The sequence below is a fragment of the Polyodon spathula genome, chromosome 2 (genome assembly GCF_017654505.1).
Source record: "Polyodon spathula isolate WHYD16114869_AA chromosome 2, ASM1765450v1, whole genome shotgun sequence".
In the NCBI taxonomy this organism is placed as follows: Eukaryota; Metazoa; Chordata; class Actinopteri; order Acipenseriformes; family Polyodontidae; genus Polyodon; species Polyodon spathula.
The window spans coordinates 77,498,388-77,554,003 of NC_054535.1; the positions used below are offsets into that span (position 1 = coordinate 77,498,388).

The following is a 55,616-nucleotide window of genomic DNA, read 5'->3' on the forward strand; positions in this document are numbered from 1 at the left end:
TGTGTATACTGTTATTTAAATGGGCTGACTCTGGCAGTTGTATGTGTGACATGCTATACAAATGTATTGTGGTTTGTTCTTTTTTCTGCTATGTACTGTACAGTGCTTTGAGACACTTTTGTATAAAAAGCTCTATATAAATGCAATATCCAGTGGCTCTCAAAAGTATTCTCCCCCTTGACTTTTCCACATTTTATTGTGTTACAACATGGAATCAAAATGGATTTAATTAGGAGATTTTGCCATTGATCAAAAAAAGTCCACAATGTCAAAGTGAAAAATAAAATCTACAAATTGTTCTAAATTAAAATTACAAATACAAAACAGAAAATAATTGATTGCATAAATATTCACCCCCCATAAGTCTCTACCAGCTTTGCACATCTGGACACTGCAATTTTTGCCCATTCTTCTTTGCAAAATTGCTCAAGCTCCGTCAAGTTGGATGGGGACCTTTGGTGAACAGCAATTTTCAACTCTTTCCACATATTCTCAATTGGATTGAGGTCCGGGCTTTAACTGCGCCACTCCAGGACATTGAACTTTTTGTTTTTAAGCCACTCCAGTGTGGCTTTGGCTGTATGTTTGGGGTCATTGTCCTGCTGGAAGATGAATCTTCTCCCAAGTCCCAGGTCTCTTGTAGACTTCAGCAGGTTTTCCTCCAGGATTTCTCTGCACTTTGCTGCATCCATTTTGCCCTGTATCTTCACAAGCTTTCCAGGCCCTGACACAGAGAAGCATCCCCATAGCATGATGCTGCCACCACCATGCATCATGGTAGGGATGGTGTTCTCAGGATGATGTGCGGTGTTAGGCTTGCGCCAAACATAGCACTTAGCATTGAGGCCAGAAAGCTCTATTTTGGCCTCATCAGACCATAGAATCTTCTTCCACTTGGTCTCAGAGTCTCCCACATGCCTTCTGGCAAACTAGCCGAGATTTAATGTGAGTTTTTTTCAACAATGGCTTTCTTTTTGCCACTCTCCCATAAAGGCCAGTTTTGTGAAGCACCTGAGCTGTTGTTGCCATATGCACAGTGTCTCCCAGCTCAGCCATGGAAGACTACCTTCTTTAAAGTTGCCATATGTCTCTTTGTGGCCTCTCTGACTAGTGCCCTTCTCGCCCAGATACAGTTTTTGAGGACGGCATCTTCTAGAAAGATTCACAATTGTGCCATATTCTCTCCATTTCTTAACAATGGACTTTACTGTGCTCCGGGGGATATTCAATGCTTTGGAAATGTTTTTATATCCTACCCGATTGCTGCTTTTGAAGAACCTTGTTCCGGATTTGCTTTGAATGTTCCTTTGTCTTCATGATGTAGTTTTTATTAGGAAATGTACTAACCAACAGTGGGACCTCCCAGAGACAGGTGTATTTAACCTGAAATCATGTGAAACACCTTAATTGCACACAGGTGGACTCCATTCAACTAATTATGTGACTTCTAAAGACAATTGGTTGCACCAGAGCTAATTTAGGTGTGTCATAGCAAAGGGGGTGAATACTTATGTAATCAATTATGTTCTGTTTTATATTTGTAATTAATTTAGAACAATTTGTAGATTTTATTTTTCACTTTGACATTATGGACTTCCAGTAGTGGTGAAAGGTAAAGCTAAGGTAAATCCATTGTGTTCCATGTTCCCCAATCACTTATAAAAACCAAATTGAGAGGTATATTAATAGTCACTATATATATATATATATATATATATATATATATATATATATATATATATATATATATATATATATATTTTTTTTTTTTTTTTGTTGGATTTTTAATCATACATTTTTCAAATGACTGGGAATATAGTAATGTTTAAAGGACCCTTATATCATATATTTTCCTGATAGTAATATATTTTAGTTAAATCAATTTTTAAAAAATATATTAACAATATAAATTGGCAATATTTTGCATATTTTAAAGTATACTACAGTATATTACAAGATATTGGAATATATTTTTCAGGAACATATGACAGTATATTGTAACACATTTTAAAATATATATTTTTGTTCCATTAATATATTTTGAAAAATATATTCTACATATATTTCATTTCCGTAAGGGATAAAACATAACCATTTTGATATACTTGTATTCCATTGTCACTGGGACAAAAACTACCAAGTTTGGAGTTTGTTGGTTAAACTGTGTGCAAATAGCAGCAGTTTGCTGTTAAGGGCGCGTTTCGCTAAAGTTTGTGGCAGCCATTTCGACATTAAAATTTATCACAGAAACTTCTGCTTCGCAAACTTGATGTGCAGCAGCACATTTTTCCAGCATCTGACAGGCAATGTATCTAGCTTGCAACCTACCAAGTCAGAACCTGATCAGTCACACAGTTTTGAAGCAGCAGCAGTTTAAAGATTTGGGAAGAATAAAACTTTAACAATAAGAATAGGCTTCCCACACCTTGCTTGGAAGCCTAATAATAACAATGGGAGAGGTGCCAAGTTAATTATAAATGATATCCTTCAGGCATAACGTGAAGTTGAGTCAAACGCCTTCCCACTAAATAACAATAAACTTAGTCATAGAACAAAATTAAACGAATTCCAGATCCCTCCTGTACTAGCATGTCCAGGTCATACAGCACATATTCATGTTTCTCTACTCCAGCTGTTTCCAGGAAATCAGCAATATCAGTCATCTTTACTACAATACAAAGTTCGCCCCCTTTTACCCCCAAGCTGTACAACACTGTTAGTGTTACACAACTACCAAGTAAGTGTCTACTTAAAATAAATTGCCTAATAAAATACAATAAAATAAAGTGTCTAGATAATTTTTTTTATTTGAAAGTTAGGTATTGCTTTGTACACGTTCAGATGCCCTAGAACTGATTGATTACAAATAAAACAAATATAGACTGGGTAATGCACCCGCCAGGTCAGTGTGCTAACTAAAGAAGGGTATGGTTAAGTTTATCCCATGATAGAGTTCTACAGAATATAACAGTGTGTGTTATAGTGTCAATGAAAATGCTCAGCATACCTGTCACCAATGTGTTGTTGCTTTGATGACTGGGTGATTGGTTAGCTTTCACTGTATTGTTATTATTACTGTGATTTACATTACAGTATGTGCAATAACTTGTTTTGTTCTCACAGTACATGTAGAAAAGTAAGGGTGACATATAGATGTGCAAATTTACAGACAGGCATCCACCCCCGTACATCCCCAGAATATAATCACTAACACATGCTTAATAATGTTAAGACCAAGCTTGATCAAAATTGGATAAGCGTGTTTCGAGTGACATGGAAAAATGTAAATATATATGTGCTTAGTACCAGCTCCCCTGAAGTCTATCAACCTCATTGTGATAATAAAATAAATTCCACTAATCACATTTTTTTCTTCGACTTGTATGCCTGAGAGACATGGATTTTAGCATATTTTATTTTTGTTTTCGTGGGACAAAGAGAAGAAATTACAAAATGGGTTAGACTGATTTAAATCTTAAACTCAGTATTCAAATTCATTCAACTGGCCTGCCGCTGAAAAGCGTGGCCCATCTTTTTACACCTATGCTGATAAGCTACTGTTTAGAACATTTAAGTTGACCTCATTGTTACTCATGTTTTCTCTACATAACATTTCTATTATTTGACTAATTAGACTGAAAAAGATTGTTTTCATTACTATTAAAAAAAGCACTTTACACGGCATTGAAAAATTGCACCCAAACTGCAACATAAGCACAACAATAAACATTCAGTAACACAATCAATATAACATTTTCAGTTTTAAACAAAAAACTCAATGGAACTTTAGAAATGCCCTGCAAAGTTTACCTCCACTTATATTGGCAGTGGAAAGGGGAACATGAGAAGTTACTCTTGTAGGAAGTTGCTATTTTAAACTATGAACTCTGACACAAATATTTAGGTCCATTCATGTAAATCCATGTATTAAATGTCACCTGACAACTCTGGGGAAAAACCTGCTTCAATGCATTTTTTGTTGTTTTTTTTACTCACTTAGATTAATAATGTTCACATTTTAAATCATTAACTATGTAACAAAAAACACCAGATATTGGGTGGAGTATCTTTTATATGAATTCTTGAAAACCATGATACATTTATTTTGTCTAAAAGGTAGTTACGGTGAATAAAGGTGATATATTTGGTTAAGCTATCGTTTGTCTTCATACATGCACTTGTACACTACTGTGTTCTTACTGCAGCAACATTACATTTGTCTCTCTATGAGGAGGCATAAACCCAAGTGCAATGTACAGTATCTCTGGCATAATTATGGACTTGTTATTTTCAAGTGCCTTTCGTAAACTTGAGGAGATCCTGCCAAGATAAACAGAACATTCTGTTTCTGCAAGCATTGTGTAATCAAGTATCAACAAGGTCTTGTGAATCATCAAATTCTAATCTGACTCGTAACACCATACTTGGACAGAAATGAACTGCCTTGTTATTGCTTACCCTATTAAATATCAAAATATATTTAAGATAACTCTTTTCATACTTTCTAAAATTATTATACTTATATGGTCCTTTCAGTAGCTACTTTTTGTTATTCAAACTGCAGCCATTCATACGGCTGGGTCCTTTTCACGAAACATTTGTCAACTGACTGAAGTTATATTTAAAAAAAATAATAATAAACCATGTGTACATCTATGCAATAGACAAGAGGCACATAACAACAACAGTGCTTGTGGGACAGACAATTTTTCATATCATCTATTTCGATCATCTATTCAGAGATAGCAGGATTTTTAGTAAGTATGGGGTATGCGTGAGGAAAAATGGGCAATACAATACCCACCCTAAACCATGTGTTGTTTCCATAATGTGTCTGACTATATATATATATATATATATATATATATTCATATTATATATATATATATAGATATATATTTTGTTATATATATATTTGATAATCAGATTAACAGACATCAAACTTGTTAACTGTCAGCATCTCCTTATCTATTTTAAATTCTCTTTCTGTTCCATTACAGCACTTGGATTGCATGCATTGCTTAATTTGTGTGAAAACATGTCTGCTGTAACATAAGCCTGCCCAGCACTGTTTTGTTTTGCATTACTCATAACGCTTGGCTCAGGAGTTGTTCCCTTTTCATAACAAAGATTAAATTTGTTTTCTCTAACTACAAGCTCCCTGGCTTTGACAGAGTTCTTCAGGTACGCATTGACTGATGGGGTCTCCTCACAAACATTGATCTCTGAAATGTCCTCCATGGGACTCTCTTCATTTCTGCTGTATGAAGGAGACCCAGGCTCACTCTGCAGCTCAGTGGAGGAGACCGACAGGAGAGGCTGATTCGAGAGTGACCGGTTTAACATTTTTTGTGTCAACATTTGCTTGCGATATCCATCTCCTGAAACGTAATAGTCTAGTGACAATTGTGCCTGGCTGGGTCCTCTTGGAGGGTTGACAGGTGTGAGGAGTTTACTCTCAGCGCTGATTAGAGAAGGTCTCTGAAGAGGCAGATCTGAGATGTTCTCAACAATTAACAAATTATACACAAAATTTTCACCATCTTGCTTAGACTTGGCCTGTAAATAAAATGAACATTAATTAAAAAGTTATTTAGTAAACACTAATGCCATTCACAGTTACATACACTATATTTGAAATATCATCAGCCTGTGTTGGATCAAACAGGATACTCATCAATGAAAGTTAACTTTTGGACTTAAACAATAACGTCAGTCTGCCTATATATTTCTCCCATGCTATCTGAGGAAGGCAGAAGCATTGTAGTTAATTTTTATTAAAATAGTGAGTTTTCAGTTTATCAATGACTTTTCTACTTCATTTATTATACATACACACACACATATATATACAGTATATACACAGAACAAAAATATAAACGCAACATGTAATGTGTTGGTCCCATGTTTCATGTGCTGAAATAAAAGATCCCAAAAATTTTCCACACTCACAGCTTATTTCTCTCAAATTTTGTGTACAAATTTGTTTACATCCCTGTTAGTGGGCAGTTCTCCTTTGCCAAGATAATCCATCCACCTGACAGGTGTGGCATATCAAGAAGCTGATTAAACAGCATGATCATTACACAGGTGCATCTTGTGCTGGGGACAATAAAAGGCCACTCTAAAATGTGCAGTTTTGTCACACAAAACAATGCCACAGATGTCTCAAGTTTTGAGGGAGCGTGCAATTGGCATGCTGACTGCAGGAATGTCCACCAGAGCTGTTGCAGGAGAATTGAATGTTCATTTCTCTACCATAAGCTGCCTCCAACATTGTTTTACAGAATTTGGCAGTACGTCCAACTGGCTTCACAACCGCGGACCACGTGTAACCACGCCAGCCCAGAACCTCCACATCCGGCTTCTTCTCCTGCGGGATCATCTGAGACCAGCCACTCGGACAGCTGAAGAAACTGTGGGTTTGCACAGCCGAAGAATTTCTGCACAAACTGCCACAAACCGTCTCAGGGAAGCTCATCTGCGTGCTTGTCGTCCTCACCAGGGTCTTGACCTGACTGCAGTTTGGCGTCGTAACCGACTTCAGTGGGCAAATGCTCACCTTTGATGGCCACTAGCACACTGGAGAAGTGTGCTCTTCACAGATGAATCCCGGTTTCAACTGTACAGGGCAGGTAGCAGACAGATGCTGAGGCCCACTGTCGTGCCATTCATCTGCCCTCATCACCTCATGTTTCAGCATGATAATGCACGGCCCCATGTCGCAAGGATCTGTAAACAATTCCTGGAAGCTGAAAATGTCCCAGTTCTTCCATGGCCTGCATACTCACCAGACATGTCACCCATTGAGCATGTTTGGGATGCTCTGGATCGACATGTACGACAGCATGTTCCAGTTCCCGCCAATATCCAGCAACTTCGCACAGCCATTGAAGAGGAGTGGGACAACATTCCACAGGCCACAATCAACAGCCTGATGAACTCTTCGCAAAGGACATGTGTCGTGCTGCATGAGGCAAATTGTGGTCACACCAGATACTGACTGGTTTTCTGATCCACGCCCCTACCTTTTTTTTTTTTTTTTTAAGGTATCTGTGACCAACAGATGCATATCAGTATTCCCAGTCATGTGAAATCCATAGATTAGGGCCTAATTAATTCATTTCAATTGACTGATTTCCTTATATGAACTGTAACTCAGTAAAATCTTTGAAATTGTTGCATGTTGCGTTTATATTTTTGTTCAGTGTATATATATATATATATATATATATATATATATATATATATATATATATATATATATATATACACACACACACACACACACACATTTGTAGTCAAAAGTTTAGATACCCCAAGAAAATTTAGAATTTTTTGAAATTTCTCAAAAACAAAGAATTTTCGGAAAAATCTTTTGTAGCAACAATTTTGCTTTTGTGGATGAGAGGGAAAGAGTTACAAGAAAGAGGATGTCTACAATTATATATTTTTTTTTTTTTTTTTTTTTTGCAAAAAAACACAAAAAAAAAGTAATTCAAATGTATTCATACCCTTTGATGTTAAGACAGTATTGTCTACAAGGTGCTTGAAATTTCTATATGACAATGCTGAACCTAATTCTAGAAAAGTCTACAAAATGCTAGATTGTAAGTGAACATTCTTAGAGTATAAAAGTTTAAGCACAGGATGATTGCTGTCATTACCAATAAGTCAATATGGTAAAAAGTAAAGAGCTATATGAAGACCTTAGACAGAAAATTATTTATTGTCATAAAGCTGGAGAAGGATACAAGATTTCCAACCATTTGAGTATCCCAATTTCAACTATTGTTTCTATTATCAAGAAGTACAAGACTCATGGTACTGTCACAATGCTCCTTCGGCCTGCAAGAAAGAAGGTTCTTTCACCAAGAACAAGTAGAAGAGTGGTGAGGAAGGTTAATAACAATCCAAGATTGACTGCCAAAGACATTCAAAGTGAAACTGCAAGTGGGACTTGGGTTTCCATTTCATGGTGAAGGCCTCAATGGATCGCAGTCCAAGGAAAAAGTCACTCTTCGGAAAACATTCCAAGGACAATAACTTAAAGTTTGCAAAATGATGAATGATCTGAATGATGGATATGAGTTCTAGTCAAAGGTTTTGTGGAATGATGAAACAAAAATTGAGCCATTTGGTCACACTGATAGTCGTTACGTTTGGAGAAAGTCTGGGGAGGCGTACAAAGAAAAGAACACCATACCTACTGTCAAGCATGGAGGTGGTAATATCCTTCAATGGGGCTGTTTTTCCTCTAATGGCACATGACATTTAGTTCCAATACATGGTAAAATGGATTCCATAGCATAAAAAGACATTGGCCAATCATCTGAAACCCTCTGCTACAAAACTTGGTTTAAAGCGTGACTGGACTTTCCAGACACCGATCCAAAGCACACATCAAAATCTACAAAAGAATAAAATCAAGGTACTGGAATTCCCTAGGCAAAGTCCCGAACTAAATAGGTTTGTGAATCTTATGAGTTGAAGGAGGCTGTGCACAAGAGAAGTCCTTGGAATTTGAATGAACTGGAAAAATGTAGCTTTGAAGAATGGTCAAAAATCACTAAAGCCGGGCTTACACTGCACGATTTTTGCAAACGGGAGACGAGTGCCACTCCCACTTACTGATTGAACTACAATTTCTCACTATAGAGTGTGGATTTCAAGCTACACACACTACACTACAAGATATCTTGTCGCGGACTGTGCCTATTTTCATTGCAGAATCGTAGACTCAAGCAAGGAGGCAACTGCTGTTGTCTGTGTATTGTTTTGCACAGAAAAAAAGAAGAAAATGCGGAGAAGATCCATTTGGACACGCAATTGGCTTAATAGATGTGGCCAGTACAGACTGCAACTCGAGTCGAGGTGCATCCAAAATAATCAAAACTAATCTGTTCAAAAGCCGCAACACTCGCTCGTAGTACAAAATATTTATTAGATTTTTGAACAGATTATAATACAACTTTAATAGTAGGTTACTACAAGTCTGTTATATGTTTAAATGTGCAACAGGGTAATCTACATTCTCTATACTTCTCACACACAGAAGCGCACCCCTCCTCCTCCTATTTTGAATAAATTAGCAATACAAGCATACAGTAGGTGTTTGAAAGGGATATCGAATACGAGTGACTGTAGAAATTGATTGCCATGAGAGCACACACTACTACACACAGTATCTGCTTAGGCGTTAAAAAGTTATAACAGTTATTTACTTACCAGGTACCTACAATGAACGATCATGATAAGAAATGTCACTTATGTCAAAGAGGGGCACAACCTTTCCCTTTGTCGCTGTTGTTGCCAGCTTATCCTATTGGCTGCTGGCAGCATTCATCAAGAAATCGGCCTGTAGCACCTCACACACTTCACGAATTGCTTTGTCGTGGACTAAAGTTTTCTGACATGTTAGAAATTTGTTGGGATGTCGTAAGAGCGTTGGAGATCCCAGAAGCCACTAACGGGGCATCGTAAACCTTCTCACACTTGTCGACCATTTTGTCCCCGACAACCTCATTTTGTCTCAGATTTTAAGAAATTAGTCGCCGACTCCTCAGCTCGTCCATGATCAGCAAAAATCGCGCAGTGTAAGACCAGCATAAAGAATCATGCCAAAAGCTAATTGACAAATATCCTAATCATTTAAGGTTACTATTTCTAAAAGGTGCCTCAATTATCAATTAAATTTAACTTTCCTTGTCAGGGTATGAATACTTTTGAACTAGCTTTTTTTGGAGTTTTGCAACAAAAAATTCTGAAATAAATAATTGTAGACATCTATTTCTTCCAACTTTCTTGTAAGATTTTTCCATTAATTATTTGTTTGAGAAATTTCTACAAATGTAAATTTTTGAATACAACTGGATATGCTTACACAAAATCCTACCTTTCTTACCTTTTGGTTTCAGTCCTAAATCTTTTTACGATGACGATACTTGTCACATAGAGGCTTTCTGAATCATGTTTACTATTGTTGTTGGATTAACAATCTGTATCTCTATAAGCTAATTATTTCCCCTGCTTATAAAATTTTAAATGAATACCGTAAAAATGTTCTCCAGTGGCATTTTACCAATACTGCTATGTGCAGGATCTGGTATTTCAGGAAGCAGATATTTTTTCACTCTGCAGTGAAATAAAGAAATACAATTTTAAACAGTGGTCCTCTTCACCAATTACAAACCCTTAGAAATGTCATTGCCCTTCCCATGGTTCTGTTACACATGTATCACTGTTTACCATGGCTCGACATGGTTTCTTTTATATGTGTTACCTCCTCTCTGGGCTTTACAAGGCTTACCATTGCTTTTTCATGCTTACACTGTTTTACTACGGTACATTTTTATAAGTGAAGTAGCACGCACATTTAAGTCAAGCAATGGGAGCTTTTGAAAGGCTAGGATACATGTCAGATCATATACAACTCAGTAGACAGTGGGCTCTGAATCAATAGTTATACAAATCAAAGCTACTAGAAAGTGAAGATTTGCAAGATAGTCAAAATCAAATTCCAGGGTGGCTCACTGAGGATGTCAATTATCAAATTGTTTATTTAATATTTTTATATGGGCCTTAAATAACCACCGTACAATTCTGTTTTAGTTTTCACTGGAAAAAGTTCCAATATGTATAATCAAAATATTTCTTACACAGCACAGGTAGAAATTCCTAAAATGATGATCATGATGATACCCAGTCCAGCAGCCAGAGAGGTGTATTTAATAAAATAGAGACCTGCAAAACAAAAATAGCTATTTCTGTTACAAGAGTGCAAGTGAAATGAGATGGAAAAGCTGCCTTGTGTGTATTCTTATCGAATTTTTACATGAACAGCGCCCTCAAGGTTATGAGCATCTAGCCTGCTCTTAAGGCTTCATGTGGTTCAAGGCTCATCTTGACAAGAGGCAGCATTTCAACCAGTGAAAGAAGTGACCTCACCACTGACTCGCATTATAACTGCAGTACATGCCATCTGTGGATAGCTTTCCAACCACAGTACAGCATTTGTAATTAATAAACTGGGCGTCAGGATCTGTGCTGAAGATAGTGTTCTCTCGTGGTGGTGTAATGGAAGTCTAAAAAAAAGTTGGTGAATTGTTGCCCCAGCATGTGGCATCCATTTCACTTCATGAGCTTACCCTGCACCTTATCATTATTTCATTAAAACTGGTGCTTTGCTGCATCTCAGTGGAGAGTACTGATACACAAGCCTGAAATGCCTGCAGCCACTGAGTTACTGTACTGCGACACCTTTATTTACTTAAGCTAATAAACTGTACTTTACTGAACAATACAAAGAAGTTATTTGGACAGTTAAATACTTACTATATCTGACCGTTGTAAAGAAAGTTTCAGAGCTGTTTGTCCCTCCCGCTTTAGTACTAGCCATTACATGAACAACGTACTTTGTGTTGGGCTGCAGAGAATCTAGCAAATACTCCAAGATGCTGCTGTTCACTGTTACATCTAATAAAGAAAAAAAAGAACAATCATTAAAGCCATTTAAAAACAAAACTACAGAGACAAAGTGAGGCGAAGATATTTGAATAAAAGGGGCTAAGTAACACTACTTGTTACTTGGGTTTCACATTTAGGGGTCTCCCAGTGGATAGCGTCAACATCACCAACCACTACAGAGCTCCTGTAGGTGCAATTCATCACAATTAGCAGAGCATGAGTCCTGGCATGTATGGCAGGAGATTTTCACGTCAAGCCAGCAACGCATGAGTGGACCCCTTTCATTGTATGGTGTCCCTCACTTTCCATTTGCATGAAATAAAAATCCCCACTCCACTCCAAAGAAAACAGGTGGCTGATTGTATTGATTCTGTTTATTTATCCTATCTGCCTTGTTGCTGGAGTGCCGGAAACTATGCTGACTCAAGATGCAATGACGGATTGCTCAGAGAAGACCAAATGCTGCCTGGTATTTCAGTTTAGCATGAATTGAGGTACAGGTATGTTCAGCAGGTATGAAAGAGTGTAGGGGTTCCATTAGCAGGGCAAGCTTTAATCGTATATTGCATAAAGTATGACAGTGGCCTGTCAACTAGCCTGGCCAGCTAGTGTTTAAAATACAATTTCTGATTCTGCTTTATATTGTTTTACAGATGATAAAGGAACATAAAACTTGTACACCTTATTTATGGTGACAGCAAAGATATAATTTGTCATATTGCTGCAGCATACCTGTCAACATTTGGAAATGGATTGTCAGGACAGAAGGGGGGGGCGGGTGGGGGCTATAAAATGAGCAGGGAAACAATTTGAACTTACAGGATTCCAGTCCTTTGTCATCTTTGTAGAATATAGTGTAGTTTGTGATGAATCCGTGGCGTTCATTCTCGGGGATTTCTCTCCACTTTATTGTTGCTGTGGTTTGTTGTACATTAAATGCCTGCACGTCAGAAACTGGTCCTGGCGCTGAGTGAAAAAAGAGACAACAACACATTTTTGCACAAGCTATTTCTTTCTTTTTTAAACTCAATGTTAGCCTGTGTTGATTCTAACATACCTGCTTCCTTCAGGTATGTCTGCACTGTCACCGGCAATCCTGGCTTTCCATCAAACAGAGCGTAAACTGTAATGTTATAACGCTTACATGGATCAAATGCACCTACAGAACAAAATGCTGAATTCAAATAGGAAATCAATCATTTATACATTTAAAAAAAAAAAAAAAAAAAAAGATAAACCTCTGAACTTATGCGAGATTACTGTCACACTGTAGCTAATAGGTGAAAAATTTAAATATAGGGTTGAAGGGGCAGTGCCAAGAAGGATGCACTGTACTGTATTCAGTATTTTAGACTGGTACAGATTTAGTTCAAGGCTGAGTCTGCTGCTCTTGTGCCAGCTATCAGGTTATGTCTGCTATCACAGTGACCAGTTACATATTACAGTCCTACTTGCCCGCGTTGGCACTGCACCTCTTCATGTGTATTACTCACTAAACCAAGTGCTTTCCTTTAGATTGAACAATATTGTAGTGTACTGTAATTTGGTTGTACGCTTTATTTTTTTTAAACAGAATGTAACATTACAATTGCATCTTGGTACTTATTAGTGGAAAGGCTACACATTATTATACAACACGCAGGTACAGTATAATAATGTGTTACTCTAGTACCCCACCCTCAGATGTGTCTCTAATGCAGTAGTTGAAGACTACACCTCAGGATGCTGATGGAATTGTGATGATCTTACAAAGCCTTTTCCCAGAAATAATAATAGTCTTTCAGAATAAGATGATGATTAATGATTTATCCTGATGAAATATCTTAAAATACCCTATTAAAATACTCCAGTCTTACCATTCAGGGACACATTGGTTGTATTAGTATATTGCCAGTCTGCTTCACAGGTCTCGTCATCCATGCACCAGTCAATTACATAAGCATTTACTGGCACATCAGGGGTCTTCCATTTGACCCATATGAGATCCTTATAAGAAAAAGCCTCCACTTCTTTCACTTGCTGGAGAGCTGAAGAAAGATAAATGAAGTGCCTGTTACACCAGAACAGTAGTAGCATTCCCCAAATGACAAAGTTTGAGTCATGATAAGTTGTCTGTATATTTTTGGATCCCAAGAAGTGCACTTATTGAATGTGAAAGGTTTCAAAACATTGGTTAGCATAGCTTTAAAACGAATATACAAATAAATAAAAAATAAAAAAAAAGTTAGAACTACCTTTATCATCTACTGCAGGAACTACCAATATTGCTTTGGGAGAGTCGCCAAAAGAGTTGAAAGCAACCACACTTATTTCAAAGGCTTCCTTTGTGAGATTCAGTGCTGCCTTCATACTGGTCGTATTAAAAACCAGGTCCTGCCAGGGTTTGCTCTTTGATTTGCATTGTACTCTGAACCAAAACGTGCCATCATTTGAAGTGGATATTTGTAATGCCTGTATAGAGATTAAACAATTTTTTTTTTTTATTTATTGGAAATTACTTCTCCAGGATTAGTCCAAGTACCCTGTTCACAAGGACATCCAATTCTTACACATGGTTCTGTGAATTATTTTGGCAAAATAAATTTCGCTTTTAGGCTAATTACATTCTGCTCTCGCAATAAAACTGAAAGTACAGGAGAGTCTTGCTCATTAACATTTGTGTACTACAATATATACACAGGGCCTGAAGAAATACATAGGATTTTACACCTGTTCAGTCTCCTGCCCTCCAAATGTCTGTTTAACCAATGAACTGCTATACATAATAAATCAGACTTGCTAATCTGAACTCCGGTAACCCAAACTGAGTTTTAATCAGAACTAGATTATCATAACAGAATGCATGCTGATAGCTTGAATCATTGATTCAAGTTTCACTATTGAATAACAACACAGCTATAGTCTGGGGTAAACTGTAAGAGTAATACAATAAGGGATGGTAAATGTGTGCTTCTGAGAATAATTTTTTTTTTTTATAGCACAAAAACTAATCACTTTATAAAGGGTGCAGCCCTCTTTGTAAATTATATGGACAAGCACTGTATCGATATGAAATTGATTGTGTGGGTTTCATCAGCACTGAAGTCAAGTTATTATAGGTAGACTGAACAGTGTGGGAAACACAGCAAACTAATCAAACACTGTACACTAAAATATTTATATAAATATTCCCATTTTTATTTGTTTTGCTGCAATCCGTTCAATTATTTATCAGAAGGTATTTCTGTTCTGAAAAACATTTTCAGTATTTAGTATACAGTTGTGTGCAGTAGCATTTCCGGATTATTGACAACTTTGGTCTAAAAGCAAGTTATTTAAACACACTTGGCACTGATGCTTTGACATGACATGCTTTTTAACTTCATCATGTTCAGTGTTTCTCTTTGTTAAATACACTACTCTGCTTTCATGCTTTTCAGTGGGCACTCAAGCTGGATAGATACAAATGATTTAGCTGAGTTTTGACTGCAAACTGTTTCTTAAAGAACATACCTTCCACAAGAGTTGAACTATCCTGTTTCCTTCTCCATCTGGAGCATTAATTTGTCTCCAAAGGTCTGGCTTTTCTGAAGGCACTGGTAACAGGAAGAAATAATGAGAATAACAAAAAACAAAAATGTCACCACAGTGAAAAGAAAATATACATCACTGCATATCGGAACAGCAAATACTTCATACACTGTTTACCGTACAACAGTTGTATTAAGTAATTGCACTATTTTCTTCTGAATAAAAGAAAAGCTTTCCTTTTTAATTTACAATAATAAGAAAACTATTCAAGACATTTTTTGGTACAACTTTTATCTGCTGGTCAAGCTGTTAAATGTGCAATGGAACAACCCCCCAAAAAATGTGGAGAAAAATGGTAACAAAAACAAACTGAACACAGCTGTGGTTACATCACAGAATACCATGTGACATGAAAGCCTCACATGACCAGTGTGTGTCATGTTACATCATCACTTCTGCCACCCTCAGCTTTAAAAAAATGGGGTCAATTAATGGAGATCAGATAATAACCTCAGCTTTGTGTGGGCTTCTTTTTATAAGTGCAGGTGGTGATCAGTGAAATTCTGGAATACCAAACATTGCAATACTATGTTTCCTAAATGTACCCTACGTTTCCAGGTATTGTTAGTACAATTAAATATCATAAATATCAGAATATCGCAGGATCCTAGGTCGTGAATGTGAACTAAGTCACAACAATGCTCCTCCCTACAACCCAAGGGAGCACATAGATCAGTGCTGCTCAAACACAAAGACAGCATGACCAGGATTCAAAACCAGTGAGCTCCTAATAGTGTGACTCAATCAGCACTACACTGGCTCTGCAATAGGGATAGAACATTACAGAGTTAGTGGCTTCAAATGTTATTTTAATTGAATTATTTTAATTGAATTATTTACACTGCCTTTACTTTCTGGCATTTGCAATACTTACAAGCGGCTCACATGATAATTGTGACAGAAAATGCTTTTTTTTCTGAACACAGTACTTGAGATGGTGCATGCGCAGAAAGCAGTGATTAGAGCTTTACAAATACAGAGAACACAGGTGCAAATATATTTGCACATATATATATTATATATATATATATATATATATATATATATATATATTTAAAAAAACTGAACAAAATTTTCCCAACTTTAGGGAAAAACTTACTCTGGGTCTTAGTGTTTTTAAAAAAGGGGTCGTGAAAGTAAAAAATTTTATTGTCTATTCACTTTTCAAGTTTTGGGTTTGGACTTTGTTTTGAACAGTGTTTTGACCTGTCGATTTTCAACAAATGGTCGGTGGTTGTTTGCCATGTTGTGTTGATGTTTTGTTAAATGTTTGCGGACAAAATTTTAACTTATGAGAAATGAATCGTAATCAGCTTATTTATTTGTGAAACTGTATTGAAGAAGTTTATATAATTAAATAAGAAGATTATGAATTGCAGTGTAGTGTCAGAGGTGGGGTCATTATATCATTCTGTGCATGAAAATATCAGAATTGGAATATACAGGGGGGAGTCTTACACCATTCTCTGTGTCTTCTTGGCTTCTGCCCTCCAACTCCCCCACTGACAAAGAATGTTTTTAGATAGAGTCATAAACTAAATACTGGACACATGGCTTATCTTCAGGATCGCTGAATGACCCATTCAGTACCACAAGCCAGACAATTCTGAGTACCTTGACACTAAGATGAGAAACAGTCCTAGTCGTAAATCCAGCCGACATGGGGTGAAATAGCGGACCAATGGAGAACAAGGCCGTGTCGGTATGAGAACAACCAATGAAAGACACTTATATGAACTCAGGCAATGCCCAAAATAACCAGACAAACCAATCACAGGGTTGAAGTGAGAATCGCAAACCCCGCTGACTTTCAAAGTGCTGCAAACTTCTGCTGTGTGCTGCTGTCTTCCAGTCGTGCTGCTCAGACAGACATGCATGCTGACCGCAAAGGAAGTGTCCACAAGTAGTGTCCTCCCGCTATAGTTGTCTTTAAGTTCTGAGGGACGAAATGGATGCTACACTGCTCTGAACAAAGTTGCAGTCATGGGAGCATACGTGCTCGAATTCACAGAAGGCAAGGAAGAACCAATGTTCTGAATAATGGCTAGAATCATCTTCTGAGGAAGGGCCCTGCCGTCTGTCCTACGAGAGTCTGCATCAGTAAGCGGGATACTGCGTTAATCGGAAAGCGCGTATTTGGTTCCACATATCTGCCTGAAACAAACTGAAGCAAAGCTGTCAATTATGTTTTTGGAAGATTCTGAGATAATCGCCACAAGAACACTTACAAACTATATAACTTTTCAATTGCAACGCATTAGCTGAACTGAGTTACGTCTGATCAACGAAACTATTCCCAGTGGGAAAACTGCCAGCAACAAAGATAATGTTTCAAACCTTGGAGATCAACAAGCTGGTTTTTATTTGAAAAGGAACTATTGGTTATTGCGAGCCTACGCAATACAAAGCATACAGCAAAGTGCCGTCTACATTGAAACTGCGGATCTGGAGAGCCGCAGTATACATCGACACAGATTGACATCTGTATATGGAAATCGATACGTATTCAACATGTCTAATATTAAATACTTTATCACTCGAGAAAGTAACTGAAGCAATGCTATCAAGTTAAGTGGAAACTGTTCTAGAAATAGAATATAACTTTCTTTTTTTTAGAGTGTGTAAGAAATGTATTATGTTTGTTTGAAATGTGCAACTCAAAAGGAGTTCCCTCGTAAATGCAGAGAATTTCTTCATTGCCCTATTTGAGTTAATTTAAATATATAATCAACTGATGTTGCTAACATATTATTAGTTTGGTACATCACGTCTAAACTAAGTCAACACGGTAAAAGTAATTTGCTAAATTAGGTACTAGAATGTTGGATTCCGTTCTGAGTGGAAAGTTGAATTAATTCTTGTGCACATTTACATTAACAATTACAACGATAAACGGATATTGAAAATACTAATGCAAAGTAGACACTTTGTGTGATAAGACATATTCAATATTAGTATATTAACCATATACGCTAATGATGTTATGGTCGTTGTAATCGATTGACAATAGTTGTGCACTCCTTTTTCCTTTAAATAAACGATTGTTTTATATTTCTGACACGTTGTGTAGATGTCAATTGTTGTCAACGGAATCCGAGTTCTACATGATGTCACCTAACTATTATGGTATGTCTCAGTTACTAACATTTGGACGTTCTTAAACAGTGCGCCTAGAGACTAATTTATATTTAAATAAATTGTATACCAAAGTCACTACAGCAGAATCAATTAAGCTAATCATTTAATGTATCTTGCATTAATAGTTCATTACTATAATACTGTATTACAAAAAACAATGCCTGGAGTAGCCTACTTTAGATGAAGTGCATTGGCATTTGTACAGCAAAGTACAATACAATACCATACTGCTTATGCGTCAGTAAAGGAATTTGTTTATAAAATGTTGTTCCAAATGTATTTTCCTCACCGTCTCCATGTGAAGTAGCAGTAATCTCACGACTCCAGTCGCTCCAATGGATTTGCATTTCATCTCCAATACAGCGAACTGACACAGTGTAGTTGGTAAAGGGCTTTAGATTTGTTATATCAAAAGATTCTTCTTTTTTTCGACTCATGTTGATAGCTGACACACTCTATTAAAAATCAAAACAAGTCCAACATATAAGTCAAGTTACTTTTCAAAATATACTTTAAATAGGTTATAGCAAATTAAATCCATGCATTTTACCTGGTTTTACCTGCCTCTGTAAGGAACATGTAACAGCAAACATTCATTTTCAGGTTTTTAAAAATACTGTAAAACCGGTAGCATGCATTGTAAATAAAGCTTTGTTTGTATGCCTTACTTTCATATATATTTTTTATATTTTTTTTAATTAATTTTATTTGTTTATTTATTCATTAGGCAGACGCCTTTATCCAAGGTGACTTGTAGGTGTTACAGGGCAGTACAGGGTTACAATGCAAGATTCATATTTAAATACACTATAGTTTATAGTAAATGCAAATAATACTACTAAAATACAATACGAAATAGGATTCAGCAAGTTAGGGTTACAACAAGTTATACCTACAATGACATATCAGTAGCGCAATAGTGCAAGGATAGTGCACTAGCTTAGGATCCAGTGATGTGGTGCGTAGAGTAGGTCAGGCCAGTCCAGTGCATAGTAGGGGTAAACCAAGAGATCTACAAGTGCAGTCTAAACAGATGGGTCTTGAGGAGGCGATGGAAGGCAGTGAGATGGGTGTCTTGAATTAATCCAGAGCTGCTGCTGCATTTTTTAACGTGTGTAGGGGAGCTGTGTTAATTTATTTGGACAGTTACTGTATTAACGTTAGTTTGTCTGTTACTTTATTATTATAGTTTATTAACATAAACTTGCCTATTGCTTTTCTCTTATTCAGTTAATTTCATATGTTGATGCACGTACGTCATGACAAGTAATACACATTTACTGATTGATTGACTCATATTGTGTCTGGTGGTCAACTCTGTCTCTTAGAACACTTCGCCTAAGAGAATACCACCACGAGAGGTGTTCTCTTAGCCAGAGACTGTTGTATAATGCCAGAAGCCTCAGGCTGAGGGCATTGTCCCCTGGAGGTAGCTTCTTCCTGAGGGGCCTTTAGCTTCACACTATGAGCCAAGGTCTGCAGTCCATATTTGTTTTATGAATCGATCAAGAAATTAATGTTTTTGAAGTCCATAGCGCATAATTATAAATGTTTATTTGGTATAGAACTGTCTGAGTTTCTCACCGGGGCATACAATTCTTGCAGGAGTCAGTTGATTTTGAGAACGTCGTACATATTTACTTTGTCGAGCTGGATTTGTTTGAATATTAATAATTCAGAAAACACTGAAAGCAAAGATTTTATGACAGTTTTAGAGTTTGTAGCATCATTGTTTTGTAGTACATTTTGTAATTTGTTTTCTGTTGTCCGCCATTTTGCTTCGTTGTGTGAAGGGAGGAAGGACACTCAGCGTGACGATGTAATTTGAGGGAGTTTGTAAAAAAAATTATTGATGGTAAGCAGCGTCCAAATAAAACCAAATAAATGAAAAACGTACCCATTTGTTTGAACCCGTCTCTTGGTGCTGAACTTCACAATTCAAACTTAAATGACGTGGTGCCTTTGGCCTTCTCCAGTTTATTCTAATGCTGCTCCTCAAGATGGGATTTTCCAAACTAATCTCAGGTGGCTCCAATTTCACTAAAAGACAGAACGGTCATGCACGTCTATGACAAACAGGCTAATGGCAAGTATAAACTTCACATTGTAAAACATGTAGAGAAAATTGCTGAGATCATTAAAAAAAAAAAAAAAAAAAAAAAAAAAAAAAAAAAAAAAAAAAAAGAAGCACAAGGCAAAGGTCAGGTAAAATAACTCATCAAAACCACAGGTTTATTTTTCTTCCAAAAAATGTATTTTTCTTGTGGGCACACGTCTGCTGTTTATGTTTCTGTATAATGGCATGATTGCTTAACCTGTGCAGGGATTAGCAACAGAAAAGGTATGTAAATACCTCAGTTGTGGTCGATGCAGCTTGCTCACTATGTGCATTCCACGTCTGGCTTTAGTGTACATATTGGTTACACATGAAGACCTCTCAGTAGTTGTTTTACAGAAACGTGGCACATAGTTTTTGCTTTCTCTTGTTACATTTGCAGTAGGGAATATTTAAGTCAGATGCACCAGACATTATGCTTCTACCCATTAAAAGCAAATAGCTAGCTTCAAACTACTGTAGACCTTACTCTACAAAATACATTGTTAATTACAGGGCTTGCGTAACACTGACTCATGATGTGTCTTCTAGTTTCTGTACTTCTAATGGCAATGGTCCTCCTGTTTGCAACATGTGTAATGCAATTTGGGCAACCCCCCATTGTAACATTTCTAACAGCTTACACTAGCCTAAGACTAATCTTTTGTCATGTTTTCTAATACATCCAAGGCCCATTCATCCACTGGTCTTGTTCAGAGATTATAAGATTACCTATATCAGATCCAAATACATGCAGAACATCAGAGACTGCTTCGCCCAAGGCATTTTCTGCTTTTACAGTTACGCTGAGGGGAGCATACAATTGCAAATGCCCATCCTCAAATTGGTATGTGTGTTGTTTTGTTCTATAAAAAAGTATCTCACTGAAATCACTGAAAAAAAAACAAAGTTAAAATAGCAAAAGGTTTCTTAGCAGCATAACTTAGTCAGTGATGCAAACATATGGAGTATAATACTGTACTTAAAAAATAATGACCCAAATCTAGGAGATACATCAAATAAGTTTAAAACCAGTCCAACACCACACTACCACAAAAATAATGTAATATACTATGAATTGCATCTATAGCATGAAGAATCTCAAACAATCCCAGGTATCAGCGCTGTGAAAAAGGTTACCTTAACTAACATTTACAGCGCACACACAAAAAACATGCGGTTAGTTTTCCTTCGCCTTTAAAAGATTAGTGCAATGTTTGCTATGCCTCCATTTTAAATACTGTTTAGTTTTTGTCTCAAGCACTTACTATCCAAACATGTATGTAATATTAAACTCAGTTTCCAAGAAGGTATTTCTTCCAGGGTCCCAGCTACAAGCAACGTTCTTCTGATAAAACTGGATGCAGGAAATATTTTGGGGCTTTTCTGGAGGAACTGTACAAAGACAAGAGAGAGGCTATTGACATGTTTAATTCTTGGATGATGAGTGATCTTGCTGCAAAGCAGATTTTCTTAAAAGGGTTACAAAAAAGACTCAGCCATGCTTATTTTAACATTCATTGATCAGTCAGAACTTCAGCATTGTTGGAGACTCTCAAGCATGTCTAATTTCTAAGGGCACCTGGTACACCAGTGCAGCCATTAAAACCCTGGTGGATGTAAGAAATACATCAGTAAGAAATGCAACACAAAACACATGTGGTATTTCTTCCATTCAACGGGAGCGGATTGACAATTAGCATACCAGCTGTAATTAGATGATGTTTGAGGAGCTCTATTTAGGCCACAGGAGTGCTTGAAACGTCTGAGTGTTGAGAAGTCACCAGGATGAGAAGAACAGAACTGTGACCTTGTCTCATCTGCTAGGGCCAGAATCCGTAAGAGAAGTGCATCACATAACAGCTTTTACTCAAAGAAGCTCTAAAGAAAGTTGTAAGCGACATTTTTAAATTACGCCAAACTACTTACATCCAGCTTTCACATCGGTAACTGCAATAAGAATGTCTTTTCCAGCTACACGGAAATTACACGACACATCTCCTGTAGGGTATGAAACATTTCTAATGACAACACTGGCACCAGTTGAATTCGTGAAACTATAGTGCTCTTCTGGGATCTTTTTTCCATTCAGTTTCCAGATTATCTTTCTAGGATCATATGTCAAGCATGGAATGCCAATGGATTTAGCAAAGGTTAGCAACAAATCTGATCCCATTTCCACAACTGGATTCTTAGGAAAAATATCGCAGTCTTCATGTTTGCCTGAGTAAGAGAGAAAAGATAAAGGCAATGTTATATACCATGGTGATATTCCCCATGGCTTAATCCTTACACATTCTCATAACCAGCAGCAATGTAAAATTTGACCACCATTCTATAAAGGAAAGTACAATTTGTAATCTCAGTGTTGCTTTGGAATCAAGAAGATGGTGGTAATGAATGACAGCTGGAAACTTACCCTGACACGGGACCATAAAGATCACCACGGCAACCAAGTAAACAATGATCAACATTGTTCTTAAGCTACCTGTAAAAAAAATAAAAAATAAACAAGGTTTTGATGTTTTTTAATAACTAGATCTATCAGTAATTTTAGTCTTACAATTTTAGTAATTACAAACAGCAGTGATTTGAAAACTAAAGCAATCCTTGACTTTTCAGTGACTTGCTAATACGAGTTTTACCAGCATAAAGCATATACATACAAACAGCAGCCACCCATAACAATTAAACGCTCAATAGTGCTACATTTAGAACTACTAAAAGAAACTTAGTAATTCAATGACAAACATTCCGACTAGAAGACTTATTCAATGTCTTCAATTAAATTACTGGAATTTAATATCTACTTTGAAATAATAGATGTAATAATAGATGTACCTCTTATGTTATTAAATTATTTTTTATTTATTTTCTGAGAAAATCCACTTCTAAATTTCAGTTGCAATAGTCATTAAGATATTTTGTTTCATTGACAGTACTTCACCAAAGCAAAACATAATTATCATTAAAGTAATTATGAAATGTAATGTCCATTTGGAAACTGGTAAAACCCATTACAGGAAAACTATTTCTTGCCATCTGAGGACCTGCTCAAATATCTAATCACCAGAATTCAGAAGTGAGAAAACTGTAACAGGAAGTAATGCAATTCGGCTTCATGCAATACACTTCTTTCCTGTATTGTCTGATTTACTGGTTAAAACCCTGTACTCCAGATTTCTCAACATTCCTGTATTTTTATTTCAAAAGCAGAACAATATTACATGGATTGTACCACAGAACAGCGTACTCCAGACCAAGCATTCGTCAAGCAGAATTAAAAGCTTGTTAAATATGAAATAGAACAAAAAGAACAATTTATTGTATCATTATATTTCCATTAAAAAATGTGCCTGTACTGCTGCTGTCTGCTGTGGGTCCTTTTGCCAGGACACTGTTGTTAATGAGGTTTAGGTCTCAATGTGTTTTTCCTGGTTAAAGAATTAAAAAATAAATAAACTAATTTTAATAAAAACCTGATTTTAAATCTAATGTTTTTTGTTTTTTTTTTTAAATGTTTGTACTGCACTGACGAAGGCCACTGGCCACAATGCATCTGCATCAGCATGAATTCTCTTGTTCTACATCTATTAAAGGACTTTAATAATAAAGATTCCAGCTTGATAGCTGACATTTGGTGAGTGCTTGGTGTTTGATTATTTAATTTTGAACATTTATTTGAGCCTTTAGCACCCTGTGAATACAGACCATTGCTGCACATGCTTTTTTACAGCGTGCTCCTATTTCTTTAATTTAAATCCAATTCACCCTTTAAACCCATGTTTATGAGATCACACAATAAAGTAATATGGTAAACAATGACAGCACTTTACAGACAGTTGAAGGGTTATGACAACAGATCATGTAACTTGAAAGCAATTGCTCAAATTGAAACATGTATTAATCTATGTATCCTTCTGTTGTTTCAAAAAGGTACCGAGTGCTGTACTTTGATCACATTTATCCGTTAAAATGACGGTGGTATAAAAAAAAAGATTCCTATTGGCCAGTATACAACCAACATGTGTTCTAGTCCTTTTAAAGTAATATTAGGTTACTGGGTCAACACATCGTCTCACAAGTCAGCCATCATACTATAATATGGGAACACACACAATGTGTATAATGTGTACAATGTAGTCTCCCACATGAACTAGAGAATGCATAAATCTGTAACACTTCAGCACAAATTCTACTGGGGTTCTGACAGGTTATAGGAAAGATTTAGTTATTTATGAATTTGTTTATTATGTGCACGCTCACTGGGTGCAGGTGCAAACAAGGTAATTCCTCTGAAAAGCTAAAAAGCATGGAGCTATGGGCTGCAATCTTGCAAGAATCCATCAGGAATCTTGTGAGGTACTAGGTGAGATCCTAATCAACTGGTCAATGATTATACAACTGAGAAACACAATTCTACAATTGAAGGTGAAATATTTAATACCATAAAAATGTTTGTACAAGTCAAGTTTCTAGGCAATTCTACAGGGCCTTTAAAAGAGGGGAGCGACTAATACACCCGTGAGACGTATGCGCTGGTGCGTGTTTTATTTTACTACCGTACCGGTGCCACAGTGGGATTACTACAGCCACAGTTATCTCAGACAAACTTAACTTAGCTGTCAGTCTCTATGATTTTCATATTCCCACCCTTCCAAGCCATTGATTTGTCAACATTCAAACTGAACCCACCCCTGGGACCCATAGCAAACATTGGTTAGAAAGCCAAGTAAACTTATCAAGCCTTCCGTTTGTTGTAACTGCAACGCTATAATAATGCAAGTGACTTTGACACTGGATAAAAAAGGACAGTCAGACAAAAATGAAAACGCTACACAACAGGTTTGAAATGGTGAGTTGTTGAATTTTCCGAAATGCATGGCAAACACACTGCTGAAAAAACAGTGCGTGACTGGAGACGAAACAAAGACCAATTTAAAATGGCGAAAGAAAAACGTGCTGATAGAGGAGGAAAGTGTTTATGGCCTGATACATTTTGTTTGAATGGAGTGCTTTGTATGACTTTAAAATACATACTGTAACGTGTTCTACAGTGCAATATTAATGGTAAAAAAAAAACATTAATATGGTTACTGTGTAACTTTGGTATTAAACAATAAAAGGTGCGATTATTTATTTTTTTGTGATGCAACCACAAAACAGAACGAATGCAGACGGGGTTATCAGTAAATCTGCAATTGCCTTAGCTTAGTAAACAAAATAGGCATGCTGTTAGTAGAATACTAGTTTCTGACACATTCGACGCGTTGCTACCGTGACTAAAAACACAAACACGCATATGAATATGGTACTGTAACAGGGTGAACAGCCCTGCACATCTAGTTGTTTATTTTTAGAATGGGGTTTCCCCCTCCACCCCTGTACTGTGTTTTGTGTTTGTGTATTTAATGTTTTATATTTATATATATATGACGCTGTGGCCATGCATTTTTGTTTTGTTATTGTTTTTGATTTGTTTTGCAGCGTAGATGGGAAGCCCCATCCACATTAAAAACTCATGCAGAAGGTGGCCATCTCCCAAATTAAGTGATTGATTTGTTGCTAATCGGGAGATGGTCACCTGCATAAATACCTGCAGCTCTCTGCACTCTGGGTGGGTGTTCGGAAATGGAGAACGAGAGAGCTAGAGGAGAGATTCATTTAAAAACAGCAGATATAGGAACAATGAAGGCGATTGCCCAGCCTGATGTATATTTGTATTTTATGTTTGTGATTTATTTTTGTTTAAACCTTTTATTTTTGGAGGAGATCAGCTAGGAAGCCCTCCTCCACAGTATAAGCAAGAACTACTGTTGCTGCATCTGTGGGCAGTGGGGGCATTTCCCAGTTAATTGCCCCCTCCCTGAAGAACAGTGGTCTTACAGCTGCTGGAGAGGGGACATGGACCTGGAGTGGGAGGAGCCTGAACATCCTGCATCTGAGTGGAAGGAGCGTGAACGTCCTGCGCCTGAGTGGGAGAAGCCCAAATGTCCTGCGTCTGAGTGGGAGGAGCCCGAACGTCCAAAGCCAAAGAGGGGGGAGTCGGTGCGTCCACAGCCCAGGTACCCACCAGCAGAGGGAGAATACCTGCTGGTTCCACCTCCACAACCATGGGAGGACTGCTTGTCACTCCCACCTCCACCAGCAGAGGGAGAGTACCTGCTGGTGGCACCTCCACCACCGTGGGAGGACTACGTGCCGATCCCACCTCCACCAGCGGAGGGAGCATGCCTACTGGTTTCCCCACTGCAGCCAAAAGGGGAGGAGCCCCTGCCACCTTCGCCGCCAGAAGGGGAGGAGCCCCTGCCACCGCTGCTGCCAGAAGGGAAGGAGGCCCTGCCGCCGCTGCCACCAGAAGGGGAGGAGCCCCTGCTGCCTTCAATCTCGTGCAGAAGGTGGCCATCTCCCGAATTAATTAAGTGATTAATTCGTTGCTAATCGGGAGATGGTCACCTGTATAAATACCTGCAGCTCTCTGCACTCCGGGTGGGTGTTCAGAAGTGGAGAACAGGAGAGCGAGAGAGCGAGAGGAGAGATTAATTTAAAAACAGCAGATATAGGAACCGTGAAGGCGATCGCCCAGCCTGACCTATATTTGTATTTTGTGTTTGTGATTCATTTTTGTTTAAACCTTTTATTTTTGTGCTATGTGAGGTGTGTTTATTTTTGTTTAAATATTTTTTAGTTCTGTAATAAACGGTGCCACAATGTGTCTTTTGAACTGCAGATACCTTTGTTGTGTGCTTCCTTCTTCTGGTCTGACGTTACCGCTCAGCCATTTCCTCACACAGGTACATAGAAAACATATTTCAAAACAACAAATCAAAATAATATAGAAAGTAATTTGATTCACAGAATTTATGTTTAAACTGAGGACAAAAACTGGTAAAGCCACGCATTTTTCACATGATTCAAGGCACACCCACTATAAAATGTACTTATTTTAACTAACACACACACATTACATTTACTTAAGTCCTAACGTTTTTAATTTACAGTGCAACACTAATCCTACCAATTTCAACACTGGGTAAAAAGTATACTACCACAACATTAATTACACTGTGTAAAAAAAAAAATTTTTTTTTTTTGTTCCCGGGTAGTAAGTGTTATTTCCTAATTGCTTATGCCTCAAAAGTACAGAACATGGCTATTATTCCCCACAAACTTTGCTTTTGTGACCAGGACAGTGATATTTCAAAATATCACTATTTCCAATGGGAAAATGGGCAAACGTGTGTCTTTTCGTTCACATAAAGTCAGAAAAAAACAACATATGAATCCAAAATAACATGTATTTATACTAAAGTAATACAAAGATGACTACAAAAGATTTAGAAGTGAGTAGTTTTTCGAGATTTACAATTATACTGTAAATAATTGAGGCATAAGCAATTAGGAAATAACACTTACTACCCAGGAACAAAAATTGTGTTACATAGTGTTATTATTGTAGACCAGTACATTTTAGTGAAACCACTGAAATGTACTGGTCTACAATAATAAGGAAAGAGGCTAACAAGTGTTCCATTATGTATAAATAAATCACCTTGCTGGTCCATATGGTTCAATATACGCAACACCCAGGCTGTTGAAAGGGGTTTATTTGAACACCCTTAAGTGTGTAATTGCTTTCTTTCTTATGATACATTTTTAGAATCTTTTGAAAAATGCCCCAACACACATAATGGCACACAACAGTAACCTACAGACAAGGTGCGGCAGGCCTTACTAATAGGTAACTATTGCTACTAGTGTAAAGGGATTTAAACCAATGATGAAATTGTAATCCCTCAGTAACCTGTTACTAGAGGATGTGTTACTGATATCAGTATGTACAAGTGTCACATCAATGTGTACCACCTGTCCAATACTCCTACGTTACGTACTGTGCATGCCCACACTATTTTCCCCTTGCACTGGGTAGCATACTAATTATTATTATTATTGTTATTGGTAGGAACGTGTGTATGTATTGTTGCTACTGTATGTTCTGTGTAGTACTATAGGTATTATTATTAATAATAATAATAATAATAAATAATAATAATAATAATAATAATAATAACAACAACAACAACACCGTGTAACACTTTTTTTTTTTTTTTTTTTTGTTCCTGGGTAGTAAGTGTTATTTCCTAATTGCTTATGCCTCAAAAGTATAGAAAATGGCTATTTTTCCCCACAAACTTTGCTTTTGTGACCAGGACAGTGATATTTTGAAATTTACCTATTTTCCAGAACATTCCAGATAGATTCAGTGCTGAGTAAACTTGGAGTAACTTCTAGAACTTTCTAGAACTTTCCAGTAATATAAATAGTAGTATAAATACAGGGGCCTTAAGCCCACCAGTTCAGTTTAGTTCCAGCTGCCTAAGTGGATACATATCTGCATTTTTCTGAGATGGCATCAAGAGGCTGCAAGCATCCGGCAGACGCATTTTTCTATGTCTGCGGCCAATTTATCAAGACAAGAGCGAAAAAGTACTCCGTGGAAGCATCTGCTAAGATGTGTGAGGCCTACAAGGCATATTTCGGCATGCCTGTCGGGGATCAAGACAAACCCTGGGCACCTCATTTCACCTGCGAGCACTGCAAAAAAACTCTGGAAGGTAAGATGGACAATTGTTGCTCAGAATTTTATGTTATAAAATTTGTTAAAATTTTTTAAATTGTAAAAGTTTTTAATTTTAAAATGTTTTACAATTTTCAATGTTATTAAAAAAATACATCATATATGAAAAATGTTGCGAGAATCTCATACACATTAGTCATGGGTGAAATAAATGTATTTTTGTAGGATGGTACAGAGGGGAAAAGAGAGCCATGAAGTTCGCTATCCCAAGAATTTGGCGGGAACCCACTGACCACTCAAGCAACTGCTACTTCTGCATGGTGGACCCTTCCAAACGTCGGACTGGCAAGAATGCACCTGCTATCACATATCCGGACCTTCCTTCATCCATCGCCCCGGTGCCACACTGCCATGAGCTCCCCGTACCCACTCCTCCGGACAGAGCAGCCGTCTTTAGAAGAGAGCAGCAAGTCAGAGAGCGAGGAAGACATTGTAGATCCAGATGACAATTTCAGAGGTGGAGCTGAGGAGAGAAACCCATACTACCCCAACCAAAAAGACCTCAATGACTTGATTAGAGATCTTGCTCTCACCAAGTCCAATGCCGAACTTTTGACATCTAGGCTCAAGCAGTGGAACTTGTTGGATGAAAGTGTGCAAGTCGCAGATCAGAGGAAGCGTCACCAACCTTTTTCCAGCTTCTTCATCCGTCAAGATGGGCTCTGCTTCTGCCACAATGTGACCAGTCTGTTTGAGGCAATCGGAATCGCCTGTAACCAGAATGAGTGGTGCCTCTTCATTGACAGCTCATCCAGAAGCCTCAAAGCCGTGCTGCTCCATAATGGTAACAAGTACCCGTCTCTTCCCCTGGCTCGCTCGGTGCACCTCAAAGAGGATTACAACAGCATCAAGACCTTGCTGGACGCCTTGAAGTATGATGAGTATGGCTGGGAGGTCATAGGAGACTTCAAAATGGTGGCATTCCTGATGGGTCTCCAAGGCGGTTTTACCAAGTTTCTTTGCCTTTGGGACAGCAGGGACACCAAGGTGCACTACCACAGGCGGGACTGGCCACATCGGACCGAGTTCTCTGTCAGGAAGAACAACGTCAAGTGGGAGCCACTGGTGGACCCCCGAAAGGTGCTGATGCCACCACAGCACATAAAATTGGGCCTTATGAAACAATTTGTCAGAGCTCTGGATAAGGAGTCGGCAGCCTTCAAGTACCTTCAAGACTTCTTCCCTAAGCTGTCTGAGGCAAAGGTCAAAGCCGGTGTCTTCGTCGGACCACAGATAAAGAAGATCCTGGAGTGCAATGAATTCCCCAAGAAGCTCACTAGTAAGGAGAAAGCGGCTTGGAACAGCTTTGTCGCAGTGGTTCGGGGCTTCCTGGGTAATCACAAGGCCAAAAACTATGTGGAGCTGGTTGAGACTCCGGTGAAGAACTACGGCACAATGGGCTGTAGGATGTCCCTTAAAGTCCATATCCTTGATGCTCGTCTTGATAAATTCAAGGAGAACATGGGAGCGTACTCGGAGGAGCAAGGCGAGCGCTTCCACCAGGATATACTGGACTTTGAACGCCGCTACCAAGGACAGTATAACAAGAACATGATGGGAGACTACATTTGGGGGCTGATTCGTGAAAGTGATTTACAGTATAATCGTAAATCTCGAAAAACTACTCACTTCTAAATCTTTTGTAGTCATTTTTGTATTACTTTAGTATAAATACATGTTCATTTGGATTCATATGTTGTTTTTCTCTGGCTTTATGTGAACGAAAAGACACAAATTCGTCTGTTTTCTCATTGGAAATATGTCAATTTCAAAATATCACTGTCCTGGTCACAAAAGCAAAGTTTGTGGGGAATAATAGCCATTTTCTATACTTTTGAGGCATAAGCAATTAGGAAATAACACTTACTACCCAGGAACAAAAATTGTGTTGCATAGTGTAATAATAAAAAATCTGATATTTGTATGACGTGAGTTCCAATACTATGTTATGTTGTTGACATTACTTTGAAATAAGTAATGTTATATTACATTATTTTAGTTCTGCTATATAATTTTTAGAATACTTTTAAATAACTCTCTACATAACCACCACGATAAACTGATGGATTGTTTTAACAAGACCAAAAAAATAACGTTTATATCTATAGATGACTTGATTCTGGTATAGGTATCAGATTTAGACCTGATATCAGATTTTGACACGGTAGCAAATTTTGACACTTATACATTTTACATACAGGCAGCAAATCTTGACAAGGTAGCAACACTGACATCACTCAGTGTAGAATTTTAAGACGCCCCGTTTTGGATGGGACAGCCCCACTTTAGAAACACTGGTCCCAGCGTCCCCAGAACCTTTCTTGGGATGCTGATTTTGTCTCGTTCTTTCTTTCAAGAGCATCGTCGCACCAGTAAGAGATCACAGTATTTTCATGCAAGCTGCTGTGTTACTACCATATCTAACTTAGTAGAGTACAACGAGACTTGCTGTGACTAAAGGGAATGTTGAACGACCCGTAGCACCTGGAGAATTACTGAACAGTCAACGTTCATATGTGCAACCAATCACAGAGAATTGTGGGTGGGTTTATCCACTGAGTGTTGCTAAAGCGAAGTTAGAAGAAACAATTGGCAACCATGGACCCCATTGGTTTTACAGTTGTGTCTATTTGCTTGGTGCTGGGCAAGGCTGTCCCAATGGTTTCTTGAAACCTGGCTTGTGTTTTTGATATCTCTACTTTAAATAGCTGGGCACTTTTGGGATTTTTTTCCCATTTCCAATGTGTTTTTCTTTCAGATTTACCATACTTAATACCTACTTTAAAAGGAAATCCCTGCTTCTGTAATCAGGGCAGCTTCTAAACAAAACTCAGAAAAACTGATTAGTGGGCTTCATTTATTGCCCATTTATAGTCCAAAGTGGATATTTAACACATTTAATCACCTTTAATGGTAATAGTTTAATAGTAGAAAGTGGCAGAAAACAATTCTTAGTATCTATTAATGAGGCACACTAATGATCCAAGCAGAAACTGCAATAGAAAAAAATATACAGAACAAGTACCATCCCATAAAATAGGGTTTGTAGCATACCTGTTCACTATATAGGAATGTTACCATGTAAATGCAATATGTAGAGTTGACCTGGCTCTCATGATGTAAGAGTGTCAGTGTGATAAATTGCCATTTGTTTTTTGGGAGATAGGAGTTTAAAAAAAAGGTACTTTTTTTCTTAAAGAACCAAAAAATAAACAAACAACAAAACACAAAAATAAACCCCAGGAGGAATCTCTTATCTCTCCAAACCTAACTATTCTTAATTAGTTTCATGACTATTCTTTCAAACTCAGTCGAGTGCCAATATTGATGCATGAAATGCCTAACAATAAAAAGGGAAAAATATACAGAATATTAAAAAGGTTTGCACAACTACAGTATACTGTACTGCTTCCCTATGATAAAACAAACAAAAAAACCCGCGTGGGTTCCACTTGGGAGGATTGCTGGGAACTGCCCTACTGCCTGCGATTACAAGAAATAGGCTCCTCACTGGAATAAAAACAACATGCCACGAATATATAAAAGGGAATTGCCATTATTTAAAATTAAAAATAAATACAAAAATAGTCATATTTTCGGCAGATCCTTATTTTTTATTTATTGTTTTCCTGGATTTTACTTTTGTTTAAACAGCGTTCGGTTCAATACACCCAGAGCACAATGCATTGTAAAATCCAGTTATTTTTCAGTAGAATAAGTAAAATAATTTAACAATAAAAATAAACAACTTTGTTGATATCATCCAAGACATGCATGGTGCAATGGGTACAGTAGTCAAGACAAATGCATGACATTTATTAACTAGCTAACACCAGAGCTGTAAGCGTTCGGCAAAAACAAACACAACCAAAATACTACTCCGAGTTATCATTGTACCTTGCACTTAAAATACACATCTGAATGCTCTATAATATGTATCACAAGCAAGTTCAAAATCTCTAAAATATTCAGAGGATTTTTATTTTTTTATTTTTTAAATAAAGTTTAAATCTGTGTCCACTTTCATTCTGAAGATAAAAGCGCAAACAACCTTATTTAATATAAATATAAATACAAGGAAATCATAACATACTTTAATATACAAAGAAATACAAGGAAATCGCCACGTACTTGTTGGCAGACCTCACCGTCAACAGTAGAGTTCACTTCTGAGTATTTAAGATTTCTATCGATTTCTCTCAATCTCGTCTGAACTTTAAATCCGGAGATACAGTTCTGCACGTAGACTCCTCCTTTCTTAGAAAAGATGGACAGGTTCACACACACACACACACACACACACGAAACAGAATTTAGGAAATGACAGCTGACGCTGAAGAAAGTTTCGAAATGCTGGGAGTTGTTTGTTACGGAAACGAGCAAGTTCCAAAGCGTTTTGTTTCCTCGTTGTTTTTGACAGGATAATACTTTCAAAATCCGAAAGTCATTGCGAAGATGTTCATTAATTTATCAAGAGTCAATCTTTTGTCTGAGAACTAAAAAAGAATTGCGAGAAGTAATTTTTTGTATAGGTGACGATTTAAAATCCTACATGGATTTAAATACTAATAAAACAATATGACTGTCAGAATATAAACCATTGAAACTATGTAATAGTTGATAACGGATTAGCATGTTTTTTTTTTTTGTTTTGTTTTGTTTATTTTTTTTTTATTTTTTTTTTTTATGATAATCATATCTTGTATTATTGTTATAATAACACCACTAAGCACGGCAGATGCTTATATTGAAAAAGTAATACTGTGCAAGGTTACAGCATTTTGAACTGTTGAAGATATTGGGGATTTAAAATGTTTTTAAATGATTAATTTCACATCAATTTTATAAACTACCACAATATGCTGTTAAATAGAGGTGCCATTTTCCCTTCGATTGGAATTATAAACCTTACATGAAAACGAACATACAGCAGTGTAAAGTAAGTGTGTGTGTGTGTCTGTGTGTGTGTGTGTGTGTGTGTGTGTGTGTGTGTGTGTGTGTGTGTGTGTGTGTGTGTGTGTGTGTGTGTGTGTGTCTGTGTATGTGTGTGTGTATGTGTGTGTGTGTCTGTGTGTGTATGTGTGTATTTTAACCTCCTTTCTCCATTGTTTAACTTGCACGAATACCGTCTTTGTTCACGAACACAGTCGTTATATTATATTGTTTACTCCTTATTATTATCATTGTCATTATTATTCTTTATTACCAGTAAAGACTGAAAATTAGCATCACTCATTCTTTTGGAAGATTACCGAACATTTGGCTATAACAAAACCCTTGTTCCCATAACTACAGCAACTTCATTAAGGGAAGCGCCCTAATCTAAATACAGCAATATACCATCGCGTGCACAATACATAATAAAGCACGGCTATATCGCCAGAAGAATAACACTCACAACAATAAACAATACCAGGCAGTTCAATATTACAGTGAGGGTGTCGCCCTCACAGGTCCCAAGTGGGATACCCACCACTGAGGAAACTTTTTAATGCTTACTTGCCATTTTTAACCTCCTATCAATTGTCTTCCCTATGCTGTCTGGCACCCTAAGTACGAACAATGGTAACACTTTAGTTCAGGTATCCGTTATAAGTGATTATAAACAATCTATAAACACTTTACTAGCTATGCTATTGAACAGTATAAAGTGTGATTAGAAATAATAAGACTGCTATAATACACTTTTGCCATTAGTTTTTTGCTGTAACACGTTATAAAAAGGCAATAATATCAATCAATCAATCTATCTATTTTATATAGCGCCTTTCATAGTGGCCCACCATCACAAAGCGCTTTACAAGATGCAGTAACAAGAAGAAAATCCATAATACTTTAAATACAGAGAAATGCATAACACATGATATACAGTAAAAAAAAAAAGTGCATAATATAAAGTATAAGATGTGTTAATTACAAATATTATAAGTATCCTATTATGTAGGTTATTGTATGTTTTAGAAATTACTTTATTACAACTATATATAAATATATTAATCACCCCAAAAACAATTTTAGCAACCTTTAGAACATACACCATGGCAAGAAACATTTGTACTTTATTATGCAACACACAGCTTTCCAATTCTAGTATTTTAAGTTATTTTCCAATTAACCATCCAGCCTCACTAATGCGCTCAAATTCTTAATCCCACGTTTCCAGATTCTTCAGAATGTATCTTATGTTATGATTTTAAAGGTTTATGAATACACTTACGGAATGTTACTAGAAGAGCTTTCCCTGTGTTTTGCAACTTAATGCACATTTTGTTTTAAATAAAGATGCATTCTCAAAGTAATATTATCATTTATTCTTGAAAACCCCCAGCCCAGCTGCCCCCCCCCCCTTGTTGGTTACACCAATGATATTTCACAATAGTTGGGGCCTCTTTTACACCCACACAGTTTGTACAGGGTCAGTACAATTACCTTTGTTTTAGGCATGCCTTAAAATTGCCACATCACACCTCATTCTGGGTTAGAGCGATGATGTAGCTAAACTGCTTAGCACACTAAATATTAATGTGTGTTATAAATTCCCCTGGTTTTGCCCTTGGAATTATTCTTAGCAGTAAACTAGGACGCTGTCCACTCCAATTCCACTTTTATGGACAAGGTCATTAATGTTTTCATTTTATTCAGCTGCGCGCATATATATATTATATATATATATATATATATATATATATATATATATATATTTTTTTTTTTTTTCCACAGAAGCTGGGACCACAGGGGATTTCTATTTATTTCTGGATTATTTCCAAGAATAATTTCTCAAATCTGCAAAACTGTAAATAGAATGTATTCCAAGGGAACCACTTTGACTGCAGCTCAAGCACGTATTCACTGGTACTTTTTTTTTTTTGGACACAAGTAATATCCTCTGTATTCCATTGGACAGGCCTGAATGCTCTTCCCTTTTCCTGCTTGCTCACTATTTGGCTGTATAAAGAGTTTGATAATCTGCCCATTTTTGGGCAGCAACCAAGGTGGAAAACATTTATTATTGTAGTGGAATTATAGACTTGGTGTAAATATTACTCAATTATTGTTATAATATTTTTGTCAACAATTTGGTAAGTAAACATTCTGGTTGTCTTCTTCTGTTGAAAATGGCAATAGGTGTTATTCTAATTGCTTGTACAGTAAAGCCTGTACAATTCAGTATCACTTGGGTCCAGAAGAGTGTGCTGGATTACAATTACTAATACTATACCTAAAAAAGGTAAAATGACAAAACTATGTGAATGTTTAAAAAATCATTATTAATATATACATTATATAATAAACACAACAAAACTTCAACCAAAAGCAGCCTGTTTAAACCATTACCATAGAAAGCTTCTTCGTACTGTCCCTGCATTCGGGGTTCAGGCACTATGCTGGAATTCAGGGTCTGTGTTGGCTTTTAAATGGGCATCTTTTCCTTTCAGAATGTCCGAGATGGTTTATCTTGCATTTTCATTTTTTCACAGAGCTCTTCTTGTGCTGGTTTAGTTAAGCGTTTGTCTAGTTTTGATATGTGCACATTTTATTTCAAAAGAAAGCTTGTTGTACGGATGTTTAGCCATTTATTTGCTGCCCAATTTAAAATCCCGCCCGCAGGACATGTGTATGCACGCAACGTCTTGCTTTTGTTTTTTTACTCTTTTTAAAATTAGAAAAGAAAAATCACATGACCATTTTTACACACAAATACAATGGGAACAAAAGGGAATACAGTACACAAAACACAGATGCACGAATCGCTACACTGCCCCCACCTTAGTCTCTTTTTGCCCCCAAAAAGTTCAGTGAGCACAACATCCAAGAGTCCAGTTCCATCACTAGCGATCTATTCCAGGTCTTCCATGTTGCCACTGTCGATCCACACAGTGGCGGCAACACGCAGGCGCAGCTGATGAGCGGTGCAAGGCTTCTAGCCTTACAGAAACCCATTACTCCCCAACCCCTGAGTGACTGTAGCGCAAGGCGCTCTGAACCTTCACGGTTCGTTTATAGCAGAGGACACAAAGTCCCTGTAACGAGCCAACGACCACTGGGGGTGCTGTGTCCGCATCCCCCTTTGCGGAGAGTCCCTTGCAGATCCCGAGCTGGTAAAGGAGGTTGGTGTCACCGGCCAGGCAGGGGGGTCCTGGTCACTGATGGTGAGACCCTTGGAGAGGCGGCTGCTGGGGGTGGTGGACACTACGGCCAACCTCGACCCCTGGTAGGGGGCAAGGCGGTCATGGTGGAGTACCACCTTGTGATTCTGGGCTAGCAGCTGGACTCTGTAGACCACCTCTCCCACATGGGCCCGGACTATACAGGGTCTAATCCAGGGTGCGTCCAGTTTTGGATCTGGTGGTCGGCCATAGGGGATCTCAGCCGGCGTCTGCAGTTCTTGCCCTATCATCAACAGAAAAGGGGTGCAGCGCGTAGACTCCTGTACTGCTGTGCGGCAGGCAAGCAGAATGAGCGACAGGTGCTGGTCCCAGTCCCGCAGGTGTTTGCTGGTGACAATGGCCAGTTGGGTGCCAAGCGTGCGGTTGAAATTTTCAACCAAATAGTCGCTTTGTGGTCGAAGGGGGGTGGTGCGGGTCTTGCTGATCTTTTATCATTGGATTGGTTGGTTGCACAGACCACCGTAAATCCCAAGTAAAAAGCAGTCTGGGCGATCCAGTGCTTTACAGGTTTAACAGCATTAGTACTTCAATACAATAATACGAACATGGTTATATATTTAGTCTTCAGGCTATGCATGCATAAAGCTAAAAACACCCACCGCTAAATTTTATATATATATATATATATATATATATATATATATATATATAATATATATTATATATATATATATATATATATATATATATATATATATATATATATATATATATATATATATATATATAAAATATCAGATATATATCTATATATGAATCACTCTCTGTTTGTGTTCTCTGTAACACAAGAGGACATAAATAGTTTTATATTCACCTTCCAAAATATATGGAAGTGTAGAATATAATATAAGGACAGGAAAAATAGAAACTGTTCTTTTATCTTTGAGTTAATGATTCCACCGTAACAAAAAAAAAAAATAGGCCTCCGTCTGGAGTATAGAAAATGGCTATTATTCCCCACAAACTTTGCTTTTGTGACCAGGACAGTGATATTTTGAAATTTACCTATTTTCCAGAACATTCCAGATAGATTCAGTGCTGAGTAAACTTGGAGTAACTTCTAGAACTTTCCAGTAATATAAATAGTAGTATAAATACAGGGGCCTTAAGCCCACCAGTTCAGTTTAGTTCCAGCTGCCTAAGTGGATACATATCTGCATTTTTCTGAGATGGCATCAAGAGGCTGCAATGGTGGCATTCCTGATGGGTCTCCAAGGCGGTTTTACCAAGTTTCCCTGCCTTTGCCTTTGGGACAGCAGGGACACCATGGCGCACTACCACAGGCGGGACTGGCCACAGCGGACCGAGTTCTCTGTGGGGAGGAACAACGTCAAGTGGGAGCCACTGGTGGACCCCCAGAAGGTGCTGATGCCACCACTGCACATCAAATTGGGCCTTATGAAACAATTTGTCAGAGCTCTAGATAAGGAGTCGGCAGCCTTCAAGTACCTTCAAGACTTCTTCCCTAAGCTGTCTGAGGCAAAGGTCAAAGCCGGTGTCTTCGTCAGACCACAGATAAAGAAGATCCTGGAATGCAATGAATTCCCCAAGAAGCTCACTAGTAAGGAGAAAGCGGCTTGGAACAGCTTTGTCGCAGTGGTTTGGGGCTTCCTGGGCAATCACAAGGCCAAAAACTATGTGGAGCTGGTTGAAACTCTGGTGAAGAACTACGGCACAATGGGCTGTAGGATGTCCCTCAAAGTCCATATCCTTGATGCTCATCTTGATAAATTCAAGGAGAACATGGGAGCGTACTCGGAGGAGCAAGGTGAGCGCTTCCACCAGGATATACTGGACTTTGAACGCCGCTACCAAGGACAGTATAATGAGAACATGATGGGAGACTACATTTGGGGGCTGATTCGTGAAAGTGATTTACACTAAATCTTTTGTAGTCATTTTTGTATTACTTTAGTATAAATACATGTTCATTTGGATTCATATGTTGTTTTTTTTGGCTTTATGTGAACGAAAAGACCATTTTCTCATTGGAAATAGGTAAATTTCAAAATATCATTGTCCTGGTCACAAAAGCAAAGTTTGTGGGGAATAATAGCCATTTTCTATACTTTTGAGGCATAACCAATTAGGAAATAACACTTACTACCCAGGAACAAAAATTGTGTTACATAGTGTTCTAAAAGGATCGGTCAACGCCTTTTTAAAACTGATCGGATATTACTTCTTGCCAAAAAATATTGCCACATGATATCATAGCTCATAATCTACCAAAGAATGTTGCTAATTATTTGATAAGAACTGATACTGGACACAACTCCCCTAATTTGTGGAATGGTCGCTTTTGACTGCCAGGTTTTCTTCTTATTATAGAAAGGCTTTGGATTCAAAATTGCAGGACAACAAGTTTCACTTTGACTGCCAAAAAGAACCTGCCATATCTAGTACCACTCGGCTTGCAAGCAGATAAGGGCAAGACTGTTTTCTATTGATTTATTGTGTACTAAAATTATTGAATACAGTTTACACTTTGTTCCTGTTTTTTTGTTGTAGTAAAACTTTTCTATAAACTAAACATTTATATTCTTTAAAACACAGTATAATTACTATAATATTCTGACAGTGTCAGTTAGTACTGAACTTCAACAATAATGTTATTTGTATAACACTTTAACTTTAAATGATTTTATAACATGTATTTCTAATTCAGTTACTTCAGTATAAGTCGCTCCTAGAAATGGTAATATTTTTTTACTGCTTTAAGTCTGACCCTGTTCTCTGTTCATACAAAATCTAGTTGAAGCAGGTTTTAAGACATTCTAGCCTTTTGCCAATTTTTGGTGTTGATTAGTATGAGACACGACCGTAAGCATTTTCTAATACCTTCTGTTAACTGAAAATAATGAAAGTAAAGTAACAAATTAAATCGGCTACTTCCTCATAAAACTAGAATATGCTAACAAGGCCTTATGATAATGCCTACCAAGTTTGACTCCTTCCAGCAGGTGCTTTCACAGACTTCTAATAATATTTTCTACTGGTTTTACAGATCTATTGAAACGAACATATACAGTATTACTAAAATTATTGACAAACAGTACATCATATTATTTCAATCAATACAAGTTAGTTTAAATCATCCAATAACTCAGCACATTCCTAACAGTAAAGGGCTAGTTTGGCAATAAAAAATGTTATATTGATGAATAATGTTTCCATATCTGAAATGGAAGGCAACAACTGCTTCTTGCATTATCTTTTCATCATTCCTTCCTATAAACAATTTGCAGTACTTTAATTACATTTCTTGGAACAGGAACCCAGCAATCTTAATATTATTGTATCAATTAGTAAACCAAACAGTTGCATTTCAGTGGGGGACCCTTTCTGCAGCCATACTCTGAAAACTAAGGGCATGCAGACAACAGCCAGTGTTTAGCTCCAGGGAACTGTGGGCATGAGAACTGCACAACTCCATCACACAGAGCAGTAGATTCCAAGCTCACTGAAGACTCAATGAGGTTCACTAGAAGGTAGGAGATGAGGATAAGTTTCAGGTGCCAATGCAACTGGGCTCCACTTGCAGAGCAGATAAACTTAAATCAGTTTCCTTACAGATTCACCCAACAGTGTCTTCAGTTTACATTCAAGCTGGGAAAACAAATGTATTTAGTGGTACTTTGATGCTGCAGTGCAAATTGATTGGATCACAATAAATAACACTTCTGTCTGTGCATAACTGACTTGCAGTTTCGTCTTCCATCATGAAATCTACCCTTAATTTCATCACTTTAGTTACTGAAAACTTCCTTAACTACAGTATGTAGTTCCAAACCATTCGCCTTGTAACTTGGGGCATAGGTTTAAAACAAAAACATCTGTACAGTATAAAATATGGGGGAAATGGCATTTCTAAAATAAATATCCATCTACGAATGATCCGGACCCCATTGACAGTGGTGACCAGACAAAAAAAAGAAGGGAGGTCATGATTGTTGGGGACTCCATATTGAGAAACACAGCAAGTTCAGTTCGCAGTTTGGACCCCCTTACAACAACAGTGTGCTGCCTTCCGGGAGCCTCGGTCAAGCACATCACTGAGAACATGGACAGGCTCCTAGAACGAACAGGAGACGACCCGATAGTAGTTGTCCACATCGGTACAAACAACATTGGAAGAGACAGACCAAAATCCCTGCAAAACAAATTCAGAGAGCTAGGAAGGAAATTAAGAGAAAACCAAAACTGTGGTATTTTCTGGTATACTACCGGCACCTTGCAAAGGACCATATGGACACCTGGAAATAATTAATCAAAAACGCATGGCTGAAGATGTGGTGCACACAGGAAGGCTTCACCTATCTTGATCATTGGACCACATTCTACAACGAGGACTATCTGTATAGACGGGACGGACTGCACTTAAATAACAAGGGAACCAGTCTACTCGGAGAAAAGATCCTCGAGCAGGTTCAGAAGCATTTAAACTAGAAAGGAAGGGGGGAGAAATCAACAAAAAAAACAGAAGGGAGACCGCATCAAAACAAGAACAACAACTCAGGTAAGACAACCATTAAATGTATTTATCTAAATGCTAGAAGTATCAGAAACAAAATTCTAGAACTTGAAGCTACTGCACTAACAGGTAACTATGATGTGATAGGTGTTACAGAAACGTGGTTGTCTGAGAGTGATGGGGACGAATATAATATTTGTGGGTATACACTGTATAGGAAAGACAGGCAGGACAGAAGAGGACGAGGGGTAGCGCTATACATAAGAAACAGTCTTGAAGCCCAGGTGTTAAACCTGGACAAAGAAAATAAAACCGAATCAATATGGGTCAGAATAACGGACAAAAATTCAAAGGGCATAATAATAGGAACATGCTATAGACCGCCAGATTCAGATGGTGAGCAAAAAATAATACAATGACATTAGAAATGCGTGTAGCAAAGGAGAAGCCATACTAATGGGGGATTTCAACTTCCCCCAAATAAAATGGGAAAACCCGGTGGGTAGCACGAAGGATGAAATAGAAATGGTGGAAATGACAAATGTCACTGCTTCCTAACACAATTTGTCAAGGCACCAACTAGAGGGGAGGTATGCCTTGATTTAGTCTTTTCAAATAACGAAGACAGAATAACTAAAACAGAGGTCAGAGAACCACTGGCAAACTCAGACCACAACATGGTCTCATTTGAAGTGTTTTTTAAAACCCCAAAAGTAATGACTAAAGCTAGGGTTTACAATTTTAGAAAAGCAAACTATGAAGGTATGAAACAGAGACTTAACAGAAGTAGATTGGAGTAAAATAGAGAAAACACCCACAGAAGAAGGATGGTTGTTCTTCAAAAATGTAGTACTAGAGGCGCAAAACAATTATATCCCTAAAGTAGACAAATCTAAATGTAAAACTAAATTGCCAAAATGGTTTAATAGATCAATTAAAAAAAATATTCAGCGAAAAAAGGCACTTTACAGAGCATTAAAAAAGGACCAAAAAGAAAGTACGCAGAAAGAGTACACAGAACTGCAAACGCAAGTCAAAAAGGAAGTTAGAAAGGCCAAGAGAGAAATAGAAATGAACATTGCTAAGGGAGCTAAAACCAATTCCAAAATGTTTTTCCAATATTACAACAGCAAGCGAACATTCAAAGAGGAGATTAAATGTTTAAGAGATACAAATGGCAAAATCGTAGAGGAAGAAAAAAAAAAATAGCAAATATATTAAATGATTACTTTTCACAAAGGAAGATACTGACAACATGCCCCACATGTCATCCAGTTCCTATCCAGTTTTAAATAACTTTAGCATAACTGAGGCAGAAGTGTTAAAGGGACTAGGAGCTCTTAAAATAAACAAATCCCCTGGGCCGGATGAGATCCTCCCAGTAGTACTCAAAGAAATGAAAGAAGTAATTTACAAACCGCTAACCAAGATCATGCAGCAGTCTCTTGACACAGGGGTTGTACCGACAGACTGGAAAATTGCAAACGTAATACCGATCCACAAAAAGGGAAACAAAACTGAACCAGGTAACTACAGACCAGTAAGCCTGACTTCTATTATATGCAAACTTATGGAAACTATAATAAGATCCAAAATGGAAAATTACCTATATGGTAACAGGGTCCTGGGAGACAGTCAACATGGTTTTAGGAAAGGGAGATCGTGTCTAACTAACTTGCTTGATTTTTTTGAGGATGCAACATCGATAATGGATAATTGCAAAGCATATGACATGGTTTATTTAGATTTCCAGAAAGCTTTTGACAAAGTCCCGCACAAAAGATTAATTCTCAAACTGAACGCAGTTGGGATTCAAGGAAACACATGTACATGGATTAGGGAGTGGTTAACATGTAGAAAACAGAAAGTACTGATTAGAGGAAAAACCTCAGAATGGAGTGTGGTAACCAGTGGTGCACCACAGGGATCAGTATTAGGTCCTCCGCTATTCCTAATCTACATGAATGATTTAGATTCTGGTATAGTAAGCAAACTTGTTAAATTTGCAGACGACACAAAAGTAGGAGGAGTGGCAAACACTGTTGCAGCAGCAAAGGTCATTCAAAATGATCTAGACAAGATTCAGGACTGGGCAGACACATGGCAAATGACATTTAATAGAGAAAAGTGTAAGGTACTGCACGCAGGAAATAAAAATGTACATTATAAATATCATATGGGAGATACTGAAATTGGAGAAGGAATCTATGAAAAAGACCTAGGAGTTTTTGTTGACTCAGAAATGTCTTCATCTAGACAATGTGGGGAAGCTATAAAAGGAGGCACTTTTTTACACAGAGAATTGTGAGGGTCTGGAATCAACTCCCCAGTAATGTTGTTGAAGCTGAAACCCTGGGATCCTTCAAGAAGCTGCTTGATGAGATTTTGGGATCAATAAGCTACTAACAACCAAACGAGCAACATGGGCCGAATGGCCTCCTCTCGTTTGTAAACTTTCTTATGTTCTTATGATTTACACGTAGTTGCAAGGGGTCAGCCTAGAATTGAAAGAACGTGTGCCCCAACCTTCCTGAAGTCTCGATTACTTCAGCCATTTGAGCTTAGTAGAATGTATGATATGTATATTTACTAGGTCTTCAGGAGCATTGCCCACTTATTTACTGCTTAGAAGGTACATTTAGACAGTAAGCATTTCTTGAATTAAGTCATCTGATATACAACAAACAGTAGTAAACAATGTGGGTCAACAAAGTCCATCAAAAGGGATACGTTTTGCCTAATGGCTGTACATCATTTTAAGTGTTTTTAATAAGAGTCGGCAAGACACTCAGATCTGAGATAAGGATTGTCTGGCTAATTCTTAGGAACAGGAAATGCAATAATTGGGTATTGGGAAGAGCAAGAACCTTCAAGGCTTAAAAGTTCATGGGATGAGTTCTGGAGTTCAGCAGCCTTTGGAGAATGTTTGAGTAAAGGAACTTCAGAATTTTAATTTTGGAATAAACCTTCAATTGTGTTCTTTAATTTCTATAAAGCCACTTTTAATAGCACACACTAACTGCTGAGAACATCAAAGTGATTGAACAAAACATTTTAAAATGGTGTGATTTAATTAGAACTTGTCATCTCTCCCTTTTTAATATGCTTGCTGTACTACTTTAATACATTAGCAAAACCCATACAGTTGACCTCATAACTAAGATGAATTTACAGGGAATCAATTTTATTTTATTTTCAGTGGAGGTTGTATTGATTTTGTGGTTGTAGCAAAAACAAAACAAAAAAAAACAGCTGGTAAATAGTTTTATGGAAGCTTCTCAAAATGCACAAAAAAAAAGATCTAGTTTACATTTACTGACCAGTGGACAAGGCCCCTCAACCTACCTAGCTAGCCACCATTGACATACAAACTTTACCTAAAAACCTGAACCCATCCTGGATTTCTTTTACCAAGTTATGCAATTGTTTTTTGGAGACCAAAGGTTCAAGAGTTTTATGTACGAATCCCTCCACTAATCAACTTATAGGAACATAAGAAAGGTTACAAACGAGAGGAGGCCATTCGGCCCATCTTGCTCATTTGGTTGTTAGTAGCTTATTGTTCCCAGAATCTCATCAAGCAGCTTCTTGAAGGATCCCCCAGGGTGTCACGTTCAACAACATTTCTGCGGAGTTGGTTCCAGACTCTCACAATTCTCTGTATAAATTGCCTCCTATTTTCTGTTCTGAATGCCCCTTTGTCTAATCTCCATTTGTGACCCCTAGTCCTTGTTTGTTTTTTCAGGTCAAAAAAGTCCCTTGGGTCGACATTGTCAATACCTTTTAGAATTTTGAATGCTTGAATTAGGTCACTGCATAGTCTTCTTTGTTCAAGACTGAATCGATTCAATTATTTTAGCCTGTCTGCATGTGACATGCCTTTTAAACCAGGAATAATGCTGTTCACTCCTCTTTGCACTCTTTCTAGAGCGGCAATATCCTTTTTGTAGCGAGGTGACCAGAACTGAACACAATATTCAAGATGAGGTCTTACTAATGCTTTGTAAAGTTTTAACATTACTTAACAACACTTTCACTATATATCCAAGCATTTTGTTAGTCTTTTTTTATAGCTTCCCCACATTGTTTAGATGAAGACATTTATGAGTCAACAAACTCCTAGGTCTTTTTCATAGATTTCTTCTTCAAATTTAATTGATTTGATTATCTCCAATATGGTATTTATAATGCACATTTTTATTGCCGGTGTGCAGTAACTCACACTTTTCTCCATTAAATGTCATTTGCCATGTGCCTGCCCAGTTCTGAATGCTGTCTAGATGATTTTGAATGACCTTTGCTGCTGCAACAGTGTTTGCCACTCCTCCTATTTTTGTGACGTCTGCAAATTTAACAAGTTTGCTTACTATACCAGTCATCAACCCTTCACGGTCCTATGTCGGACCAAGTCCGACATTACAATTTTCCCGTTCCAGGCCGATGTTGAACCCTGTCAGACATCATTAAAAAGACGTAAAGCACAAGTCTTTTTCTTTGGAAAAACCTGAGAAAAACCTTTCAATGGCCGAATGATGGTAGTTAGCGGCTTGTAAATAACTTCTTTAATTTCTTTGAGTACTATTCGGAGGATCTCATCTGGCCCAGGGGATTTGTTTATTTTAAGAGCTCCTAGTCCCTTTAACACTTCTGCCTCTGTTATGCTAAACATAAGACTGGATAGGAACAGGTCGACGTGGGGTATGCTGTCCGTATTCTCCTTTGTAAAAACTTGTGAAAAGTAATCACTTACTATTTATTTCTCCATCTATGACTGCCATTTGTATCTTTGACATTTTACCTCCTCTTTGAATGTTCTCTTATTGTTATAATATTGAAAAACTTTTTGGAATTGGTTTTAGCCTCCTTAGCAATGATTATTTCTCTCTCTCTCTTGGCCTTTCGAAGTTCCTTTTTTATTTGAGTTTGTAGTTCCAAGTACTATTTCTGTGTACTTTGTTCTTGGTCCCTTTTAAATGCGCTGTCAAGTGCCTTTTTTCTGAATATTTTTTTTTTAAATTGATCCATTAAACCATTTTGGCCATTATAATTTGTCTACTTTTGGGATTTAATTCTTTTGCATCTCTAGTACTACATTTTTTAATAGCCATCCTTTTTCTGTGGATGTTTTATCTATTTTACTCCAATCTACTTGTTAGTTTGTTTCATTCCTTCAGTTTGTCTTTTTAAAATTGTAAACTGTAGCTTTAGTCATTACTTTTTGGGTTTTAAAAAGCACTTCAAATGAGACCATGTTGTGATTCGAGTTTGCCAATGGTTCTGACTTCTGTTGTAGTTATCCTGTCTTTGAAAAGAATAAAACAAGGCATGCCTCCCCTCTAGTCAGTGCCTTGACAAATTGTGTTAGCAAGTAGACATTTGTCATTTCAACCACCAAGCTATCTTACCTGAGTTGTGTCCTTGTTTTGATGTAGTCCCCATTCTGTTTTTTTTTCTGTTGAGCTCAAACATCGTTATAAAAAATCACTATGAACTACACATTGTATGGATTCATGACAATAAAACAAGACTTACCAATGATAAAATTACACACATGCCTCACAATATTTGGTTATTTCAAATTGCATTTGGCCATCTTTGCATTCCCATACTTAATTATCCACTCTCTCTCTCACACACACACGTTTTTCTGTTATTTGAAGTTTGACTGCTGTCCCAGGAAAAAAAAAACAAACAAAACAAAAAAAGAACTGCTTCCCATTCCTGATTCAGACACAGCTGTTCTGGGAAATTAAGATAAAACGTAACACATGGGCAACCTTAATTTAAGATGAACTCATAGATCAAGCTGGAGTTCTTATTTTTAAGACTTGGCTTGCAGTGCATATTTTTACATAAAACAAAAATGCTTAACCATTTTTATTACCAGATTTGATTTATACAGCTCACTCACTACCTGTTTTGAGGTTTTGGTTAATCATGCACATTGGCTGCCATCTCTCAGACATCAATCCTGTGTTTGTCTTTCATCCAGACACGACTTCAGGAAGAATGACTAGTTGCTTTATTTCTTGATCATCCATTATTTTATTTATTTTTTTACATCAGATTTGATGCAGTTCACTCTCGTCAATTTCAAAATGGATCGGCAAGTTCCTTTAACCCAATTGGTCAATGGTTCCTTAATCTCTGATAAAGGACCTCAAATGTTATCATTCAAACTATGTTTACTCACTGTTCCAAATCAATTTGCCGGAAATTACTTAAGTATTCATCAATTTTATCTTTTTTCGGCATGAAAAGGACATCTTTGTTCTAGTACATGCTGTCAGCGACAATACAGTATCCACAATAGCAACTAGTCTCCAGTTTGAATGAAAAGTTGAAAAAACAACCTGGATGCAGTTTGATTAGTTCCAGCATATCACAGTAACCTCACAATGCCAGGAAGGAGACTTGGAATAAACTTTGAGCACACTGAACAAAAACAACGCAATCAGTATTAACAGATATTGACTACTAGATATTTAGCTCTTAAAACCCTTTTTTGCCCAAACAGTAACTTAAATGCGGAAACGTACACACATACACTCAAACCCTAAATTAAAGTTAGTTGTACTTTTTTTAATTTTTTTTTTTTACAAAACTATGATTGCTTTTGGATGATTCAAATTCAGAGGCAGAGCCACAATAAATGTATTGTTTAAATTTAAAGTAAATTGTAAAATTGAGATACTTGTGTTGGAACACAGTTTCAAAATTGTACAGTACAACAAAAATATTATAAAATTATAAAATATACAATCCTTCAAGAAAACATGTCAGATTTAACTCATTCTGATCTCTGTGGATATACAACTTGATGATCTTCCTAAAAATGCCTAAAAATAATAAGTCAAAAAGAGTCGATTTAATAAAACGAGAGCTCGATTGAGATGAAGGCCTGTGATCCTTCCTCGCCGTCGACAAGCCAGTCCATCACTAGCGATCCCCATGCCGATGCTATTCACGGTAACAGCCGGGACCGTCTCTCTGGTAAAATACTGGATGAACTTTGTTTAATGAAAGAGGACTGCTCCTTGAAATTGAACGGCTTGTTAAAGGCGACATAATAAGACATTTCTGGGAGGCTGACGCAGGCCGAATCTTAAATTAGCGACGCTGAAGACAACATAACTACTCTACAATCCAAAACAGGCCGTGTGGATAAAGACCTGACAGCTCTCATCCTAGAAGTGAACAAATTGGAAAATCGTAATCGCCGATCTAATTTAAGACTAATTTGTCTCCCCGAGGGCACGGAGGGCAAGGATGCGGCACTTTTTTTGGAGACATGGCTACCGGAAGTTCTGGGCTCAACAAACTTTCCGTCACCACTGATTATCAAAAGAGCGCATAAACTGACAGGACCAAAACCTGCTCCAAATGCTCGCCCAACAGCTCTCATTATGAAGTTTCTTAACTTCAGGAGATAAAGAACGAGTGCTGTACATTGCCAGGAACAAGAGCAGGGTAATGTACGAAAATCAACATGTAATGTTTTTCCCGGACCTGTCTGCAGATCTAAATAAACAGCAAAGACAATTCGACGTAATTAAACAAAAGCTGAGGGCCATGGATATCCGGTATGGACTTCTATTCCCTGCGAGGCTACGTGTTACCTTCAAAGACCAGACTTTCATTTTTTGAATCTCCATCGGCAGATGAGGTGTTCCTTAAGAAGATAAAGCGAATGGACAATTGAAAAATCCTATCCAACAATGAAGATTCAACATTAAACAAGTGACTCTTCTTTCTAGAGAAGTACAGTAGTGCGTTATGTCTCCCCCCCCCCTTTTTTTATTTGTAACCTGCTGAAAACGTGCTATCTTCTTTTTTTTTTGTTTAATATAAATATATTTTCTAAAATATAGATGAAGCTACTGGGGGGGGGTATTAGTCTTTTGCTGCAAACTGTCTGGGGGACATGTTTGAACTATTTGCATTTTGAATAGATGCAGAGCGGGTATTGCGATACTGAACTGGCTTTTAGTGTTAGACTGCTCCTCAGCAAAGTGGATCAGTTTGCATAGCTGCTTTCCCATGTCTAGTAAAAGATCTGTGTGGGTAAAAAGGTCTTGTTTGTGGAGACCGACTGGGAAATTTTATAATAGACGGGGGTTTCAATATTTGGGTGTCTCGTGCATAGTGACCACTCTTCTTTGTTATTGGACTCGTTTTCAGAACCACACATTTCTTGTTATGCTTGGTAAACAAACTACAACAGAAATTGAGAACTGTGACTCGATCAGAGTTTGGCAAAACCTTGTACTTCACATGCATCCACTTCGAAGGTTAATGACTGCTGCATGCATTTTAGAATGCAGTCAGATAGTATAGGCAGGGCGTGTGCGATCATGGACATACGAAAGGAGGTATATAACCGATACGGTTTTTATCTGCTTATGTCTATGACATTTAATCTTCACGATGTAAAATAAGAAGATGTCTCCTAATGCAGGGTTTAAAATAACCTCTTGGAATGTGATGGGCTTAATTAAACTCTCTAAAATAGAACAGGTACTTTAAACTCTAAGATAGTGCTTTTGCAAGAAAGCCACCTAATGCAAGATGAAATAATAAAAATTCAAAAAAGATGGCCAGGACAAGTATTATTGGCATCATATTCTACGCATGCAAGAGGAGTAATGATTCTTATACATAAATCCATTTCATTTAAAACAAAACACTTATCACCCGATCCGGCTGGTAGATATATTATTGCATTGCTTTCCCAAAATATGAATTTAGTAAATGTATTTGGGCCTAATACAGACAACCCCAAATTTCAGTAATTTATATTCATCTCTCCCATCGCTTACAGGTCATATTATTATGGGGGGGGGGGGGGGGGGGGGGGGCTTTAATTGTACTCTGAATCCACTTCTTGATTGTTCAGCAAACTCTAAGACATCTCATACGCAAAGTAGGAAAATATTACTGGAATCCATTTGTGCGAAGTACGGAGAAAGATTAATCCATAAAAAAAAAAAAAAAAAAAAAAAAAAAAAGAGTACTCCTACTATTCAAGCATGCATCAATCTTATTCTCGAATAGATTATTTTTTAATCTCTAGCGCACTTATTCCCAAAATTTTGGATTGTAAATATGACTATTGTTATATCTGATCGTGCACCAATTTCACCATCATATATTGATTCTAAACTGATAGCTGACCCCCCAAAGTGGCATGTGCATTCAGAGCAGTTTAAAGATTCAGACTTTCTAAGATTTGCAGGAGAACAAATTGATTTATATTTTGAAATTAACACAACCCAGACAACTGCCTCAGTTAGATGGGAAACCTTTAAAGCATTTATCAGAGGACAGGTCATTAGTTACATCAGTTCTAAAACTAAAGCTTTTAAACTCAAAAATGAGTGAATTAGAAAATAAAATTGAAGTTTTGGAAAGGGAGGTTCTTCTGAACAATACTTCAGAAGCTCAAAAAAGACAGTTTCCTTGAGAGCACAATACAACATACTAGATATTACTTTATTAATAGAAAGTAAGACAAGGCTAAAACAAACGTATTATGATCAGGGAGAAAAGGCCGGAAAGCTCTACAGTCTGAAAGAGCAATTAATGCAATAGAATTAGAGAATGGCTCTGTGTCACCAGACCCCAAGGAAATTAATGATACCTTTAAATCCTATTATGAAACTCTATACAAATCGGAAACTAACAGAAACCTGCAAAATTTTCTGGGGAATCTTCAGATTCCATCTATTTCCGAAGAACAAACTTAAATAAAAAAATTGGAGAAATCTGAAGTAATAAATGCTATATCCAATATGAAAGGTGGTAAAGCTGCTGGACCTGACGGTCTCCCAATTGACCTATATAAAATATTTAGGGACAAGCTAGTGGATACTCTCTTAGCCATGTATGAGGAATTATTTGAAAATAATCTGCTCCCTTCTTCTTTGAGATGTGCTATGATCACATTAATTCCTAAATCTGGAAAGAAATCCATTAATTTGCAGCTCGTATAGACCAATATCGCTCTTGAACTCAGACAGGTCCTTGCAAAGGTGTTGACTGGCAGAATGGAGTCTTTACTCCCACAATTAATACACAATGATCAGAATAGGTTTATCCAGGGCCGACAGGGATTTCACAATATTAGAAGAGTAATTAAAGTTGACAGGGTTGAAGGGAGTTACTTATTCCCTGCACTTTCTCGGTTTGGATTTGGCAATAATTTTCTTCAGTGGATACGGATTCTCTACTCTGACCCTTTGGCAGAAGTTGTAACAAACAATATAATATCCAGCTCATTTCAACTGTCAAGAGGCACCCGTCAGGGGTGTCCACTCTCACCTTTACTCTTTGTCCTAGCGATTGAACCTTTAGCTATTGCCATATGTAATAATCCAAACATAACAGGTATATAAATAGGTCACTTAGAACACTGTATAGCACTTTATGCTGATGATGTTATTTTGTTCCTGTCAGATCTAATTTTGGAAAAAATTCTCAGGGAATAAAATAAACAATACTAAATCCTCAATACTTTTTAAATGAGCAGGAGAGACTCCAACCAAAAATAAAATCTCACTATTTAAACTCTCCAGATGGCTTTACATATTTGGGTATAAGAATTACTCCTGAAAATAATAAAATTATTCTGTCCAACTATAATCCCCTCATCTCATCAGTAACTAAATCATTAGACAAATGGTCTGCAATGCCTATTTCCATGATTGGTTGTATAAATATAATTAAGAGGAGTACCTTCCCAAATTTATATACCTTTTCCAATCTATTCCCCTCTCCCCCTTCATTCTTTTTCTCCAAAATGAAAAGCCTATTAGTAAAGTTTATGTGGAATAAAAAGTGTTCTGGGCTCCGCTTAACTCTATTATATTTGCCATATGACAGGGGTGGGGGGGCTTCAACTCCCTAATTTACTATGGTATTACTGGGTAGCACAGTTGAGAGCTGCCATGTGCTGGTTTTCACTCAATGAACCTCTGCCCTGGCTATCAATTGAAATGCACTCTGTTTCAGACCTGCCTCTATATATGTACCTTTACTCAGCCAATGTTAGGAAACTGAAAAAACAAACTTCAAACCCTTTTGTCAGGATCACAATCAGTGTTTGGCATGAGGTACATAAATACCTGGGTGAAGAGTCACAACTGTCACGTTTCTCTCCAATTTGGAGGAATGATGATTTTACACCCGGAAAATCTGACTCGGGATTTAAACTTTGGGAATGACACTCTAATGTCCTTTGAACAGCTAATATCTAAATTTGAATTCCCACGCAAACATTTAACTCCCTACAACTCCATAGTTTCTTTTACTCTAGGCAGAACCACTCCCTTCTCCGGCCTGCTTTGTCAACTTTGGAGACCGCCGCCTATGTCACGGACATGGATGGGGCAGGTTCCTAAGCTATGTAACATACTGATTGCTAAATCGCAGGAGTCCTCAGAGTCCAGGCGATTCGCTTGGAGTAAACTTATCTGTAGACATTTCCATACAATTGGATTATGTGGACATATTACCCCTTCCAAACTCCATCGATTTAATTCGGATATTCCTGATAGCTGTGTGAAATGCAGGCTGGAGAGGGGTACTTTAGCTTGTCCTGATAGTTGGAGGCTCTGGTGTGAGGTTATTGATTATTGCCTTTTACCTCTACACTCTATATACTGAGTGCTTATCCTGAAGGCTGTAATCTGGCTGCCAATGAGGAAAATTATTCACTTGTTTACTCCATGCCAGACAAATGATTGCCTTGCATTGGAGGGATACAAATAGACAAAGAGTGGGCCGATGGTTAACTTATATCTTGCAATGGAAAAATTAACATACATAATAAAAGGGGAAATCAGGATGCTTTCAGGGATATCTGGGAACCCATTCATGAGTCACTCCAAGAAGTTTTATTTTCCTTGTAACCCCCTTTTTGGGGGGGGGGGGGGGGTGTAATTATATATATTATTTTTTGTGATACATAAATAAAAATATATATATTATTAAGTTTTTTTTCCAAGGTGAAACTCTAATGTGATAACAATAAGACTATGAATTCATGATATTAAATATTTATAACACATAGAGTATGAGTATAATCAATATATATAATATATATATATATATATATATATATATATATATATATATATATATCATATATCAAGACAAACTTAACAAATTTTCGAAAAATTAACAAGTTTTTTTTTTTTTTTTTAAAAAGGGGATAATACGTGGCTGAAGGTTTTTCACTGTTAATTTACCCTCTCAGTCAAAATGGCAAGTTTCTCATGATCTAAAAAGCTCAGAGGGAACGCTGCCCAAGCTACATTAGTCCACCGCTGGGATAATGAAGCCTGGCTAGCAAACCACAGGTGGAATTATGAGCAAACTGCATTACTCATGTAGGAGACATTTTTATTCACTGGCAACAAAAAGTAGTGCTGCATAAAACCATGACAAAAAACAACCAGAGAAACCAATTGCTATTTATTTTAAGAATCCATTTTCTAATAGCAATAGAACCCACATAAGAGGACTCTCCCTTCGTCATCTTAAAAATCAATGCCTTTTCCTGACATTTACTGGAACAGGGCTGGGCTCTATTACTTAACGAATACAGTCAAAGCTACTCATTTGACCACCTCGTCTAAGTGACCACTTTAAATTCCTTCCAATTATATTTGTGCTTTTATTTAAGTCTATTAAGAGACCACCTGTCTAACATGACCAGCAAGCACAATGTTTACCCAGCAAGACTCAAACCTGTACTAAGCACCCTTACACAGGGCTATTGTTAAGAAACATATGGTACGTCCTAAATTCAAAAGGAATACAGAAACTATTTAGCGGTGTTATCTGTAATAAATACAACCTTGCTCTTGTAAAGGAAAACAGAAACAAAAAGGTCCTCCCTTGATGACAGAATTAAGTGTTAATAAACTTGTAAGTGCTTAAATTCAGCACTAGACACACAGATACAGCATTTTGAAGTTTTAGGTTTTTATTTTTGTTCACGTGACCGTGTTTTGAGAAAATTTTGCATCTTAAATTACTAAACAAAGTCGCTTCTTTTTACCTTGATGTCCAGATTTACTTGCTGATTCTGGTTTCACCTTCTTCATTCTTTGAACACAAGAGCAATGACATTAATCAGTTCTCCCAGATGCTACTTTAACTTGCATTTCGTTCTCACACTTGAAACCTGGGAACTAGGTAGCTGCCAATGTGTCCGTTTCATGTTGTTCTTTCCTGCTAATTTAACAATGTTCTCATAATTAGGATGTAGAAGCTTAAGACAAAGGCAAACCGTTAAAAGGAAAATAAATCGAAAATTTCAAGCTATACTTAAAAGGATGAAAACAATGTGCGCGGTAATCGAAAGAGATCTTATGCTGGCGTTGGTTTCAGGATGCAATGAATCAACACGTACCTGAAAGGCAGACACAGGCATTAATTTGCAAAGCATTTAAAACAATGTGTGTGACCTGAGACAGGCAAACAATTACTTTCACAATGTGTTTTGTAAATGCATTATGAATGTTATTAAAATTACATACTTCCTATTGTTCATACTACATATTATGGCTTTTACAGTGTAAGAATTACAAGAGAGCATGTTAGAGACAAATTGAAAATGTACAAGTTATGGGCCCTTTGAGACCATCTGTGTTAAGAGGTCACTATTAGACTGCCCCTTGAGGGGTCTCAATACAGGTTTTACTGTAGATGGAACCACATCTTTTCAGATCGGTTTAGAGTAACGATCGTAACTTATTTCATACTAAAATGGCTTGCTTAGTCTTATTTTTTTAATGAAATTTAAATATCAGCACGCATTTAATAAATCGACTCTCCCATGTAGTTTCATAGGGATTCCAGTGCAGAATGTTTATATCCAGAGATGAATTCTAACCTTTACTTGCAAGTCCTCAGCCACTGAATTAAAACTCCCTCAAGTATAAAACTTCCCTTGTCAAGGTGTTGGTAATTTATTAACATCCTTCTAAACTTGTACAGCCCTATTCATCTTGTATTGAAAAAGTGCTAAACCCCTTCCTCTAAATAAATAGTTGGTATTTG

At 37.3% G+C, this 55,616-nt stretch overlaps 1 protein-coding gene across 1 annotated transcript; it reads right to left on the bottom strand.

Moving 5' to 3' along the window:
* Positions 1–4,918: 4,918 nt before the first annotated feature.
* Positions 4,919–27,039, bottom strand: LOC121300965 (interleukin-31 receptor subunit alpha-like). The gene is made up of 16 exons (XM_041230004.1): positions 27,004–27,039; positions 22,689–22,757; positions 22,199–22,492; positions 21,538–21,664; positions 21,002–21,162; positions 20,072–20,214; positions 18,464–18,629; positions 14,959–15,041; positions 13,701–13,917; positions 13,323–13,493; positions 12,524–12,640; positions 12,286–12,432; positions 11,335–11,475; positions 10,659–10,743; positions 10,053–10,134; positions 4,919–5,559 (listed from the first exon to the last, which is right to left on the bottom strand). Exons 2-16 carry the CDS (start codon positions 22,741–22,743, stop codon positions 4,969–4,971), a joined length of 2,580 nt encoding a protein of 859 aa, XP_041085938.1. The 5' UTR covers positions 22,744–22,757; positions 27,004–27,039; the 3' UTR covers positions 4,919–4,968.
* Positions 27,040–55,616: the final 28,577 nt, after the last annotated feature.

Excerpts from the sequence above, each read along its gene's own strand:
- LOC121300965 (XM_041230004.1), bottom strand. The coding sequence starts at position 22,743 with ATGTTGATCATTGTTTACTTGGTTGCCGTGGTGATCTTTATGGTCCCG. Across the intron at positions 20,215-21,001 it reads TGTATTTGGATCTGATATAG|TGAAATTGGAGCCACCTGAG; the intron begins GTAATCTTATAA and ends TCTGTCTTTTAG. Across the intron at positions 12,433-12,523 it reads GACATACCTGAAGGAAGCAG|CGCCAGGACCAGTTTCTGAC; the intron begins GTATGTTAGAAT and ends TTTTTCACTCAG.